Source organism: Spermophilus citellus (assembly GCF_964194105.1).
Source record: "Spermophilus citellus genome assembly, chromosome: 7".
Lineage (NCBI taxonomy): Eukaryota > Metazoa > Chordata > Mammalia > Rodentia > Sciuridae > Spermophilus > Spermophilus citellus.
In genome coordinates this window covers 65,225,759-65,297,619 of record NC_138188.1, presented here as the reverse complement: position 1 = coordinate 65,297,619, position 71,861 = coordinate 65,225,759, and the positions used below count along the sequence as shown (strand labels likewise).

At 37.6% G+C, this 71,861-nt stretch overlaps 4 protein-coding genes across 5 annotated transcripts in view; 2 read left to right on the top strand and 2 right to left on the bottom strand.

The window, feature by feature from the left end:
- The window catches only part of LRRIQ4 (leucine rich repeats and IQ motif containing 4), a gene marked incomplete at its 5' end in the record, with an annotated part of 16,282 nt that extends 3,315 nt beyond the window's left edge, over nt 1-12,967 (bottom strand). The window contains 4 exons of the mRNA XM_081301216.1: nt 2,555-2,751; nt 5,282-5,420; nt 6,891-7,064; nt 11,945-12,967. Of these exons, the coding sequence (XP_081157342.1) occupies nt 2,555-2,751; nt 5,282-5,420; nt 6,891-7,064; nt 11,945-12,967 (1,533 nt within the window). The remainder of the gene's footprint in view (nt 1-2,554; nt 2,752-5,281; nt 5,421-6,890; nt 7,065-11,944) is intronic.
- A 5,691-nt stretch (nt 12,968-18,658) lies between these two features.
- LRRC34 (leucine rich repeat containing 34) lies at nt 18,659-38,545 on the top strand. The gene is made up of 11 exons (XM_081301217.1): nt 18,659-18,933; nt 20,438-20,558; nt 21,074-21,195; nt 21,279-21,343; nt 22,508-22,591; nt 26,271-26,399; nt 27,257-27,352; nt 31,726-31,880; nt 33,440-33,595; nt 34,260-34,386; nt 36,743-38,545. Exons 1-11 carry the CDS (start codon nt 18,801-18,803, stop codon nt 36,932-36,934), a joined length of 1,380 nt encoding a protein of 459 aa, XP_081157343.1. The 5' UTR covers nt 18,659-18,800; the 3' UTR covers nt 36,935-38,545.
- A 5,551-nt stretch (nt 38,546-44,096) lies between these two features.
- MYNN (myoneurin) lies at nt 44,097-58,405 on the bottom strand. Of its 2 annotated transcripts, XM_081300809.1 has the most exons (8): nt 57,763-58,405; nt 56,515-56,811; nt 51,178-51,968; nt 49,359-49,518; nt 47,499-47,677; nt 46,550-46,633; nt 45,374-45,460; nt 44,097-44,458 (listed from the first exon to the last, which is right to left on the bottom strand). In XM_081300809.1, the coding sequence occupies exons 2-8, from the start codon at nt 56,778-56,780 to the stop codon at nt 44,196-44,198; spliced, it is 1,830 nt and encodes a 609-aa protein (XP_081156935.1). In that variant the 5' UTR covers nt 56,781-56,811; nt 57,763-58,405; the 3' UTR covers nt 44,097-44,195. The 2 variants fall into 2 exon arrangements, with proteins under 2 accessions (XP_081156935.1, XP_081156936.1); XM_081300810.1 differs by lacking the exon at nt 46,550-46,633.
- A 1,532-nt stretch (nt 58,406-59,937) lies between these two features.
- On the top strand, nt 59,938-62,862 carry ACTRT3 (actin related protein T3). The gene is made up of 2 exons (XM_081300725.1): nt 59,938-61,335; nt 61,842-62,862. Exons 1-2 carry the CDS (start codon nt 61,136-61,138, stop codon nt 62,758-62,760), a joined length of 1,119 nt encoding a protein of 372 aa, XP_081156851.1. The 5' UTR covers nt 59,938-61,135; the 3' UTR covers nt 62,761-62,862.
- Nucleotides 62,863-71,861: the final 8,999 nt, after the last annotated feature.

The window sequence follows — 71,861 nt, the reverse complement described above, 5'->3', positions numbered from 1 at the left end:
CTCACAACTCATCTTTGTGAATAAAGATTTACATGAGTAGAATCCATGATAAAACCTGTCTCATTCTAGTAATTCACAATATTTATGCATGGTTATCTAAACAAAGTGCAAAAAAGTTCCTCTCATTTGGATATGCTCACAATTATAAAAACTTGTAACAAATATGTTCTTTTAGATGATTTTATACTATTAGTAATGGTAATAAAATGACCTAAAATATTGAAAAACATGTTCACAGAAAAAAATTAGTTTAAAAGTAGAATTTATATAAATGTTTTGTTGCCTAGCTAGACAAAAAGGCAACCTAAAAGAGTTAAGGAGCCAACATGGTGGTACACACTTGTAATCTCATCAACTTCAGAGGCTGAGGCAAGAGGATTGCAAGTTGAAGGCTAGCCTCAGCAATTTAGTGAGATTCTCAGTAATTTAGCTAGACCCTGTATCAACTTCCCCCCACCCCATACTGGAGATTGAACCCAGGGCTGCTTAATTGCTGAGCCACATCTGCAGCCCTTTTTATTTTTTATTTTGAGACAGGGTCTCACTAAGTTACTGAGACTGGCTTTGAACTTGTGATCCTCTTGCCTCAGCCTCCTGAGCTGCTGGGATTACAGATTATGCCACTGTTCCTGGCCTGTCTCAAATTTTAAAATAAATAAATAGGACTGGAGATATAGCTCAGTGGTAAATTTCCCCTAGATTTAATCCTTAGTACCAAAAAGAAAAAGTAGGGGCTGGGGTCACAGCTCAGTGGTAAAGGGTTTGCCTTGCATGTGTGATCTTTTCTGGAAAAAAAATCCAGAAAAGAATAAAATAAAATACATGTATAACCTTAGTATTAACTCTGAGGGAAAGTGTAATAGAAATGCAGGTTACGCTGGGCGCAGTGGCCCTTGCCTGTAATCTCAGCAACTTGGGAGGCTGAGGCAGGAGGATCATGAGTTCAAAGCCAGCCTTAGCAATTTATGGACGCCCTAAGTAACTCAGTGAGATTTTATCTCTAAATAAAATATTAAAAAGGGCTGGGGATGTGGCTCAGTGGTGAAGCGGCCCTGGGTTCAATGCCCAGTACAAAAAAAAAATTCTAATTTACTTTATAATTTATAACACAATTATAAAATTTCTTTATATTGTAATTTGTGCATTATTTTGATTTATTGAAATGATGTGTTTTGGTAGGTGATATTTTCTATTAAAATTTTAGAAAAGGAGATATCATCAAATATTTCTTATAAAAGGGAGGTAGTAAGTCTGATAGGATTGAGAGTCATTGATAAAGAATCTTTCAGACCAAAGACTTTGATTCTTGGTCCATGTGAAAGAAGAATTGTTGATTTCAGCAAAGAGTAGTGCTATCCAATCTATTTTAACAGGCTTTGTATGACTATTGAGTGGAGGCAGATTATAGGGGAAGTGGATGTGGAAGCAGGGATGACAATTTGGGGACTAATGTGGTGACACTGGTATGAGATGATGGGGACTTGACCCGCTGAAGAATAAAGAACATTGACAGGCTTGCCATGCCAGCAACTAGGGAGGCTGAGGCAGGAGGATTGCAAGTTCGAGGCCATCCTGAGCAACTTAGTGAGACTGTGTCTCAACATAAAAAACAAAAGGAGCTGGGGTATAACTCAGTGGTAAAGTACCTCTGGGTTCAATCCCCAGCACTGACTGAAGTGGACACGCTCCTGGCCTGTCTGGCACATTCTATGTCTCATGGACTTAATGGCCAAGAGCAGGATCCCAAGGCTCCTTGCCCTTTGATCCTGGCCCTGGCTCAGCAAAACTCTGGTCTCTGAGCTTCTGATCCACAAATGCTTTCATTTTTAATTTTTCAACTTCAACTTTCTGCCTTTGTTAATGCAAGCTTTTTTTACTCAAGTGAAATAGTTCAAGAAGTTTAGATTGTCTTGGGGATTTAAAGTTTTGGTTTCCTTTGCTTGTGTGTTGGTTTCTTATTTGACAAGAGATAGGAGACATACAGGACAAAAATTTAATACGAAAGCCAAAATTTAAAAATTCTCTCAAAAATTCCATGTGGGGCTGGGGATGTGGCTCAAGTGGTAGCGCGCTCGCCTGGCATGCGTGCGGCCCGGGTTCGATTCTCAGCACCACATACAAACAAAGATGTTGTGCCCGCCGATAACTAAAAAATAAAGATTAAAAAATTCCTTCTCTCTCTCTCTCTCTCTCTCTCTCTCTCTCTCTCTCTCTCTCTCTCTTTAAAAAAAAAATTCCATGTGGATATAAAAGTATCTAAGAGTCTCTTCTCTGAGGCTGGGGTTGTGGCTCAGTGGAAGAGCACTCACCTAGGACATGTGAGGCCCTGGGTTCGATCCTCAGCACCACATTAAAATAATAAATAAAACAAAGGTATTGTGTCCAACTACAGCTAAAAAATAAATATTTTTTAAAAAGAGTCTCTTCCCAAGAAGGACAAGGTAGAAAAGTATAAAAAAAAAAACAGCTTCATAAAAAATCTCTAATTTGTTTAACACTAGACCCCCTCCAAAGCAACTTCGAATGTGTTATCGAGAATCTGTGCTGATTTTACCTTTGTGACCATTATTTTCTTTCTTCTGTTTTCCTTAAGGTGGTTCCATATGGCCTCATTTCCTTGAGCACACACTTCTTCGGGGGGATCTTCCATGGGGTTGTCCATCAGTGTAAGAACATTAAGGTTCACCAGGCGGTCCAAATTCTCTGGGAGATGGGTGAGCAAGTTGTCCTCTAGCAGCAACTCTTTCAAGCCTAGAAAGATTTTGGTTTCAAATGGATTTTGGCTGGGGATGTGGCTCAGTGGTAGAGCCTAGCATGCACAAAGCCCTGGGTTCAATTCCCAGCACCACAATAAATAAATAAATAATAACAACAACAATATATGTATATGTAAAGGGAATATTAATGACTCTGTGGTGTAAGAAAAGGGGAGTTATCCAATTAACTTTGTCAAATGGTGATTTTTATCTTAAGAACAAATGGTGATTTTTATCTTTTATCTTAACTTGGCTCCTAAACCTGCCCAGTGTCTGAGAGATCCACCTCTGTATTAGTAAGAGAAATCAGAGCACAGATGTACAAGAACGGACAAATATTTTCATTTCATCTAAAAGCCCATCTCTATGTGTCTTATTCCTCATAATAGAGAAAAGTAGAAACTCAGCAATTGAAGGATAAGGATTCTTATCCTTCTAAGACTGGATATCGTCTTTGGGGTTTTCTTTCGTTTGTTTGATTTTGCTTTTATTTTATAGCAGTAGTTGCCAACTGACGGCTCACTGGAAAAAACTGCCCTCAGACTTGTTTCTTAGATCAGCAGAATATTGGAAGACCTGACTCTGTGCCTTTGGACGGGACACTCCAGTAGCCTACAAGCCTTGCTACTTCCTATTATCACTCCAGGGTTGGACACATGGATGTGAGCTGTCTAGTCAATAGAGGCAGTGGAACATGGGGCATCTGGCTCACATAGTCATTTCTCTACCACTCTCAAGTTAGTAAGCAAATTATTTTTTTGAAAAAAATGCATACTTTCTGGTATAAAAGTAACCTCATATAAATAAAAATGTATGCATACCAAAGCACCAAACAAAGTATAAAAATGATTCCCACTTTCATACCAACCCTGACACATCTTAACTGTCACAAGGAACCACTGTTATCAGATTTCTGTGAGTCCTTACAGAAAGTATCTAGGCACATGCAGGTCTACAGATACATGCTCATAAAACTTTACAAAATGATAACATACTATAATGGTTCAGATCTATATTTTGCAAGGAATTATCTTTAACTCTTCACTGAAAGAGAAATAAAAATGACTAGTAAACCTGGGAAAGATGCTCAACATCACCCAGTGGAAACAAATGCAAATAAAACACCAAAATGCAGTATTTCATTAATCCTATAGGCAGAGATGAAAAGTTTGATAATACTCAGTATAAAGGAGGGAGGAGAGAAAAATTTTATTTAAATCATACTCTGTGATAAATGGCTTACAAACTCAGCTACTTTCCTCTAATAAATAAGAGAAAATAAATACATGGAAATTTTGGTTTGTATGTTTCGTGAACATAATACAAATCATACACATAATAAAAATCAGGCAAAATTAAAATATGCATTTGTTAGTCCAGTTATTTTGAAACACTTGTTTCCTGCCATGTACAAGAGGCATCTGATTTAATGGGGCAAACCAAGTTCTCTTCTTCATAACAACAGGAAGTGTTTAGGCTAGTGTAAATAAATACTAGGGACAGGAAAAGAGTTATCACTGAAAATTTTGAGAATGTTTTACTCCTCCAGGGACCAAGAACAGGAGCATCTCTAAGGCATACTATATCCCACACCTGACCTTGATTTTTGAAATGTCTTGTATGCAGGTGACAAATTCAACTCTCATATTTCTTCACCTCCTTTCATTGAATAGCCACAGTTTAAAAACATGTCAGTAAATCTGGAGATTCATCAGAGTATGGCCAAAAAATTTCATCTGGTCCTAGTAGGTACTCAACAAAAGCTTGTTAAGTAGATGGATGGATGAGTGGCTAGGTAGACAGATAAATGTTTCTATGGATGGATGCATATGCAGATAAAAAACAACTTAGCCCAGTGGAAAATGTTTGGGTACTTTTTTTTTTTTTTGGTACAGAAACTATCAAGGCACATGCAGATCTACACATACATGCACACAAAACTTCATCAAAATGGTAACATACTATAATGAATGGTCAGAATCTATATTTTATTTTTTGAGAGAGGATCTCACTAAGTTACTGAGGCTGGCCTTGAACTTGTGATCCTCCTACCTCAGGCTTTCAGGAGTGTCTGGAATTACAGCTGTATGTGACCATGCCTGACTTGTTATGTGATTTTCAAGGTCAATCATATAATTGCAAAAGTCCCATTCTTGATTTCACCATTCTTGACTGGTGTCCTATATGAAAATTTATTACAGGCCCCCCACTCAAAATTCTGACATATAGGATGTATTCAGTAAACTTCTGCTGATGGTAGGTGTACTTATGCTAATTTTTTCATCAGTTGCTATTAATTTCTCTTTCCAACTCAAATTACAACCTACGTGTGTAAAACTCTTAATCTCATGATCAGGGCACCTGGTCTCTCCCACGTCACTCACTAGTGAGTCCTGAAAGGAGGTAGTGGGACAGGGCTCGGTTCTCCAAGCACTGAGATGGATCTTTAGTAAGGCAAGGAAGATGTTCATCACAGGACTGTTGACTGCAGACTCTCCTAGGTGTGTGTCTACTAAGTTTCTCACCTTGTGCTTGGCAAATGGCATTTGGGAGTTGCTTAAGCAAATTGTGCCGGCAATCAAGAACTTCCAGGTTAGGCATTGTTCCCAAGGATATAGGCAGGAACTCCAGATGATTGTTCTCTACATACAATTCTTTAAGACTCTGAAATAACATGATAGTACACCATAATAATCCTTATCTTTAAAAATGAATTATAATAACCAAAATCCCCTTTGAGTGCCTATGAGCTCTCAATGGAAAATCATGCATTGGGATAAAAGGAAAAACAAATTTGAAGGACCATCATCAACTATTAAAATTATTTTTTAATAAAGATTTAGTTTCCATTTATTTGGGGAAAAGAAAATATGGAAAATTTATCTTACTACAATTTTACAGAAAAATAGCATGGACAATTTAACTGCATTTACCACTTGCTTCCTTTCAATAACTAGTTATCCACAGAAGTTATGAAAGAATTAAAATTGCTTCAGCTATCAACCTAACATTGACTTAAGTAGAAGTAGACAAAATGCACTGATAATGGGTTTGGGTTCAATAACTATTTCCAACTTACCTGGGTAAAAAATTCAGTGTTTGCATTTCACCCTATGATTATGGTATAACATGTAAAAAGGAGCTAGAAGACAAAAGCTGTTCTATGAAATTAGGGTAGAGACATGGGGAATTAGGAACAGGACTTCTATGTCACAGTGAAGATGACCTGTTATACATGCCATGTTGGTCAGTTCCATGACTGGGGGGTTTTATGGTAGCCCACACTTCTATCTATCATCTATCTATCTATCTACCATCTATCTATTCTGGGAATTGAATCCATACTTTTTCACTGAGCTACATCCCTAGCCCTTTCCTTTCTTTCTTTCTTTCTTTTTCTTTTTTTTTTTTTTTTTTTTTTTTGAGGCAGGGTCTCACTGTCTCAAAATAAATTGCTGAGACTGGCCTCAAACTTGCAATCTTCCTGACTCAGTCTCTCAAATCACTGGATTACAGGCATGCACCACTGCACCCAGCTATCTACTTTATCATTATTAAGAATTCAGTAACACGTGGAAAACACCAGTCCTTTAAAGGATGAATATATAAAAAGATGCCAGTAAGCCTCCTTTTAATGAAGCTATCTTGTTACTTTGGTAGGATTCAGCACAGTACTGTGGACCCATCATCAGCAGGAACCTGGTGCAACATAATTTGCTCATCTCCAAGCAGGGAGGGAGCTCACACCACCTCTTGGAGGGAATCCTTTCTACCAGAATGCAGACTCCTGGTCGTGCCATTAGTACAGTACTCTAGCTTGAAAATAGTACAGTTTTCAGGGGGCTACTTACCAACATGCAAATGTATTTGAAAGAAGTGTAACTTAATTTCTACAACTGGAACATGACCAAACCCACAATGGAAATAAATATGGCATGACATATCCAACAGTGATCATCATGTGGTATGGGTTGTTCAGTGACAGCAAAACCTCAAACTGTAAAAATGACTACTTGTTTGGAACTGAAAATCTAACACGGATGATCCTATACCCAGCTTCTGGGGCACCTTGTGTTTTCTTAGGCCCTGTATTTAGGGGTAAGTGGCCTGCTTCTGTCTTCATTTGGGACTTACCTGTAATTTCCCAATGTGTTCTGGCACTTGGGTAAGCTTGGATCCCTGGTCTTGCCCCATGTATAACTTCTCTAGAGACACCAAAGAAAAGATTTCCTCTGGGAAGGAAGAGAACTCATTTCCTGATAGTCCAAGTATCTTCAGTTTCGAAAGTAAGCCCAACTCCGAAGGCAACTAGAAGTATTCCAAAGAGATAAGTTTAAAATCAAGATTATCTTTAACCGTCAGAAAATAAATGCCACTTCTGGTTTTGAGGCAGATTGCTAAATGAAAAGTAGGGCAAGGCAGCATCTCTTACTGTAAAAGTTTACACATGCAGTATATTTACTTGTAGATCATAACTCTGAAATTCTACCTTTTTTCGTATCACCTTTCTGGTTCCCACTTTTATGCACTACTTTAAATCGGAGTGATTATAACATGCTTTATTGCAAATTTATGAACTCTCATATGGTAAATGCCTGATACTTTTATTTTTTTTATTTTTTTTTTTTTGCCTGATACTTTTAAAAGAAAAGGTACTGTGGTTGTATGATATTGCAGTGATAATTAATTCTTAATAAATTCAGTTACCAGAACTGACAAATTTAGTAATGTGACTCTCATCCTTTACAGTAAAGACTTTATTTATTGTGCTACCAAGGATTGAACCCAGGGGTGCTTTTTCGTTGAGCTACCTCCCCATCTCTTTTATTTATTTATTTTTTTTTATTTTGAGACAAGGAGGTCTTGCTAAGTTACTGAGGCTGACTTCCAACTTGTAATTCTCCTGCCTTAGCCTCTTGAGTCATTAGGTTTACAGGCGTATGCCACCACATCGGGCCCTAAAGGCTTTAATTGAGCAATTTTGAAACCCCAGTTGAAATCTCAGTTGGAAACAAACATGTGTTCATACCATTTCCAATTGGAGCATTTGGTGAAGACTATTATGACCCTCACTTGTCACATTCTGCTTTCCAGTGAATACCAAAGCTCCAGTGTCCCATATGGGTAATCGGTGGGCATCTCACAGATAGACAAACTTCTGGGGTTGGAAGCCTGTAGGGAGGTTCTGTGTCACCACTGTGATAACTAGCCACCTAGCTCCTAGTTACCCATCACCTGGAAAGACAAGCTCATTACCTTCAGCCAATACCTCTAAACATCAGATTCCCTCCTTTCAACAAATCATAATCTGCTTGACTATCATGTTCACCAATCAGTCTCTTTCTGGCTCTCTTGAACCTCGTGGAAAAAAATCTCATTTTTAAAATGTATATGACATAATCACACTATTAATTGTGTTACAAATTTTCTTGTAGAAAGAAAAAAGCCCAGCCATGCATCTCATCTGCTTCTCACGTACTTCTGAATTTGGTTTTATTCCTGACCAGGAAATCCTTTCTCCTAGTTCCCCTGCATTACCCTTGGGCATTCTTCCTACCCATTCCCTAATCTGCTACCCTGCTTTCCATTCTGGTTTGACCTCAGCTCATCGAAGGCCCCCTTTCCCTCACACCTTGACAGCTGAGTGGAAGATCACTGGTGAACGGTCACTCACAGTTGGCGGGGGAAAAGCCCACCAGATGTACAATTTATCTGTTAAAGTCTCACACACCTGGAATCATCCAGAAGACATTTTTCTTTTGTGTGTGCATAAAATATGGTCTCACTTTCCCAATACTTTTAAAATGTTTTCAGTTTTAAAAATTTACTTTTTTAAAAATGTATTTTTATTTTATCATCGTTATTATTATTATTATTATTATTACCACCACCAGTTTGAGGCTGGCCTTAAACTTGCCATCCTCTTGCCTCGGCCTCCCAGGCCACTGGGATTAACAATCATGTGCCATCATACACAGCTATTTATTTACTTTTAAAAATCAGATAAGTCAATCTTCAGAGAAATTGATGTTTAAACTCTTCTCCTTGGTTTTTAAAAATTCTTCATCAGGCATTTCATTTCCTTCCATACAAAGCACCTGCATGCTGGGCATGAGGTAGCACATACCTTTAATCCCAGCAACCCAGGAGGCTAAGGCAGAAGAATAGCAAGTTCCAGATCAGCCTCAGCAACTTAACAAGACACTGAAATAATATTTTTTTAAAAAATAAAATAAATAACAAATAAAAAGGACTGCAGATGTAGCTAAGTGATAAAGCATCTCTGGGTTCAACACTCAATACCAAGAAGAAGGAGAAGAAGAAGAAAGCACCTGTGTTTGGTGCAATTCAAAACAATGGGAAAAGATTTTTCAATCTAATAACTTTATTTTAACCTAGTGATTTTGCTCTTATTGCTGTTTACTTAACACATAGGTTTAGCTTTTCTTTTTCAAAGTATATTGAATGTTCAGAGATTTTATTCAGGATCCAATATTTAGATTCTCATAGTCATATTAAAGTATAATGGAAATAAATCTGGATATAGAGTGAATCTACAGCACATCAATAGAGGGGAATGATTGCTGGCACTTTAATTGAGCTATGCCATTTTGATGTTGAATCCATTGTTTTGGTTTTCTCCCTTAATAGAAATCTACAGTACAAATTAAGTCCACGCATCAAACATCAGCTATTTTTTATCCACCTAGGCAAACAGAAGCCATTGGTCAGGCTTCAAGAGCCAAAAACCCATCAGCTGAGATTTTGGGATGGGAGAGATAAGAAGCTAGTTTGAAGGTCATGTGTCATTAAGGAGAGAAACGCCCTGGAGGTTACATGTGGAATTAGCCTAAGAGGAAAACTAGAAAGAAGGACAAAAGCACAAAACATGCCATCAGAATAATTAAAGATAAAAGCAATGGTACATAGAGATTTTTGTGTTCAATATAAAAATATTTATCATGTCTACATTGCAGTACAGTTTCATTTACAGTAACTCTTGGTATTGAATAAGGCTTATCTTTGTCAACAAGCAGTCTCTGTATGACTCTGACCTCTTAAAATTTCTCAAGAAAGGATTAGGTATCCTTTATAACTTGATAGGAATGAAGTCAATGTGTTTTCTTTCCCCAAAGCACTTTATGTTTTAATTCCTTTCACTTTAACTCTAGAATGAAAGGCTTGTCCACTAAAAAGAATTTCTTATATAAGCAGTTGAATAGTGGGGGGGAATTTGCTGTCATGTACAATGGAACCTTGAAAATTCTCCAAGGTGGGGTGCTACCTTAGTAGAGAGTAAGTCTTAGATTCTCTTGGTATATTTCAGATTACCATCAAAATGTAGTTTTAAAACCCCACAGCAATAGAGTACTCAATAAGTATATGTTGAATACTTTTCTATAAAATAAAATTGTGAAACCTAAAAAGAAAAGAAAACCCCATAGCAATTAGGAAAAATTTTTAGAAATTGCAAATCAAAAATATTTAAAATATAGCTGGGCAGGGTAGTGTATGCCTATAATCCGAGCAGCTTGGGAGGCTGAGACAGGAGGATTTCGAGTTTAAAGCCAGCCTCAGCAATGGGGAGGCACTGAGCAACTCAGTAAGACCCTGTCTCTAAATAAAATACAAAATAGGCTGGGGATGTGACTCAGTGGTTGAGTGCCCCTGAGTGCAATCCCTATTACCCCCACAAATATTTAAAATATAAATCCATAAGGCCCAGGATTTTTTATAACTTATGGTGAATATATGAGATTGGTGTCCATGGCCAGGAAAATCAGAACTATTATTTGGTTCCAGATTTTGATTTCCAAAATCTCCCTTTTCTCTCTCTGCAGTTGCCCTTTGCTTGAAATAGCAACTCTATTCTTTTTAATTTTCAAATATTAAGAAATAATAAAGATAAAAACACATGCATGCCCACTGCACAAATCTTTTAATAAACACAATGAAATTCTAATATTAAAGTTGCTTCCTTATTATCCCTTCCCCATTTTGTTGACTTTCTTTTCTCTTCCAAGAGGCATCTACTATCAAGAATTTAGTCATTTTCCTTTCAATTTATATTTACATACTTTTATTATGTACACAAATATCCATAAAAATATGTATCTATGTGTATATGTATACACATACATATATATGGATGTATAAATGTGTGATTTTTTGTGATTTAATAATGTACAAATGGTATGATAAAGTTCCACAATTTTGTGGCTTTTTAGTCAATACTAAAATTTGAGTTCTAGGCTGAGGATGTGGCTCAAGCGGTAGCGCCTTTTGCCTGGCATGCGTTTGGCCAGGGTTCAATCCTCAGCACCACATACAAACAAAGATGTTGTGTCTGCTGAAAACTAAAAAATAAATATTAAAAAATTCTCCCTCCCCCCCTCTCTCTTAAAAAAAAAAAAAAAAGAACTGCTGATCTAAAGTGCTCAGAACCAGAAAATACTTACTGTGGTTCTTATTCTAAAATTTGAGTTCCATCCACCTTCACATATATAGTTCCAGTTCTTAGATTATGGTACAGCATTCTATGTTACAAATTACCACAGTTGATTTTGCCCAATCCCCTACTAAGGGACATTCAGATTGTCTCCCATACTTCATGATTATCAACAATGCTATAATGACCAATTTGAACTATAAGCCTGCACACCTGTGGGAGATTAGGAACAAATCTGTGCAGTTTCCCATGAATGGGAACATTTAGGTCTAAATGTATGTGTAAGAAAAACCTGCTGTTTATGGAAACCCTGTCAGGAAGTAGACTTTATTATAGACCCTGGAGGCCAGCAGCTGTGGGTTGGGCTCTGGCTCTGTCACAGGCTGTGTGGCCTTGGACAAGTTCAGCTCCTGTCATTTTCCTCACACCACCAAAGACAAAAAAAAAAAAAAAAAAAAAAAAAAGTCATTGTGAGGATTAAACAAATTAAGAGGTGTAAAATACTTAGCTTGGTGACTGGCACATACAGGTTCTAATTAAATATTAGCTGCTATTTATGATAGCCACTGCTATTTACAGGAAAACAGTACAAAGTACCCCTCCCCTGGAGGATATATTTGGTCACACTGAATTTTCACCCATAAAGTCAGTTCAGATTTTCTGTTTACACACAGAACACACCAACTTAGGGCAGGAAGAGCCCCAAGAAGATAGTGACAGCAGGGAAGGGAGTCAGTACCTTCCCTATTTGATTATCATCCATCGCCAGGATTTCCAGGTTCTTCAGCCCACAGATCAGCTTTGGAAAGTGGTCCAGGTGGTTCTGGCTGAGATCCAGGAAGCGCAAGTTGTCCAGCCGCTTAAAGGAGCGCCGCAGCGCGCACAGGCCGGTGTCGCGCAGGTAGAGCAGGTGCAGCGAGGTCCACTTGCAGACAAGGCGCGGCACCTTCTCGAGGCGGTTCCCACTCAGCCCCATTTCCGTCATCTCCAGGAGCTCACTAAAGGTACGAGGGATGGAATGGAGGAGGTTGTGCGATAAATCGAGCACTGATATTTTCCTACACTGGCCCAGAGACTCGGGCAAAAAGGTCAGGTTGTTATAAGCCACATAGAACTTCTGCAGCCTCGTCAGATTCCCGATTTCCTCTGGGATGGCAGTTAGTTTGTTCTCGTCCAGGTCGATGATCTCCAGGTCGCAGAGGACACAGAGTTCCTGCGGGAACTCCTTGAACTGGTTTTTCCTCAGGTAGATTTCCCTTAGTTTGGTCTGGTTCACTATTTCCTTCGGTAGCGATTCCAGGTGATTTCCAGCCAGTCCCAGCAGTTCCAGATGGCGAAGGCTTTTGCAGATCAGGATGGGAATCTCCCTCAGGTCAGTCTGGTAGAGCCGGAGCTCCCGCAGGGAGCGGAGGCTGCTGATGACTGGGAGGGAAGAGGAGAGGAGGGGGTTGTAACTGAGGTCCAGGCCCTCCAGGTTGCTCAGCGTCCCCAGCTCCAGGCACAGGTCGTGCAGTTTGTTCTTATTCAGGTAGAGGATCCTGACATTCTTTAATTGCTGAATGTCCTCGGGTATTGCTTCAATCTGGTTATTTTCCAAATGCACTTCTTCTAATTCCTTTAATGCCAAGATCTCCAGTGGAATGGCAGTCAGGCTTTGATTAGAAGCGTCGATGAAGAATGTCCTATCTGTGACCTGCGGTGGATCATTTCTCAGAAGAACTTTAGGTGAATGTTCTTGTAATTTTAGTAAATCCTTTGACATTATTTTGGAGAAAAGTTCAAATATTCAAAATCCAAAATACTTTGAAAAGAAAAACATCAGAAATCTCAGGTCAACAATTTGCTATCTCTACGAAAGAAAACAATTAAGATCTCACTGATTAAATTTGGTGCTTGAAATTATTATGCAACCTAAAATTTAGACTTTTGTATTTCATGTTAGGATAAGAATTAAAGTATAGGCTCCTCTTTCTCCTAACAGGCTGACTCACATGGAAAAAAGGGGGGGAGGGTCTAATACCAGTTTCTAAAAATGCTTATAGATAGGCTATAGAAGTTTGCAAAATATCATTGTTTTACCATAACACTGAGGGAAAAATAGAAATGGAATCATATTTTTAAAATGTTATTATTTTCCTTAAAGCCACTAGGCTGAAGACAGCTAAAAGAATGAAATTCTAGACATGGACCGGCTGTTTTTATGTAAGTAGAGGCCAGTGATGGGGCCCTTTCATGCCTGGCATGTTTCACATTTGGGGCTGGTAGGCAGAGAATAACTTCTGGGAGGAGGAGAGCTAGCCAAACTTTTTACCAGCCCTGTGTGGATTGGCATAGGAGGTTAGAATCTGGAGTGTTCTCATGTTTAGAATCAGTTCTCCCCACTAGATAGATGTCCTCTATTAAACTTTGGCTGACTAAGTGGCTGTAGGGAAAGTCACAGGCTGGATTAAAAAGCGGAGAACCTGTAGATTTCATGTTTTAGATCTCCAAGTCTGGCTGGAGGGATGGGCTTAAAACCCTAAGCAATATTTTTAAATGGCAGAGATTTGAACCAAAGCTGTAAACAAGAAATTAAAAACCTAAATAAATGAAGATATAAAGGATGCCAGTGGATTAGAATATGCAATAAGGTTGAAATGTCAAAGATCCACCAATTTAATCTCTAGTTTCAATGTAATAGCAATACAAATCTCAGCAAATTTTTTTTCTTTTTAGTAAAAGTTGATAAGCATTTTATATGGGAAAATCTTCCTGTTTTTCTCAGAAAGCAAGAGATAAAAAACTTCCCTGTGAAAGATGGCCTCCCTAAACCAGGAGCAAGGTAACACTCTTCAATGGGAGTCATAGCTGAGAGAATTCTGTACAAACAAACCTTGTTAAAAATAATTCCTAGCCAGGCATTCACCATGGGTTTGCTGGCACATGCCTGTAATCCTAGCAACTCAGAAGGCTGGGGCCGGAGTTCACGGCCAGTCTTAGCAACTTAGTGAGACCGTATCTCAAAATAAATGAATGAATGAATGAATCAGTCAATCAATGGTCTGGGGATGTGATCAGTGGTTAAGCACCCCTAGGTTCAATCCCTGATACTAAAAAAAAAAAAAAAAAAAAAAAATCCAATCTTCCTTAAGCCTCCCCACGTAATTTTGTTACTTTTCCAGAATTGCCTTTCTTTGTTCAACATAATCTAAAAGTATGTAGGTTTTGCCACTTCTTTGGGTCTACATTTTCTTACAAGAGCTCTCATACCTTGTCAAATTTATATTGTTTGTATGATTTTCTTCTGCTTACCTATTTTATGTCAAATTAATTTTCAGGTTCAGACAGGGATATTAGTGGGGTAAAGTCTTGTCTACCTTATAGTACCGCTACCCTTTTCTTTGATTAAAACAAACTTCTGGGAAAGTATAAAATCCCTTGAAATGAAGTTCCATATAAGCTGGAGTGAACTTCTTGTTATAAGAGAGTTAGATATTTAACAGTGGGTGAAGAGAATCTCAAAGTTTCAGCCAATCATAAAAGTAGAGTTTGGGGGGGCTGGGGTTGTAGCTCAGTGGTAGAGCACTTGCCTAGCATGTGTGAAGCCCTGGGTTCAGTCCTCAGCACCACATAAAGATAAATAAATAAAATAAAGGTATTGTGTCCATCAACTAAAAAAATTTTTTAAAAAGAGTAGAGTTTGGAATTTTTAGATCCTTGATATGTTTTATGCTTAAGAAAAATGGTAGGAGAAAAAAAAAAAAAAAAAAAAAAAAAAAAAAAAAAAAAAAACCTTATCATGGGCTTTAAAATGTCCCCAGAGTTCTGATAAGCTGGGATTCAGTAACTTCATCCTTTTGGAAATCTCTGATCAGGACAGGGTCAGTGGTATACGTCTAAAATCCCAGCGGCTCAGGAGGCTGAGTCAGGAGGATTGCAAGTTCAAAGCCAGCCTCACCAACGTAGGAAGGACTAAGCAGCTTAGTGAGACCCTGTCTCAAAATAAAATATAAAAAGGGCTGCAGATGTGTCAATGATTAAGTTCCCCTAGGTTCAATTCCTGGTTTAAAAAAAAATCTGATCAGTTGCCTAAAGGTGAAAAAGTCCTTAGCAGAATATCCCTTTGCCAGAATTGTCAGCGCTTATGTACAGCAGTGTGCCCCCATCAGCCCAACACCAAACTATTCATCTAAACAGCTTCTCAGGACTTATTTCCTTTAGATGGACTCAAAAATGGCATTTTACCCATTTTTTTGGAGTGTTTCTACTCTTCATTCCCCTATTCACACCATCTCTCTGGCAATTCACAGGAAAAAAACTTTTTTATTTATTTTTAAAGAATTTGTTATTTCAAACTTACCTTTCATAATGAGCAAGAAGGTAGGTATTCACTACCATACTTTCCCATCTCATCAGAAAATAAAAATGTAGAATTTTCATGACTCACTCTTATCCATGGGCCAAAAATTTTTAAGTAACAAAACACTAATTCTTCCACCTGCATATTCAATACCCAAATATGCATGCCTGAATAACACCAGAAGCCAGCACTCCAAATACCCCTCAGAAAATTCAATGTCAGAAATTTCAACCACAAGTCTACCCTGTTCCAGCACTTGATAGCAGCACAGTTGAGCCATCTGGTAGGAAAATATATATATATATATATATATATATATATATATATATATATATATATGATGGATATGTTAAGTATGAATTCCCTGAATCCTTTGAGTTCCATCTCTAAATTATAAGAAAACATACCTAGATAGGCCATATTGAAAGTGGTCTATAAAACAGCAAATTCCCTATTTCTAAAAATTGTCCAAGCTATTCTTCAGAACACAGGTGCAGAACCCTACAACTTGGCTTAAAATGACTTTGAGAATCTGGCCATACCCAAAGTCTTCATTGAGTGGAACACAAATAATCAGAACAGGACCTTACAGAGCAGAGCAGACCAGAACAAAGAGACTGGAAACTTCCCAGTTACAAAGTACCCACAATTCTCCCTGGTCCCTTTTACTGGGCACAATTCCTTACCCCAAGCTGCTTAAATTCCTTTGATACAGCTCAGAGAGGAGACAGATTTGAGAATGCTTCCTGTCTCCTTGACATGAAAACCCTTTCTTTTCACAAAAACGGGGTGCCATGGTATTGGCTTCTATGTGCTTTGGGCAGCAAGCCTTTTCTCTGTGTAAGTATTATCTGGGTTTCTAGAGAAATGACACCTTTAAATTATGATTGAATGCCATGATTTTGGATTGTTACATTGAGTTAAAGCAAAAGAAGCAATCATTTAAAAATATTTATGGATCTTCTATCAAGCAATAGTACATTGTTTATTAAGTTACTCATATAAGAATACATAGTAAACTTTCCTAGGATAAGAAGCCAGAAAAATGCAAATGCTGCCCTTTATTGGAACATATATTATCTTTTGTTCTGATTTCTAGAAAGTTCAGAATCAAATTATACCTCCACTCTGGAATCTTGAATTTAAGTATTCAGCAAACCCACCCAAGTTTCCTTTACGTCTGTTCAATAACATCCCCCCCCCCTCAGTGATTCTTAAGAGGAGGGAGCTTTTTGGACTACATCCCCCTCCACCTGGGAATCACTAATAAGGAGAAATGTATTGATGGAAACTAGTTGTAGATGTGATTAGTGTCCTTTCAACCATTTTATTCGGTATGTATATGACATCACTGTAGTTCGGTGTAAATGCTCTCTCATTGTTTCTGCTTTCTTTTGCTAAGGTGGAGAGGAAAACAGTGCTATAGGTGCTGCTTGGTTTAAGGCAGCTCCTTTTCTATTCTGTTAGTTAGTCACTCTCTGGAACTACTTATTGTTTCCTTGGAAGAGTATTCCTTCCTTCCTCAGTAGTAGCATCCTCACCCTCTTTGCTTTCCCTTACCTTCTTAATTCTAAATACTGTAAGGGAGAGATAGGAAAAGGCACATGGGTACTGGAACTGGAATCACTCTTGCTTTAGAATTCCAAGCTGCCTCTTAACTTTGTTGGGAGCACATAGTATAAATGAATACAGCGCTCCCTATAATCATCATGTTTCACCTGGAGAAAGGACATTTCAAGTGATACTCTAAAACATATAGGCAAGCAAGGTCGAGCACAATTTCATGAGATGGAGTGCTGGAATTCGCCCAGTACGGTAGTACAAGGGAGGAAGGACTCCGATGTTCATTGTTTTAAAAAGCTAATTAGCTGAAGGAGAAGTGTGGTGTGTGTGTGTGTGTGTGTGTGTGTGTGTGTGTGTGTGTGTTTCTTACTGGGGATTGAACCTGGGGTCTTGCATGCACTAGTCAAGCATTCTATACTTAATTATAAGTGGCCTGTTTTCACCTTTCGCATTTTCCTCCACTTTCTCACCCGCAAGGAGTCTCAAATAGTTCCACAGTCCTCTACATGTCCCCTCCATCTCCTTCGCTTCGGTCTATGGCAACTCCCAAACAGAAGATCTTGCCCTTTTCCTACCTTGTTTCCCTCCTACACTCAAAAAAGCCCCACATCCTGACCGTAGTAGTACTTTGTAATATCACTGGGTTCTGTCCCCTCTTGCCGCCTTCGGTGAAACCGGAGCGGTAAGACTCCCACCTTAGCCAGTCTCTCTTGGGTTGCTGGAGCTGCCTGTGACTAGGTTTCCCGTCTAGGTCCAGTCAAATCCATCTTCCATCATCAGCGTCTTGCGATCTGAGAGCTCCGGGGGCCCCTGTCCCTTAACAGTTGATGCTTCAGCTCCATCACAGTTGTGCTCCTTGGAAGATGCGCCTGCCTCTCAACTCCTTGAACTGATCCGGGTACACCCAAAGTACCTGCGCCTCTGCAACACACACTAAGCAGTTGTGCCCTCTGACAGGTTACCTCTTGACTAGTTTGGTTGTCACCTCCTCCAGAAAGTCCTCCTGGATGGTCCCGCCCCTCCACAAAACCGTTTATATTCCCATACCGCCACGTCCTTAACACGTGCTGGTGCTACCATCAGTTTCCAGAGCTTGGCATCCGCAGACCTGTGCACTCTTTGCGGGTGACGGCTGTGTCATAATCGTCTCTCTAGCCCCAGCCCCTAGCCCTGTATCCACCCAAATCCCGGGAACTCCTCCCTGCAAAGGAGCCGGGGAGCCCTCCTTCAGTGTGCCTTTCAGCCCAGGCGGGGTAGCCGAGGAGCCTCAGAATCTGCTTCTCCGCGTGCCCAGCAGGGCCTCACGGCCCACGCGCACGGGGCAAGGAGCGCGCAACACGCAGGACCCGGCGCTCAGGGCCTGCGCCGTGGCTCCGCCCCATTCTTTCCCTGGCGCGGCGCGGCGCGGCGAGCAGTTGCCAGGGCAATGTCGCCGCTGCAGCAGCGTTTAGAAGAGCACAGGATGTCGAGTAGCCTGCAGGAGAATGTCGCCGAGGCGGTGGAGACCGATGATACCCCAGCTCCTACCCTCACCCCTAACCCCAACCCAGACTCGGCCTCCGCGAGCGAGAACGGTAAGAAGGAGGGTGCCGTTGTGCTCCCACCTGGCCCGGACGCAACGCGCGAGGGGCGGCGGTGTCGCACCGGCTGATTCCTCAAGCAAGCTGCCTGCCCAAAGCGGCGCGGCTGGAGGATGCCCTTGGGCAACCCAACTCTGGACCAGACTTTGCGGAGTCTCCAAACGCGGGCAGGAGAGAAGCCCAGACCGCCCGCGGTGTGCCCTGTGCGCGCCAGTAGCGTAGCTGCTTTCCGGAGTCTGAAGGAAGGTGTGTTTAGGGGCTCATCGCCGCATTGGTCAGATCCCAATGAAGCAAGAGAAATCTAGAGACCGTTCTGACTTTGCAATTTTGGACTGCCTTAGTTTAACGAAAAAAGCTTAGCCTGAATGACACCTGTCCCCTATTTCAAATTTGGATTCTGATTTATTTATTTATTTGAAACTAGAGACTGAACCCAGGGATGCTTTACCTACATCTCCAGCCCCTTTTATTTTTTATTCTGAGACAGGGTTTCAATAAGTTGCAGAGGTCTGGCCTCAAACTCAAGATCTTCCTGCCTCGGCCTCTCCAGTCACTGGGCTTGTTTTAAAGTATGTGTTGATGGATGTGAAACAAGGTGGATAAAGAGCCTTAATCCTCATTGCACCGGAACAAAGCATTATTATGCTCTGCCTTTAGCATAAAAGGAAATTTAAGCCCTGAGAATTTAATTTGCTTAAAGTTACATACCACAGAGTATGGGCGACAAAATCTGATTCCAACTCTTGGATTTTCCAGTATGTGGCTGTTCCGCCATAAAAGATCATCTGGAGGGAGCTGCCTCCAAAATAAGTAGGCCCGTTCTCTAGAAATTTTTAAATGTCTGCCAGAGGTGTAGATAAAAAACGAAATTTGGGTTAGATTCTTGACATTTTCCCGTGTAGCTATTGTTTCCTAGTTTTGCCTTTCAGTTTGCTTTACAATTTGAAGACTGATTTAATATTTTTATGCTGATAAGAATATAGTATAGAAAGCCAATTATTGGCACCATAAAATTTCCATATATAAAACACAGGTGAATTTTAAATCAAAAGAGTAACAGAGAAATATAGCAAAGCTTTAAAATATGGCTAGCTAATTAAATAAAAATATTCTTGCAACTTTCTTAAACTAATGTTTAGGCTCTAATCAAAGATTCCTTTATGCCTTCACAAAAACCACTCCTAAATCTGACACATTTCTGGTATCCTGGTCCATGGTGCAGCCAACACACACACACACACACTCACACACACACACACACTTGTGAAATCTGTTGTACTTGCTTCATTTATATTTACAGTTCATATGGCACAATGGGAAGAGTCTGAAATCGGTTTGATTTTGCACATTCCATTATTATTACATGACTTCACATAAAATATTTCTCTGGACAGCATTTTCCTCAACTACCAAAGGAAAGAGGTTAGTTCTCCCTTTATGTCATTTCCACTGTCATCAGCCAGTGTCTGCCCAGCCTTGGTGGGTGCATCAATGGCCCTGGTAGAAATTATTCTTTATAAGGAATATCAGCATTTTTATTTGGTCTCCCATTGCTTTTATTTCTCTTCTCTTTTATCCTTAGTTCTCTCTCCTTTTCTTTTACACATTCTTTCTCTCTCTCTCTCTCTCTCTCTCTCTCTCTCTCACTCACACACACACACACACACACACACACACTTTTGAAGGACATATATTGAGAAAAAACTTTTAGAATAATTTGTGATGATACATACATTTATTTTTTCAAAAGTTCCAGAATCTATTGCTGGGCTCCAGGAATATTATTGTAATCTGTGTTTGGAAAACTCCAAGAAAATAAATCCTTATATATTGCATGTACTCCAAGAAGTGGATGAAGATATTAAAAAGGGGTAAGAAAAATAAGTATTTGACTACATTAGTAGTTTTACTAATTCTTAGATGTGTGGAAGTCACTGATTTTATAGCTATGAAAAAGCTGGGTAAAAAATGGATGAATGTTTTGATTCAGATGAATAAGTAGATGAGTGACACTGTTGGTAGATCTTAGAGATAGTGTAGGATACTGGGAAGAGCACTAGACCAAGAGCCCTCAAGTCAGGGCTCCAGATTCCTTTTAGCTCTGTGAGCTGACAAATTTAGGCAAATCATCAATATTGTCTATGTTGTTAATATAAAGAGGGAATACTTTGCATATGTGTGTGTAAGAGAGAAATTAACTCATACAGAATACACTAAAGTGCTTTGCGAAGTCTATAGAATGTCCAGTAGTTTTTAGTTACCTGATAAAAATCTACTATATACTTGTAAGTCATTCTACTACATGGTTCCAGTATCTGTCATCTTTGTATTTCAGAATCTTTTCTCCATTTTTTTCTTTCTTTTTTTTTTTTTTGTATTTTAACAGATTGGAAAAAAGAATCACCTTAAACATCGCGGGTAACAATAGATTAATCCCAGTAGAAAGAGTAACAGATGAAGATTTTGGCATTCTTTCCCAAATTTTAGAGACTTGCCCATATATTAATGGTATGTTTGATTAAGAATAGGTACCTCCTGCTCTTCAGTGTTCTATTTTATAAGGAATGTAAAGTTTCATCTGTGTCTTTCAGGTTTGGATGTGAGATATAACGTTCTAAGTGATGCTGGTGCATACTATGCTGCAAACCTGCTTCAGGTATTATTTGACTACAGAATATTCTTAGTTCTGTTTACAGTGAAACTACTTAGTCTAATGGCACATACACAAACACTAGTTATGCAAAATGTCAAGGTCCTGACTCTGTGCTATATTTATAACACTTGAAATACATGGAAATTCATATTTGGTCTCAGTAGAGCTGATACCCAGATTTCCTGAGTTATCTTTTGCAAACTTGTATATCATTGTTAAATACATAAAGTATGTCCACACTTTTTAATAATTTTAAATATTTTAAAATTTGTTCTAATTAGTTATTCATGAAAGTAGAATGCCTTTTGACACAGCATACATAATTGGAGTATAACTTCTCATTTGTCTGGTTGTACATGATGTAGAGTTACCCAGGTCATATAATCATATATGCACATAGGGTAATAATGTCCAATTTATTCTACAATCATTTCTACACCCATGCCCTGTGGGAAGCCATTCTCGCACGTGATTTGAGTTACCTCCCTGGCTGGGTGAGAGGCGCTTTGACTACTGTGTCAGAGCCTTCCCCACCCAGTCCCAGGTGCCAGGGCTTGTCCGTGTGGAGGTATGCCTGACCACTGACCTGAAGACCAATCACTGACCCTGACCTTAGAATGCTGCCTTCCTCGACCTTCATTGGATGGAATTTTCCCTTGAATTTTTTGTTCCCCAATAAAAGCTCACTCCCTGGCGTGCTCTCCCTCTCTCGCTCACCGCATTAGGTGGCTGGAGGCAGGAGCTAGGAGAAGCCATCTCCGGAGCTGGTTATTAAAGGTAACGAGAGTATGTCTCTTTAATTTTAAAACTCACTAGTTAATTTCTATGCTTGGAACCTCTTTTATGAAGCTCACAGGCTGGTTGTGCAGCAGAATGCCCCCTCCTTCACTCCTCTCTCTAGTCCAAAATACCTCTATTCTTCCCCCACCATTGTGAATTACCATAGCATGTCCACACTTTTGAGTTGTTGGTAAAAGTGAATACAGTAATTTTCTTTCACTTATTATTGAAAATTCATTATTTTTCCTTAACGGTAGTTGCTTTTGCTGGAATTCAGTTTTTCTGGATCATAAAAATTTTCTTTGGTTAGTGTTTTTAATTAAATAAATGTGTATATGATTGATTTCCATAATACATGTATAATAGCTTCTTTTTGCTCTCTCATAGACACAGAGGTATCTCATTTACTTAAATCTTATGTTTAATGATATTGGACCTGAAGGTGGAGAATTGATTGCTAAAGCACTTCATGTAAGCATTTATGTACTTCAAACTAACATATTACTTGGGAATTTTAAGTTTTGATTGCTTGGTAACAACATAATTAAATGTTAATGTAAAATTATATTTCTTTATTTCACTTTTAGTCTATTAAAGTATGGACATTACATGAGCACTTTTGAATTCATTTAAAATAGTTTTATCAAGATTATAATACATAATAAATTTACCCTTTTAAAGTCTTTAATTCAATGAGAGTTTTTAATAAAAAGTATATTTAGAGAGCTGTGCAGCCATCACCACTATCAATATTTTTAGAACATTTTCATCACCCCATCCTATAGAAACTCCAAACCTATAGCAATCCCCCCTCCATTATTCCCTCCCAGTTCTCTCCAGTCTTTAGAGGCTACTAATCTACTTACTATATGTACACTTACCTATTCTGAACATTTCATATAGATGAATCCTATGATACAAGGCCTTAATGTGTAAAGTTTCATCCATATTGTAACACGTTCCATCTGTTTTTATTAGCAAGTAATATTCCACTGTATGGATATATCACATTGTGTTCATCTATCTGTTGATGGACATTTGGGTTTCTACTTTTTGGCTATTATGAATAATGCTACTATGGATAGTCACATATTTTTTATGGACTTGTTTTCAGTTTGTAGGATACATACCTAGGAGTGAAATTGCTGGGTCATATGATGTCTGTTTAACATTTTGAAGAACTAACAATTGTTTTCCACAGTGGCTGCAGCTAGCAACAATTCTACCAGCAATGTTAGGGTGTTCCAGTTTCTCCACATCCTCACCAGCACGTGTTATTGCCTAATTTTAACCTTCTTAGGGAGTGTGAAACAGTTTGTAGTTTTTTGATTTACTTTTCTCTAATGAATAATGATGTAGACAATCTTTTCATGTGCTTATGGTTCATCTGTATATATCCTTTGGAGAAATCTCTGTTCAAATCTTTTGCCCTTTTTAGATTGGGTTTTATTTTGAGATAAGGTCTTATCATATTATTCAGGTTCATCATTTTATTTTTTTCTCCTTCTTTGAAGCACTGAGGATTGAACCCAGAGTTTACATATGTAAATGCTAGGCAAGTGCTCTACCCCTGAGCTCTATCTCCAGACCCTCAGATTGGTCTTGAACTTCTGGGCTAAAGAGATCCTCTTGCCTCCGCCTCCTGAGTGGCTAGGACTACAGGGGTATGCCCTGCAACTGGTGGGTTGTCCTTTGGGGTTGTAAGAATTCTTTATATATTCTAGATATGTTTCTTATCAAATACGTGATCTGCAGGTCATTTTCTCTCATTCTGTATGTTGTCTTTTCACTTCTTTGATGTTCTTTGAAGTATAAAACCTTTTAGATTTCATCAACCCAATTTTTAATTTTGTTGCTTTTCTTTTGATGTTAAGTATCTAGAACGCTTTGCCCAACCCAAGGTCACAAAGATTTACATGTATATTTTCTAAGAGTTTTGTAATTTTAGCTCTTTTCATTTAGTTCTTTCATCCATTTTGAATTAATTTTTATATATGGTATGAGGTAGGCATCAAACTTCATTCTTAACTTCATTCTTTTATATAATGGCTATCCACTTGTCCCTACCACATTTGTTAAGAAAACTGTTCTTTACCCCCATTGAATTATCTTGACCCCTTTGTCAAAAAAAAAAAAAAAAAAAGCTGATATAAATGTGAGGGTTTATTTCTGCAGTACTCTGAATTCCATTAATCCATTTTCTGTCCTTATGCCAGTACTATACTATCTTGATTTTTATAGTTTTGTAGTATGTTTTGAAATTAATAAGTGTGAGTCTTCTAACTTTACTAATTTTTCAAGATTATATTGGATCTTCTGGATCCCTTTATTTCTATATACATTTTAGGAGTTTATCAATTTCTATAAGAAAAAGCAGCTAGAAGTTTGATAGGAATTTTGTTAAATCTGTAGATAAATTTGTAGAGTATTGCCATTTTAACAATATTAAGTCTTCCAAACTAAGAACATGGAATGTGTTCCATGTAATTTCTTTCAACTGTGTTTTGTAGGTTGCAATGTGCAGGTCTGCTATTCTTTTGTTAAATTTATTAATATTTTATTTTTTTCTGATGGTACTGAAAGTGAAATTGTTTTTATAACTTCATTTTTAGGTTGTTCATTGCTAGAGTATAGAAATACAATTGATTTTTGTATTTTGATATTGTATCCTATGCTGAATTTGTTTATTAGTTCTAACAGCATTTCTTTAGTGGATTCCTTAGGGGTTTTTCATATTCAGTACAAGATCATGTCATATCCAAGCATTTTTTCTAATTTGGATTTTTTTTTCTTTTTCTTGCCAAATTTCCCTAGCTCTAACTTTCCATTCAGTGTTAAATAGAAGTGACCAGAACAGACACACTTCTCTTCTTCCTGATCTTAAAGGAGTTTGAATTCATTTTAAACAGATAATTATTTACATTATTATATATCCTAACATGTATTCATTAGAATAATGAAATAGCTATAATTTTGTTATTTAATCAAGAGTGAAATAAGAAATGGAATTAAATCTTGCAAGTGTCTGAGAAATTATATTGCTTTAAAATGGGAGTTAGGAATTTAACATTGCAACAACAAAAAAGTGATGGCATAATGGAAAATGACTGCTGAATGGGTACAGGACTACTTTTAGAGGTAATGAAAATGTTTTGGAACTAGCTACAAATGATAGCTACACAACATTGGGAATGTAGTAAATGCCACTGAGCTGTATACTTTAAAATGGTTAATTTTATTATTATGGATTAATAAATCCATTATGTGGATTTCACCTCTATAAAAAAGTGGTGTAATTTCTTTTTTTTTATTGTTGGTCATTCAAAACATTACATAGTTCTTAATATATCATATTTCACAGTTTGATTCAAGTGGGTTATGAACTCCCATTTTTACCCCGTATACAGATTGCTGTATCCCATCAGTTACACTTCCATTGATTTACATATTGCCATTCTAGTGTCTGATGTATTCTGCTGTCTATCCTATTCTCTACTATCCCCCCTCCCCTCCCCTTTTCTCTCTCTACCCCCTCTACTGTAAATCATTTCTTCCACTTGTATTATTCTTCTCTTACCCCTCATTTCCTCTTATATGTAATTTTGTAAAACCCTGAGGATCACCTTCCATTTCCATGCGTGGTGTAATTTCTTAGAAAATAAATTTATATTTTCAATGAAAGGAAAGTTTATTAAAATGTGTTTTATTTACTGGTTATTGACTGGACTTCTGTTTCTTGGTCATTCGTTTTACTAAACTAGTAGATTTCTATCTATTGTTGGAAATTGAGTATTACCTTTAAGGAATATCCTAGTCTATCTCCTTGAAGATTACATGTTTATAAATGGTAATATTCCCTCTCCTAACTCATTTAATTTAGAGAATTCCATGGATTAAAAAGTTAAATAACAGCTGGGCGCAGCAGTGCACACATGTAATCCCAGTGTCTCGGGAGACTGAGGCAGGAGGATCATGAGTTCAAAGCCAGCCTCAGCAAAAGCAAGGCACTAAGCAACTCAGTGAGACCCTGTCTCTAAATAAAAAATAAAATAGGGCTGGGAATATGGCTCAGTGATTGAGTGCCCCTGGGTTCAATGCCCAGTATCCCCCAAAAAAGAGTTAAATAAGTTTTGATTCTTTTCTTTTTTAGAAGAATACAACTTTGAAATACCTGCGAATGACTGGAAATAAGATTGAAAATAAAGGTGGAATGTTTTTTGCTTCAATGCTGCAAATTAATTCATCCTTAGAGAAATTAGATCTGGGTGACTGTGACCTGGTGAGTAAATTGTTTATGAAAAAAATCACCAAGATAATGTGTTATTCTCCCAGGAAATCAGCATAGAGAACCATCCAAGAAACCAGTCAAATGGCAGTCTTATGAATTGTTAATCTTGTCCCTAATGTCTAAAATAAGAGAAAAGATGGGATTTTTTTCCTTGATATAATAGTACAGACTGTTAATAAAATCAGATTATAGTAAATATCATAGAAAAATATACAGTATAATAAAAATATTCCTAAACTTTTGTCCATACTCATCTTAACCTGTAAGGGATTTTTAAAGAAAACAATCATGTTCATTTTTAATTAGACAAATACTAGTTCTCTAGTATAATACAAATTCCTTTACTTTGAAAATACTTTGTAATATTTACATTATGCCATAAAAAATTTAAAATAATGCTAAAAAAAAAAGAAAAATACTAGGATGGGCCTGAAAATGAAAAATGTGGTTTTTGCTTGTCTTCATGTGCTATATGAACATAAAAGAATGCCTGTGCAAAGTCATATATTGCATAAGTAGTATTATCCCTAGCTGGGGTCCACATCTTGAGGACCCCACACAAAACCTTGAGGGCCAAGAAGCAAGACTAGAGTCAGACACCCAAGAAATGAATACTGAAATGTTAAGAAACTCCTTGTGCGTGTTGCAAACAGATTTTAGGCCAGGGAAAGAAGACTACAATAACAATTGATTTCTGAATTCAATCAACCTATAATTCAAAGAGCAATCTTTTTAAAAACAAAGTTTGACTTATTAGAATTCAGATAAATGATCTTGAAATATTTATGTAGAGAGATTAATTTATATAGTGTCAGTTTCCTTAATGAATTTTCCTATTTATTTTTTAGGGAATGCAAAATGTGATAGCATTTGCAACAGTACTAACTCAAAACCAAGCAATTAAAGGAATAAACCTAAACCGACCTATACTGTACGGGGAACAGGTATGTTTTCAAAGTGATGGTAGCTAGTATAACAGCATGTGAATAAAACTGAGTTCTTAGTGAAGTTTATAGTGTATGAATACATTGTAATTTTGGAATTAACATTATATCTTGTAAACTACTACTTACAAATAGAAATTTTTTAAAGGAAAATTATTCTTGATAAGACTTTTAAAATTGAATATGCTTTTAGATATTGCTTATTTAAGCATCAAATATCTTTTTTTCTTGAAACTCAAACTCTGAATGAATAGACCTATAGGGTTAAGACATTCAAGACAAAAATAATATATGGTAAAAGTTTTATTAAAGGCCAGGATGTAAGAGCCCAGTGTCAACTGTCTTTATTTGTTGAAATGTGACGAAGCATTGTATTTTTGAAACATGGTAACAAATAACAGCAAAATGTGTCTGAACAGCAGTTTGGCAAGTTTGAACTTGAACCTATGTGTAGTTAAGGTGCATGTTGGAGATAGAAAAAACATGGTTGCTTCTTTCAGGCTTCTTTTTCCTTAACAAATATCCTTTAAGCCACTTTAGAGTGGCTTAAACTTACTTAAATAGTGTTAGAGAGAGAGAGAGAGAGAGAGAGAGAGAGAGAGAGAGAGAGAATATGACTAATTAGAACAAATTAAAAAATATTTTAAATTTTATAGAAGTTAAAAAAGGAATAAGAACCCCTTTTTTATTGGTCTAAATAAAAAGAGATATATCTACTAAAAGGAAAAGTAAATATCCAAAGCACTTTTTTTTTTTCTTTAAGTACTGAGAATTGAACCCAGGGATGGTTAATCCCTGAGCTATGACCCCAGTCCTTTTTCTTTTTTATTTTGAGACAGGATATCAGGAAGATGCTGAGGGTCTCACTAAATGCTAAGGTTGGCCTCAAACTTGTGATCCTTCTGCCTCAGCCTCCCAAGTTGCTGGGATTATATGTGTGCACCACCAAAGCACTTTATATAGTCCAAAAAATAAACTTTATTAAAGTTCAATGTGCAAATGTTTAATGTTTTAAGTTCAATATTTAAGTGAGTTTTGAACTTCCAAATGAAATTTAACAAAGTTCAAAGCTCTTTAAATAACTTAAAATTAACTACCTGATAGTTACACCATAGTATGAGTAATTCAGAACCATATTTTAAGTACTATTTTTCACATTCAGAAGTGTATCTTGCATTCTTTGCCTATGTAGATCTCTCCCTTTGAATTACCTCTGTACTTTTCTTTACTAACATTTTTTGAGTTTTATATCATATTGTTTCATAAACAGAAATTTAATCTGTTCAACAAGACACCTAGAATCCTCAAATAATAGAAACATACTTTTAAAAATGCTTTGAATACCAGCAAAATACCTGGCTCAAAGTAGACACACAGTGAACTGCTTCATTTACGAATCATAAATATTTGAATGCAACCCTAAACCAGACAAAATGCAGGGTGACAGAGATAAAAGATCAAATCATATGACCCTGTCTTCAGGAGTTTTCAGTCTGTGTAGAGAGAAATCAACCAGTCTAGAGAATGATGTGCTCGGGGTGCCACAGGAGCATAAGGAAGGCACTGAAATCAAAGCAGGGAAGGCAGCAGGGAAGGATCTCAGATTGAGGACCTGACAAGTTTGACAGTTAAATTAAAAAATTTTTGGACCATATCTGTTAGGAAATAAGTATGTTTAAATATATGAAATCACATTAGATGCAATCCCTCTTCTAAATTTGTTGAGTGGTGTCATTAATCACAAATCTGTCTGAGAACAAATATTAAAAGCCCAGGGCTCCTATGTGGGGCCATGTTCTTGCCTAGCCTGATACTTCAGGCCTCCTCTCTTTTCTAAGGTAGACATCACTGTATGTATCCCAGAGGGCATTAGTCCACTCTTTAGTATTTGTAGAGTAAAAACCTTCTTTCCTATACTGTGTAGTTCCCAAATAAAAGCCTGCAAACCTATTGCATTTAAGGTTTAATGTTCATTACCATAGAAAAATCAGGATGAAAAGATAAAAAGTTGTAAATGTTGATCTAACCTTTGATGCTCATTGATATTATCTGGGAAGCTTAGATAAATAGTGATGCCAGGTGCAACTAAATTAAGTCACAAACTCAGCAAATGGGGACAATATCCTTTACTATATCTGATAGTAGTTCTCTCTTTTAATAAAGATGGTTCCTTTTTCAAGCTTCTTAGTTTAAAAATGCAGTCAAGGTACAAACACAAAAATGTATTATGTCCTCTTGTCAGCAGGAAGCAGAGCAATAGTGGATCTGTAAGTGGTCAGTTTGCATTTTTTAAGATTCCAGACTATACAGCATTTCTTTAGTTATATCTTTTCAGTAATTTCAACAAATCAGATACAGAATTTTGGAAAACTGAACAATAATAAATGATTTACAGTTTACTATAGAATACTTATTTTGTGGCAGGTGCTTATTTGTTGACTTATTTAATTCTGTGAGGGAAGCATAATTTCACCTATTTTACAGAAAAGTAAATTGAGACTGGGCTAGATGAAATTTGCTGAAATTCATATAGTCCAGGAAAAAGGTAAAGCTAACATCTGGACAGTTTTGATTATTATAAAACTTATGTACATTTTGCTATTACTATGTTGTTTCCTTTAACTTTTAGTTTATCTCAGTGTATTTATACATAATAAGAACATGTAGTTGTCCATCATCAATATTTCCAGTGACTGTTAAACTACTTATGTTACAGAGCAATCTTAAGATTTCTTACCACAAAATACCTGGGCTCATTCATTTTAAGATATGCTTCAATTTTCTAAAAACTTAAAATGCTTAGTATTCAAACCTTAGTTGGGACTACGTATATAATTTTTCTTAGAAGTAGCTACACTATGAAATTTAAAAAATGAAAAAAAAAAGTCTTCTGGTGATCAGAAAACAAGAGTAGAACACATTCTTGGCATGCATATAAAAGGAAAGTAATCAAATATATCACAGGGTTAATGAGTATATTTTAAAAGTAAAATCAAGATTGGAAATGTCTTTGTATTTTGTCTTAAACCATTAAGAGTGGAGATCAGGACTGGGCCTAGTAGTGCATACCCATAAGTCTGAGAACAGCCTGGGCAATTTAGCAAGACCTTGTCTCAAAATGAAACATACAAAAAAAAAAAAAAAAAAAGGGCTTCATGTATAGCTTAGTATTAGAGCACTGGGTTCAATCCCCAACACTATAAGTAAAAAGAGAGTAGAAATCAGGGGCAAAGTTCAGGAACATACAGAGGATATAAGAAAGTTTCAGAGACTCTTGAGGGTCCAGCCAGCAGTAGGGGAATTTACGTGTTTAATGTAGGATTAACCAATTATTTTTATTTTTTCCCTCATGAAATGACTGATTATTGTTTTTGTAAATCAAACTCTCCATCTTCTTCTACATCCTTACTCACTGCATCTTACAAGTGCCTGATACCTATTTCTAAGAGGGTACAAGCCAGGAACTGTGACACAAACTGTAATACCAGCTATTTAGAAGGCTGAGGCAGGGGGATTACAAATTTGAGGCTAGCAGAACCCTTGGCAACTTAGTAAGACCCTATCTCAAAATAAAAATTTTAAAAAGGGAGGGGGATGTATGTAGCACAGTGATAGAATGCCCCTGGGTTCAACCCCTAGCATTGCACGCATAAATAAAGAAACAAAACAAAGAAATAAATATATGATTTGAGGCAAAAATGATTTTTTTTCTTAAGGCCAAATACAACTTTGAGTAGACTAATAGTCTTAAACAGTATAACCTTTCTTGTGCTCACTTCGGCAGCACATATACTAAAATTGGGACGATACAGAGAAGATTAGCATGGCCCCTGCCCAAGGATGACACGCAAATTCGTGAAGCGTTCCATATTTTTTCCTACTGTCATGTATGACTAAAAAATAAATAAAAAATTTTAAAAAAAAAGTATAACCTTTCTCATGTCTGACATCATTGTACATGTCAAATTATCCTAACTATGGTGGCTGAAGCAGGAGGATAACAAGTTCAGGGCCTGCCTGGAGCCACTTAGCAAGAAAGTCTCAAACTTTTGGGCTGGGATATTAGTTTGGTGGTAGAGCACTTGTCTGGTGTGCATAAGGCCCTGGGTTCAATCCCCACTATACTGCAAAAACAAAACAAAAATATATATATTTCTAAAAAGCTAATTTAAATAGTAGCATATGTTTGGAATAAACACGCATTGCTTCAAATTTGTATTTTTTTAAAATGTATCTTTCATTTTATTTATTTTTTATATGTGGTGAGGATCAAACCCAGGGCCTCACACATGCCAGGCAAGTGCTCTACCACTGAGCTACAACTCCAACCCCTCAAATTTGTATTTTAAAAACAAGATTTTATCTATTTTCAGGAAGAGTCCACTGTCCATCTAGGCCACATGTTGAAAGAAAACCACTGGCTTGTTGAACTACACATATGTAAGCATGGTATAAAAAACTGTGGTATGCAGAAGTTATGCGATGCACTGTATCTGAACAGAAGCCTGCGTTACCTTGATATCAGCTGGTAAGTGATAATTTACTTGTTACTAAATCAAAAGTTGTACATGAGATATTTTGTTACACACTATTTTCAGTGATTGGGAAAGGCAACCATTGTCAACTTTTCATCCTAAGCCTTAATATTTATTAATTTAGATAATATTGTTATTATGTCTCTTATAATCTCATCTTTTTTTGCTTTTTAAATTTTTATTCTAATGTATTATATATGACAGCAGAATGCATTACAATTCATATTACACATATAGAGCACAATTTTTCATATCCCTGGTGGTATACAAAGTATATTCACATCATTCGTGTCTTCATACATGTACTTAGGGTAATGATGTCCATCTCATTCCACCGACTTTCCTACCCCCATGCCCCCTCCCTTACCCTTCCACCCCTTTGCCCTATCTAGAGTTTGTCTATTCCTCCCATGCTCCCCTCCCAATCACACTATGAATCAGCTTCCTTATATTAGAGAAAACATTCAGCATTTGTTTTTTGGGGATTGGCTAACTTCACTTAGCCTTATCTTCTCTAACTTCATCCATTTACCTGCAAATGCCATGATTTTATTTTTATTCCTGAGTAATATTCCATTGTGTATGTATACCACATTTTCTTTATCCATTCATCTATTGAAGGGCATCTAGGTTAATTCCAGTTTAGCTATTTTGAATTGTGCTGCAGTAAACATTGATGTGGCTGTATCCTGTAATATGCTGCTTTTTTAAGTCCTATGGGTATACATGGAAAAGTGGGATAGCTGGGTCAAAAGGTGGTTCCATTCAGAGTTTTCCAAGGAGTCTCCATACTATTTTCCATATTGGCTGCACCATTTTGCAGTCTCACCAGCAGTGTAGGAGTGTGCCTTTTTTCCCACATCCTCGCCAACATTTATTGTTGTCTGTATTCTTAATAGCTGCCATTCTGACTGGAGTAAGATGAAATCTTAAGAGTAGTCTTGATTTGCATTTCTCTAATTGCTAGAGATGCTGAACATTTTTTCATATATTTGTTGATTGATTATATATTATCTTCTTAAGTGTCTGTTCAGTTCCTTAGCCCATTTATTGATTGGGTTATTTGTTTTTTGGTGTTTACCTTTTTGAGTTCTTTATATACCCTAGAGATTCGTGCTCTATCTGATGTGCAAGTGATAAAAATTTGTTCCCAAGCTATAGACTCTATTCACCCCACTGATTATTTCTTTGCCGAGAAGAAGCTTTTTAGTTTGAGTCCATCCCATTTATTAATTCTTGTGCTATAGGAGTCTTATTAAGGAAGTAGGGGCCTAATCTAATATGATGATGATCTGGGCCTACTTTTTCTTTTATGAGACACAGGGTCTCTGGTTTAATTCCTAGATCCTTGATAATCTCATATCTTGAATGAATAATTTAGTTATGTTAATCAGATATGGAACAATATTTTATAAATTCATTAACTTTTTTGGAAATTGAGTGAGCTAAAATAGAAAGTACTATTTATTATGTTTTCAAGCATCTTACTACTGTAAATAACAAAGCAGTACTTTGTATTTTCAAATATTACCAAATATTTTTCCTTTCACAGCAATAAAATAACTCGTGATGGAATGGAGTATTTGGCTGATGTTCTGAAAAGCAATACCACCCTGGAAGTTTTAGATCTTTCTTTTAACAGAATAGAAAATGCAGGAGCAAACTGTCTCAGTGAAACTCTTACTTCTCACAACAGAAGTCTTAAAGTGTTAGTATGGTTTTATATTTAATCACATTAACAGAAAAACATGTTTTTTTTTTTTACAATACTAATCTCAAACTCCTTAAATCTTAAATTATGATAAAATGTGAAGATTCAGTTTCTAAATCTTTCCCTACTAAGTTACAGTAAATATTTAATTTCTATTTTTCAAAAGTAATGCCTTTTAAATATTAGATGTTTAGCCCTTGAGAGGTGCTGGGGATATAGCTCAGTTGGTAGAGTGCTTGCCTAGCATGCACAAGGCCTGGGTTCAATCCCTAGCACCACAGGAAAAAAGAAAGAAAAATTCATGAGAAAATTCTTGTTGATTATATTATGTACCTTGAATTATATTGAAAAATCAGAAACATTCACTATGATACAGACTTATATCTACCATCTACCCAAACATTTACTGAATAATATAAAGCAGACTACTTTTAAAAGCTAGGCAGCTTTTCTAATTAAATGAAGCATATGATAAGAAAACTTAAGTTTCTTGAACTTTAGAAATTATATGGCCAATATTTTGTTCACATTAAAACATTAAAGAGTAATGCTGAGATTTTACATGTGAAAATGGCTGTAATAAATGTTATTGCTAACTTACACATTTTTTTCTTTGCTGAACTACTGGTTTCTAGCATTATTACCTTTTGTTTTTCTACAGATTATCAGTAGTCAGCAACAATATAGAGGGAGAAGGACTTGTTGCACTTTCACAGTCAGTGAAAACAAATCCCACATTATCTAATATCTACATTTGGGGAAACAAATTTGATGAGGCCACATGTGTGGTAAGTTTTTTGTCAATGAAGGCTTTTTCTGGAACTTCTCTATGACAGACATTATTTACATGTGCCTCAGAAATGATTCCAAGATATAAGGAGATGTATACTAAATATACCTGTATTTAATGTTTTGTCTTAAGAGAATACACACATGTACGCGCACATACACACAAACACATGTATATTGCACTCAACTTTGTTTTAATTGCCATGCAAATTTGAACAGAAACAGAATCTATTCATGCAAAATATATGAAAACCTTATTTAGAATATTTGTTAGTTGGAGTTTCTTGGCAACATGATATTATACATTGTGTATGTGGATGTACAGCCACATACATATATATGTACGCGTGTGTGTATGTGTATGTGTATTTGTATTTATTTATTTAGGTACCAGGGATTGAACTCAGGGGCACTCGACCACTGAACCACATTCCTAGCTCTATTTTTTTTTTTTTTTTTTTTGTATCTTATTTAGAGGTAGGGTTTCACCGAGTTGCTTAGTGTCTCACTTTTGCTGAGGCTGGCTTTGAACTTGTGATCCTCCTGCCTCAATCTCCCCAGCCAATTGGATTATAGGCGTGTGCTACCAGGCCTGGCCCACATACAAATATTTTAAAATTTGTTGATTTAGATATTTTAGTCTCTCAGTAGACTTAGATTATTTAATTTGAGACTCCATTGTTAAAAATCATGGAGCCAGGTGCAGTGGCACACCCCTGTAATCCCAGCAGTTTAGGAGGCTGAGGCAGGAGGATCACAAATTCAAAGCCAGCCTCAACAACTTATCAAGGCCCTAGGCAACTTAGTGAGACCCTGTCTCAAAATAAAATATAAAAAGGGTTTGGGATGGTTAAGTGCCTCTGGGTGTTCAATCCCTAGTAACTCACCACCCTCAAAAAGAAATTGTGGAGAATTGAAAGAATTGACCCCCCCCCCCAAGAAGGTGAGAGGGATGGAGTATAGTATGCTTTTGAAAATTTCATTAGTTTATTCTTATGGGGAATACCAAGAAAATGTGTATTTGGCTATTGCTAAGTATGATATATACCATTTTATATTTATTTTATATTTATATTTCCAAGTGTCTTTCTAAGAGGAGAATAAATAATAAGGAATTACTTGGGGGAAAAAAGAAGATAAAATTCTCAATTTGCAAAAGGACTAACCAAAACTCCACTACTTACAGGGTACTAAAATACATACTACTGTCTAACAAACACTCATAAATTTTGAAAAACATCAATGTCCTTTAGTAGTTCTATAAACTAGAAGGTATGTAAGTTGATTTTGGAACTACTGATAATGACAAGCTAAATATGGAAAGCAAAACAAACCTTTAAATCTTTTTTCTTAATTTTGATGATGCCAGTGATCAAACCCACATCCTGGGCATGCTAGGCAGGTACTCTACCACTGAACTGAACAACATCCTTAACACTTTTTTTCTTTTCTTTTTTTAGGGGGTGGGGGAAGTACTATGAACCCAAGGGACACTTTATCAAGGAGCTACATCCTCAGTCCTTTTTATGTTTTTGAGAATGGGCCTCATTAAGTTGCTGAAACTGGTCTCCCAACTTGTGATCCTGCTAACTCAGTCTCTCAAACTGCTGGGATTACAGGCATGCACCAACATGCCCAAATCCTTTTTAAAATTTTTGTTTTGAGACAGGGTCTTGCTAACTTGCCCAGGCTGGCTTTGAACTTACCATCCTCCTTTCTTAACCTCCTGAATAGTTGGTATTACAGGACTTTGCTACTGGGCCTGGCCTAGCTAAATCTTTTCATGTCTAAATTTCTGCCTCTTTCTATAATGTAAACCTTATTAACAAACCAATTCACCGTAATTGTATGATACCCTTATATAGACACCAAGGATCCAAGAGATATGCAAAGAAAATTCTACAATGAAGAAATAATAGGCCAGCATGTAATACTGTGGAATTCTTGAAATGTCCAAATCCTAGGGTTCCATTTATTTTTTCTGAGGAATGGGTCCCCAGCTATCATCAGATTTTTCAGAGCAACCAAAACAACCCTCTACTCAGTGCACCATCACCTTGTAAGACTTAAATTTGACTGTGAAACCTTTGGTCCACTTAGTATAAGGAATTGAAGAGTTACAAAATAACAAAACATGCCTAATACATTAAAAACTTAAAAAAAAATTTTTTTTGCAATATTACAATTTCATCGTAATTAAATGAATTAAAAATATCTGGAAAATATTAAAATTCAACCATGTTAAGAGTATTTTAAACTACAAAATACATGGCTAAATCAAATGTTTATATTTGTTTCAGCATTGTAAGTTGAATAAATTATATTCCTAATGATAATTTTTCCTAAAAATCCTAGGCATATTCAGATTTAATTCAAATGGGCCATCTAAAACCAAACAATACAGATGTGGAGCCATATGTGGTGGATGGACACGTGTATCTTGCAGAAGTTTCCAACGGCCTTAAAAAGCATTATTACTGGATACCAACTCATAGAGATGCTAATAGCCCCTCATCTAGTGCAGATTTTGCTGTGTTGTTTCAGTAGGTCCATATTTCTGAAAAGCAAGCTCTAAAATAGTTTTCATGTAATTACTTCTGTTGGATTTATGTCCTATTCTCTTTCATAAATTAGGTTACTTTTATGAAATGTGTAAAACTTTGTATAGCTGTCATTGTGAAAAACTGGGTAATTTAAAAAAAAATTACAATATGAAGATTAAAATGTTAGGGCTGGGGACATAGCTCAGTTGGTAGAGTGCTTGCTTCACATGCATAAGGCCCTGGGTTCGATCCCCAGCACCACCAAAAAAAAAAAAAAAAAAAAAAAAAAGACTAAAATTTTAATCCTGAAGAAACCATACTAATTATTTTTATAATGAAAATACAACCAAGTAGTGAAACAGGATACGGATAAAGGTCACTACAGATACCTTAACTGAAAGTTGTTTACAAAATGGTAGAAAGGTTTCAGGTGACAAATTCCCAGTGAATTTAAAGGGTTTTCAAAGTTTAGAAGTTGAAAAAATATTCTATGTATGTATCCTATTTAGGTATTACAGATAGATTTTAATAACTATTTCATAAATACAGGCAAATAAACATATACCCTTTCCAAGGAAGTGAGTGCTACTAGCTCCTCCAACCCTCTTCTCATAGACAACTACTATACTGACTTTTAATACTACAGAGTCTTTCTGCCGATTTTTTATCTTTATGTAAATAGAATCATATAATCTTTTTGTGTCTGGCTTCTTTTATTCAACATTATATACATGCAATTCATGTTGCTGAATGTACAGTAGTCCATTTTTAATTGTTTTGAAGTATTCTATCATATGCTTGGAAGTAGAATAGTCTAAAGGATTATGAAAAGATATGGCCTTTCAGGCTAAGACACAGCCATGTTAAAAGAAGTCTTTTTAGCAATATAGTTTGCTTTCTCAGGCTACTGTCTATTCCTGTATGGTATGGAATGGACCCACAAGTTCCTATATTTTTGGAGAGGGAGATTTATAAGATAACTAAAGGGGAAGCAACGGGGCTCTCCTGAGCCTACTGTGGAATGGCAAGTGATAAACCTGACCTACATTAGACTGCTTCAGACAGAACTGCAGGTGGCAGAGCCTTAGAGATTTCTCCACACCCAAGAGAACGGAGGTGAGGCCAGTTCAGCCAAGAACCACCAGGCTCTGACCGAGTTAGGAAAGACTTGATCATATATTTTTATAAGCCACTGCTTAACTATATCAGAGGCCAGTAGGATGCCCAGAGAATGGAAGAGCTCAAGATCCCTCACACTAATGCCATTATGTCATGTAAGCCCTCTCCATACATCTGGACACAATTTGAGAGACAAAAGGCAGAAGCCAGATAGCATTTCCTAGCAGATTAAGGATTACTTTAAATACCTTAAGTTATTATATTTTATATCTCCTTTATATCAGAGTATATGGTAAGTTTTCAACTGGCTAAGATCAGAAGTTAATTTTCTATGGACTTACCAATAGGTAGGGTTTAAGAAGGTTATATTAGTTCTGTAAGAAAACTCCATTTCCTCTGCACATCTTAATCATAATGAGTAAATCTGCAACCATATTGTATAACTTTTGCCCATTTTCCTCTTAGCAATTATCCCTTTTTTTGGTGGTGGGGGGACGGTAACTTCATTTCTTCCTTTACAGATTGCTTTTCTCTGCTTACTCATAATTTCCTTTAGACTTTAACTTAGCTACATCCCTGGTCCTTTTTTATCTTGATACAGGATCTTGCTAATAAGTTGCTTAAGATCTCACTAAATTGCTGAGATCTACCTTGAACTTGGATCCTCTTGCCTTAGCCTCCAGCATCCCTCGGATTACAGGCATGCACCACCAAGCTTGGCAGCTATCAGACTCAGCTCAGCTAAGCATAGTGGTACACACCTGTAACCCCAATGACTCAGCAGTTTAGTCTGTCTCAAAATAAAAATATAAAATTAAAAATAAATTTTAAAAGTGTTGGAGATGTAGCTCATTGGTGGAGCGCTCTTGGTTTAATTCCTATTACTACAAAAAGATCCAGCTTAAATATAGCTTATTACATAGTCACAGATCATATTATACTCCTCCTTTCAGATTTGAAAGCAAAATGGAATAAAGTAGTATACACTTTCAAATAATGTTCTTTACACATTGTCACTTTCAAATTTCTCCAGTACTATTCATTCATTATATCTTAATATCTACTTCTCAAATAGTATCCATCTGGCTCCTACTGTATTACACTGCAGCTGCCTTCTCAAATGATAATCATGCTTCAATTCCCTAACCCAATTATGTCTTTGATTTGCATTCTACCTTGTGATCACTGTAAAGTCCCATTTGAGAAACTTGCACAACTCTGGATATCTTCCTGTTTTTCTGTTATTTTCACCTCCTTTTCTGTCTTTGCACGTACTTTATATATATTTCCCTCAATTTTTGGTCCTCATCTTTTATTCTCCCATATCATCTCCCAGGCTGCCTTCATCATTTCAATAAATTATTGTTGGCCTCATACAGAGCTGCAAGATCCACATTTCTAGATTTAACAATTCCTAGGCTTGATTTCCAACTATTGCCAGCCTATCCCAGTACCAATCAAATATATATCCAAGATCACCTTCCAGACCTACTCCTTATGTTTCTTTCACAGTTGGTATCACCATCTTCTCAATCACCAAGTATTCAAAATCAAGAGTCCAACTTAGGGTTGTCTGACTCCAAGGAACAGATACTCTAAAGCCCATTTGAGAAAAAGGGGATTTAATGCAAGGACACAACTGTCAAAATCACTGGCATCCAGTGGAGGAAATGAAGCACTGTTGTGACCCCTCCTCAGGCATGGGATTGCAAAGCCCAAAACCAGGGCCACTCCTTCCTCTCTGGAGCAGTCTCTTGGCTCCCCAAACATATATTATTTTTTGACAGTCTGAATTTTATGGCTCAAATTCTTCAGAAAGAGTCTGTCCAGGTGTCTGGTCCAGGAAACTGTTTCTTAAGGTGTCCAGTAGATGGGGGTCACAAGTATAGAATCGTGTTACAAATGCAGCTCCAGAAGTCAACTGGGGTTGTTGGGTGAGATCATGGGTTATAAAGCTGGCTATCTGCCTCTGCTTTAGCAGACATTGGTAGAGGACTATTTCAGGTAAGTCGGTGTGGGTACAATGCTGGACATTTCTCTCACTCCTGTATCTATTCATTTAATACTTCTCCATTCTTCCTAGTTCACTCCTCAGTCAGCTTCGTGCTACTTCCTCCCTTCAGCCATTTCCTGTTTGTCTATCCAGGTGGGCAAAGGCCCTTTCTCTATTTAACTCCCACTTACTGCTTAACATTTCCTTTCTTGCCTTCTGTTACCATAACACTCAACATTCTGGCTTATTTTACTGCTAGTTATAGTAAGGCTGGCTTTTTCCATGATTATACTTAAGGGTAGAGTTTATCTTATTAATTTTTTATCTTCACACATTCTGTATTTGTTCCAGCATTTGAAATACTAGCCAGATATTTTATCCAAATCAGAGGATGTTCACCTCCAGTGTTTACTATCCCCTTCTCAAAATTAAAGACGCTAATTCCGAAAAGTTACTATGTTTACACTCTAATTACCTACTTTCTTAAATACATCAAACTTTACTTGAATGAATGGGGGCAGGGGTTGCAGAGGACAGAAGAGTCGATTATATCATGGTGTCAAGAAATTACTGCTCCAATAACTAAATTTCAATTATTATTCAAAAACAGGGGGTGAAAATTTAGAATTTAAATTTCTTTTTTTTTAATATTTATTTATTGTAGTTGGACACAGTATCTTTATTTTATTTTTATGTGGTGCTGAGGATCGAACCCAGGGCCTTGCACATGCTAGGCAAGTGCTCTACCACTGAACAACAAACCCAGCCCTAGAATTTAAATTTCTTATTTTAATATGACTCCTTTTTACATGATGGTGTTTCTAGCTAAGAAATGGCAACTCAAAGTCCCCTAAAAGATGGAAAATTATATTCAAGAGCTTCTTTTAACTGCTTTCCAAAGGTAGAAAACCAAGAAATGTTTAGGATAATGGTTCCCAGTGTTTGGTATATATCACTTGTGGAGCTTTCCCAGCATGTATATATTTCCTGGAGATTGTCTGATTTATTAAGTCTAAGGTGAAGTGGGCCTGGATATTGCTCTTTCTTAAACTCATTTCTGATTATGAATTAAAGTGTTACAGGCGCAGGAAAGCATGCCTGTAATCCCAGTGGCTCAGGCTGAGACAGGAGAATCAAAAGCCAGCCTCAGCAATGGCAAGGTGCTATGTAACTCAGTGAGACCCTGTATCTAAATAAAATACAAAATAGGGTTGGGGATGTGGCTCAGTGGTCCAGTACCCTTGAGTTCAATCCCTAGTACCAAAAAAAAAAAAAAAAGCTATTAGTCCAGGATATTTCTTTAAATTAGTACCTGTACACTTCTATTTTTTCTTGAGAGAGAGAGAATTTTTAATATTTATTTTTTAGTTTTTCGGTGGACACAACATCTTTATTTTATTTTTATGTGGTGCTGAGGATCGAACACAGCGCCCTGCGCATGCCAGGTGAGCGCGCTACCTCTTGAGCCACATCCCCAGCCCTTACTGTCTATTTTAACCACTTTCATGTGCATAATTTCTATAGGATTAGAATATAGAGAAAAGATGAATAAATATAGAGAAAAGATGATAAATACTACTACAATGGAAGTGATAGAAGCTCTCACTTTGGGGAAAAAAAAATTTCTAAAGTGTGTCTACCAAAATTAACCTGTGAAATTAAACATAAAACAAATATCATTTTAAAATAGCAAAAAAATAATTTATAAATGATCTATGATTTCCTTTTATAAAGTTTAAAACCTAGCAATACAGTAGGAATCTAGTATAAAATTAATTCATTTAGAAAATAATAGTTTCTCAGAAAGATATTCAGCATTCTAACGACAGACTTTCAAAAAATTCTGTAATACTTGACTAATTAAATCTTTCCTGCACTGCTTAACAAATATATTTAAAGGAGTTAATTAAATGATTCATGTGTTATCATGATTACCAGACAAACTAAAATACAAGCATATTATGATAAATAGTAAAATTATAAGGGATACTGTCGTCAAGCTCTCTTGGTCTATAATTAGTGAAAAGGAGAGGATAACAATGACTCAAGCAATATTAAAGTAAAATTATTTTAGCTAAGCAGATGTGATTTTAAAAAAGCACAACCCCAGCCACTCCAATTTTACTAAATAATACTAAAAATAATAACTTTGTAGGCTAATTTATGCAAAGGCAAAATACTAATTATCATTATATTTGAAGAAATTTGACCATTCTTGCCCTCAAAGAATTATGCCATGGCCATAGTCATTTTTTAAAAAGAAATTTTATCCATTAGAAGTATGGATTAATGAAGATATAGATTAAACTAATCTTTCCATTTTGGCAAACCTCTTAAAGAGGCTTGAGTGTTTTAATTTTTTAAAATTTCTTCACATTCAAATTTCCTACTGAATTTAAGCTAAAACAAATTAGCTTAACATTAAACTTTATAGATTTTATTTAAACCCAGTACGTTAACTTAATACACATGCATAATTAGATTTTTTTAACTGAATGACCAAACATTAAATTTGCATTATACAAATGTAGCATTTTATACTCTATTTAATTAAGTAATTTCCACTGGTGGCAATTTATTGTGAAAATAAATTGTGTTTGCTGGGAAATGGTGAAAATTTCTTAGTCTACAAAATTCACTGTTTTTATTACATCCTTCAATATGTTCCTATGACTTGGACCCCAAATAAAGAAAATTGTGATTAAAGAAATCAAGATGAATGAACACATTAACTTTATTATATGTGTAGTTTAAAACTCGAAAACAAATAAGCCACAATTAATGCATGGAAGAAATGAGAAATTATGTCACCATGATGTTCTATCAGCATTATAGGAAATGACTTTGTGAAACAATAATAATTTAATGTTCAAAGATCAAGGGTGAAATAAATTAATATGTAGGAAAAGTGAGATGGAAAAGAGTGGTAGCAAATATGAGGATAAATACTGATTTTCCTCTTGGAAGATAAAGAACCAATATAAAACCATGACAACAACCCAAAACTGTGATTCAACTTAGAAAATTTAAGAACACAAAGCTTATATAAAATGTTTGATAAACTGAACTTTTGATAACCCAAAATGTTAACTGTAATTGAAGTTGATTTCTTCTTTTCCTTTTTTGAAGTGCTGTGGACAGCCAGTGCCTCAAGTTTGCTAGGCGAATTTCTTGAATCTTTATGCAATATAATGTATCAAATTTAGAAGCAAAGTGATTTCTAGTTCACACTATTTGTGTCCAGAAAATTCTTTTTAGAATATTTGTTTTAAAAAGTGTATAATAGTCATGAGAGTCTTATCAAAAATTTTCAAAACTCAGTATATATTCCTCATTTCCAATCCAAAAACTCAATAAGATATAAACTGAATCAAATTTCAAAACTGTCTTGACTAGATTAAAAACACCAAATGTCTATTTAAAATACATTTTGAAAATATAGTCTCCAATAAATCAAAAACACCGACTCAACTGACCATTGGTTTAGAACCCAGAATATTGAGTTCTAAATGACAAAAATTTTTATAGTTTCCTAGTTTTTAAGAAAAAACAATTCTTTTAGTTTCATTAGAGAAGTTACCTCTAATGGAACATATAATTATAAAAACAGCACAGCTCTTACTCAGTAACTGAATTTTCATAGGTGGAAATATGAAAAAATTTTCCACCATAGTTTATGGTTTGATCTATGGAGCTTACAACACTTTAGGACTGATACTAGCATGGATTTTGTTTAAATTTTGAGCGGAAATGGGGCAGGGGAAGATTAGAAAATCCCACAGGTCAAAACAGAAGCACTACAAACTGACAGACTCTACTTTAATAAATGAAGGCAACTCTAAAATTAAAATAAAAATGGAATTAAGGAGGTTCTAACTTAAAAGAGAATAAAACTAATCCACCCACCCAAGATAGTGCTACCATAGAATTAATTCATTCCTTAAAAAGCTGTGTATATAGTCTAGACATAAAAGCCCCCAAACAAAACAAGCACTGCAGTTATGAATGCAGCATCAGGTGCTTTTACTTCGGTGAATGAAAAGAATGGTCACAATTCAAATGAATGAGAATTTAATATGAATATATGCACCTTACCAGAGATGTTTATGCTTACTACCACAGATGTCTTAGCAATTCCACATTCCTCACAAAGTCAGTACAATTGTTGTAAAAAAATCAACTGTGGTTCTGAATATCCATTGACAGTTGACCTCAACAATGTATCTGATGTAGGAGACTGATTATCTGTGACAGGCAGAAGCATGTGGTGGTCCTCAGTCCCAAGGGGAAGACTTAATGGTAGAGTCATATCAGAAGGCTTCACATCCATAGTTTCTGACAAAGGACTTTTTTGTATTGACTCTTGTTCACTCAAAGTATGATCCTCCATATTGGGATCCAGAGTTTTATCTGTACCTGAAATGGAAGGGGAAAAAATTCACACAATCTTTTTAAAAATACCCCAAATGCCTGAACTACACAAATCTACTTACTGGTCCCAGAACTGCACTAAACCTTCGCAGCTTTGTGTTAGCATTTTCTCTTTTACTGATATACCTGCCTTATTTATACATACTCCATCTGGGTCTCAAGGCTAAGTTTAAGCACCAACTCCATTATAAAAATGGAACTAGTTATTCTAGATAAGAACAAACTTTTTTTTATTTACTTCGTTATACATTTGTAAAGTTTCATATACTGCCTTGTGGCAGCTCTCTCTCACTGCTATATAACAGTCTACCTACGTATGCCTTGAATCTTCAACTAGGCTGTAAATTCCTCAAATTTTACTCCAGTACCTTCTAAATACTGGAAAATAAAAAATTTAAGTGTTTTATTATTCTGTGAACTCAAGTTCAGATAATGGCACTTTCATTTATATTAAGAGGTCAGAAATTCTGCTTTACTCAGGGGGAAAACTTTCTACTATCTTTTTTTCTTGTTTTGTATTGTTTATTTCTTTAGCGATACTGGGGGTTTGAACCTAGGGAAGTTCTACCACAGTCACATACACCCCCAACCCTTTTTATTTTGAGATGGATCTCACTAGGCTGCTGAGGCTGGCCTAGAAAGAACCCTCCTCTACCCATGTCCATTCTTTGAACTCTCTTCATTCCTAAAATCCCTAAAATTAGAACTTTCCTAATACCCCAGAAAAACTATATCACTTTTGTATCTATTATGTCCTACATTTTCCATTTATTTATTAGATTTCTGGTCTTAGTTTTTAAGAACTGATATCTAATTTAAACTGTTAAAATGTACACTCAACATTTTAACGAAACGCAGCAATGGGAGAACAACAAATTTTTTAAATATACAAGTACTTACCAGAATGGACTTTTGTTTTGTGCTTCTTTAAATTTTTAATATCTGTGTAAGAATTTCCACATAATTCACAGATAAATGGTCTTTCTCCTAAAAAGCAAGTTAAAACTTTAATATTCACAAAGCTGTTGAATGTTCAATGTTTATGAATATAAGGCAAAAATCATTATACTTTAAGTTTGGTTTTAATCTACCATTTTAATTGCTTAGTTATAATATACTGAAATGAGAAATTCTATACACATAGGCATTCCTGTACTTCATAGTATATCCCTATTTCAGAAAAATTTGAGTATTTTTTTTTCATTATCTGAAATTTGTTTACAAACCAGAAAGTAACCTACTCTTTTACTTCTATCATTTAGGTACTTACTGAGTGTCAATTTATGCCAGACCCTGGCTAAAAGAGCTAGAGAAAACAATGTAATTATGGTTTCTGCTCTCAGATAGCTTATAAATTAGAAAATTCTTAAATAATGACAATAGGGTACAATATTATAATTCTCTTTTTTCCCTTTTTTGTGGTGCTGGGGATAGAATCCAGGGCCTTGCACACATTAAGCAAGTACTCTATCCCTGAGCCACATCCCCAGCTCTGTAATTCTTTTGAAATAAGAGCGATTCAGTGCTTCACACCATAAACCAAGAAACATGAGAATACAGAAGTTGCCAATAAATTTATTAAATCTCTACTAGATATTCACACTAATCTACTTAAGAATTATGAGGAAGAATTCTTTAAAATAGTATACTTTAAAAGTGGTATTTCCTTTGTTTTAAATATTTTCTTTATATGCTTTTGTACTACTTTTTATAATAAAAATTTCAATGTTTAAATTTATTCCTAAATCTTGCATACAGAAACAGTTTAATAAGAAAATCTGATATTTTCTTGATATTATTGATTCCTTTTTGTTTCTTGGTACATTTGTGTGATTTAATTCAAATCCTATTGATTTCTGGCATATTTCTTGGAAAATCTTTAAAATTCCTGACCAAATTTAATTCATATTTTAAACAAAAAAAGGAAATTAAAATGTTGATATTCATACATTAAAATATTGTTATAGGTAGATTATGACTAGATACCATATAGTTCATAATGGTTTAAAAGCCAAGGTTTACATTAAAAGAAATTAAGAGAGAACAAAAAATAATACGTTCTCCCTAAACACAGACCTGTATGGGATCGAAAGTGTTTGTTGAGCTCTCCTGAGGAAATAAAACTTTTCCCACAAATACCACATATGTATGGTTTTTCACCTAGATGGAAAATAAAAGATAGCGAAGTGGTGTACTATAACCAACATAATATTTGTCAATTACAAATAATCTAAAGTAAGCTTTCTAAAATATTTAAATTAAAACCTATGTTGTATTTTAGAGGTATTTTCAGTGATCCAACTTATATGAATTATTAATAATCATTTTATACTGTTCTTATAAACTGATACTTTTCATATACTGAAACTTTATTCCTACAAATGTCCCTTCTGGTAGAGATGAACTGGGCAAGTAGATTTTTAGGTGATTAAGATTATGTAAATTCATGAATCCATATTTCAGATCTTGCATCTATTATATTATTCAAGGAGAATAAAGCACTTAAGGATGATTCTCTTTTAAAACATACCTTGCCAAAAAATGAGACTCAAATCAACAGTATGCTTCAAGACTGATAATATGCTGCATTATCTGTTTAAGTTACAAATCTCAGAATGTCTGTGTAGGAAAAGTCTTAAGAAGTTTAAATTCTGTACCACCTAAACCTATTCCTACCTCTTAACTTCCCTCCACAATTTACCCAAAGGACATAAATTCTCAAGAGGCTTGGGATGTTTTCTAAAGTTATAAAACATGTCTTAATTCAAGTTTATGTAAGTATCAAAATTACCTCACTGATTTTAATGTGTTACATGATAAAAAATTTCATCCACCTGTATTATTCTAGAAAATGTGTCAGATTTTATATCTAATATTTAGGTGAAAATCACAATAGCTTCAAGAAGTATGAACAGATATCTAACTATAAAATCTATAATCTTCCTTCTATAAAGGGCCAATTCCCCTTTTTTTTTTTTATGTACAACTTTCCTTATTTTAGGCAATCTCTGTGTTAAACTCTTACCTGTATGTTTTCGAGAATGAGTGATAAGAGAACTAGAGACAGCAAATGCCTTCCCACAGGTGTCACACACATATGGCTTTTCTCCAGTATGCCTACGGACATGATAGGTCAGGGTGCTGGCCTGGGCAAATCTCTGTCCACATCTATCACAAACATATGGCTTCTCTCCACTATGCTTCCTGTTGGTAAATAAATATACAATTGTATTCTGTTAAGTAAAACAATTTAGAGGTAAAACTATGCAGCAGTCATTTTGCAAATAATATTTCACAGAGTATTTTATTTCAAATTAAAATCAATAGTTGTTTCAATGTAAAACACTGCCAAAATTAAATGTTAAATAAAATTATTAAGACTTTAGTTCTGAGAGCCAGGAAGTTTTGCTATCATCTTTACATGGTTGCCAGTGAGTTCCTAATACCGCACTTATTTTTATTGGTCTGTTCACTCATTTGTCAAAATTCCTTCCTCAGATCACCAGCACATCCTCATCCATCCTTGCTCCCAGCTGACATCTTGCCTCCTATATCGTTTTGTTTTCCTTCTGGAAACAAATATGAGGATGACAGTTCATCTGAATCCAGAGAGACTATTTGTACAGTACTTGAAATCCTACTCAACGGCATCACTCCTACAATATACCCCATCCTATACCATCCATCCCTGCCACTGGATCACAGCATACAAACAGTATGTCTTCCCTCTTAAAACAAAAACAAACCTGACCCAGCTTATTCCTCCATTTGTCTGTTCCCTTTTACCAAAAATTTGAGTCTCTAAAACTTTTATTTCCATTTCTTCTCTACTCACTTCCTTCTCTACTAACCTCTGCTAATAAGGCTTTTGTTATGAGAATTGCTTACCTCCCATTTCACTAAATTCAAGTAAATTCTTAAGTCTTCATCTCCCTATCACCAGAATTTAAGAGGTGATTATGCCCTTCTGGAATAATTGTCTTCATTTGGATACCAGGGCAGCCCATTTTCCTGGTTTTCCTCTTACACTGGCCCTTCTTTTCTAGTGACTACCTCTGCTGGTTTTTGCACATATCCCAGATCTAAGAGCTCCCTAGAGTACTTCAGGATTTAGTCTTCCCACCTTTTTCTATCCACATTCATTCTCTTGGTGACCATAGACTGATGACTACCAAATTTGTCTCCTAAGCTCCAGACTTAGATAACTAATTGTCTATGGCACATCTCTTGTCAGACGTGTAGTAGTCATTTCAAATTTAAAATTTTCAGAACTGTACTTCTAGACTCTTGAACTCCTTCTTAAACAGCTCTCTCTATAACCCTCCTCCATTAATGTCAGCTCCATCCTTTCAGATCCTCAGGCCCCAAACCTTGAAATCATCTTTGACTCTTCTTACAGAACCTGTATCCAAGCTGTCAACAAATTCTGTTAGTTCTATTTCTAAAATGTCTGGTACCCATCCCCTTGCCTATTATGACCCTGCCCTAAGTCATAATCCCTTCACTTGAATTTTATGAACAGATTCCTAATTGGTCACCCTGTTTCCACTCTTGCAATCTTACAGTCTTTTCCTACTAGAGCAGCCCGAATGATCCTCTTAAAATGCAAGTCATATCACTTGTTTCTCAATCTCAAGAGGTAAAGTTCTGCAATGGCTTATGGGGTTGGGGAGAACTATACCATCCAATCACCATATCACCCTGACCTTATTTCCTAGTTTTTATCCCTTCTTATTACCCTTCAACTACCACATTTTCTGGATTGTGCTAAGAATACTGAAGGCTGGAACCACTACTGTCCTGAATTTTAATATAGCAGTATATTCATAAGATTATGGTGATTAACAAACTTAAAGTTAAACAAGTCATTTTTTGTTTGTATTACCTTGCATGAATCTTGAGATTGCTAGAAGTTGCAAATTGTAAATTGCACGCATCACATTTATAGGGCTTTTCCTCACCATGATGCATGCGACTATGGAAGACTAGCTGGCATTTCTGAGCAAATCCTTTATCACATAATTCACATTTGTATGGCCTCTCACCTGAAGGAGCAAATAAATATGTTAAGAAGGAAAAATTCTGTTTTAGTTGCTAAAGTCATTTAAGTTTTCAAAAGTGTTCATCAACAGTACTAGTTTTGGTATTTAGAAAATGTTAACTGCTGGGCTGGGGATGTGGCTCAAGCGGTAGCGCGCTCGCCTGGCATGCGTGCAGCCCGGGTTCGATCCTCAGCACCACATACAAAACAAAGATGTTGTGTCTGCCGAAAACTAAAAAATAAATATTAAAATTCTCTCTTTCTCTCTATCGCAAAAAAAAGAAAAAAAAAAAAAAAGTAAAGAGGACCTCTTTCCAGACTATTGAAAATATTGGTAGAATAAAATTCAATAATGTTTCTCATTATAATTCATAATAGTGAAAGGTGATTAATAAGAGAAATATATATTGTATATAAAAAAGCATAAATGTAAGTGTACCAATGGTGCTCATACTTTGCCACCAGAAAGAGAACAAGCAAAATAAGGTAAAGGTAGAAACTGACGAAAGAGTGTATATATAATTCTTTTTTTTTTTTTCCTTCTGTACCTGGGATTGAACTCAGGGGTACTCAACCACTGAGCCACATACCCAGCCCTATTTTGTATTTTATTTAGGGACAGGGTCTCACTGAGTTGCTAAGTGCCTCGCCATTGCTGAGGCTGGCTTTGAACCTGTGATCCTCATGTCTCAGCCTTCCAAGCAGCAGGGATTATAGACATGCACCACTGTGCCCATCTAAGAATGTATATATGATTCTTTTTTTTTTTTTAGTTGTAGTTGGATACAATATCTTTAATTAATTAATTGATTTTTTTAATATGGTGCTGAGGATTGAACCCAGGGCCTCGCCCGTGCTAGGCAAGTGCTCTACCGCTGAGCCACAACCCCAGCCCCTGTATATATGATTCTAATAAACATGTTCAGAAGTCAACAAAGGAGCACATAATAAGAGTGGTTGGTAATATGTGAAAACTGGCTTAAGTTGTGATTATATTTTCTCTTACCAGCTGTAATCCTGTCTCTGTTGAATACTCAGCAAGCTAGAACCACGTTTATGCTTATTTTGAGAAAAAAGGGAATAAGGAACTAGCACCTTAGGATTTAAAATGTCAATTACAATAAAACAAACAACCATTAAATACTTGCTTATAATTACAAATAGCTTTCCAACAGTTTAACATTGCTAAATACTTCTATGAATAAAAGAACATGGCAAATTTTGATCATAAGTGGAAAATACTGTATGCTAATATGCTGCCTATAAAAATACTATTTTAGGTCAGGGAATAGATATTTCAGTGGTAGGCTGTATCCTTAGAATATTAAAGGTTCTGGGTTCATTGCCCAGCATCCCCCACCCAAATCCTTGTAGCTATAGTATTTAAAAAAAAAAAAAAAGTCATCTATCCTGGTTCAGTAGCACACTATACAGTGACTAGGAGGCTGAGGCAAGAGGATCACAAGTTTAAGGCCAATCTCATGAACTTAGCAAAACCCTGTCATAAACAATGAAAAAGGACTGGGGATGTAGCTCAATGGTAAAGCACCTATGATTTCAATTCCCAGTACCAAAACAAAAACCACACACACACACACACACACATCCAACAACAACAACAAAAAACAAAGAGTTGAATATTCCCACAGTCAACCAGTCTTACCTGTATGAGTTCTTACATGCGTTTTCAGCTGATTACACTGGGTAAATGCCTTTCCACACAAGTGGCAAACATAAGGTTTCACTCCTTTATGTATTCTCATGTGCCTTCTCAAGCTGCTGGCTTCAGAAAACACTTTCCCACATGTGTTACATGTTGGCTTGGCCTTGGAATACCTCTGATCCAGCTCTTCCCCAGAGTTCTCCAGCTCATAAGGACTCTTGATACTGGCTATATTAGACATAGAGTGTTCTTTCAGAGCACAATTTGGCTGTGATTTTCCACGCTTCCGTTTCACTCTAACAGTTTGTACAATATCTTGTGCAGGAAAAGTATTTTCCACAACTGATGTCAACTCGAGTTCTGAACTGTTTGTCTGTGCAACTTGTTCGACTACAGGTGTGGACAACTTATTTGCATCTAGAAATAATTCAACAGATGTATTCTCTAAAATGTCACTGGGATATTGCACTGTTTTATTCTGCCCTGTTTTCTGGGAGTTGAAAGTTTTTTTCTTCTTTTTAGTTTGAGAAGACTTCTTTGCTAAAGCTCCTCGTTTAGAATTTGCCTGAACTAAATCTGTAGATACTTCTGACTTTTCCCGATTGTTATAATCTCGAAGAGTAAGAAGACAAGTCTGTTGATTCAATTCAATGTTTCCAGTGATACTAGATATCTCCGTAGAAGAGGGATTAGCAATAAAAGCAAAATCTTCCATCTTTATTTTACATTTAGTTACTACCTCTTCCACTTTGAGATAGTCAGCAGCCTGATGAATTTCTTTAACATTCCAACTGTAAGGAAACAAGGCTAAATGACAATATTCTGATCGAAGAAAAACTGTTTTTGAAACAGAGCTACACATATTTTAAAGACCAAATGAAACAGAATACTGAAAAAGTTATAACTTAACAACAAATTTACACAATTTAATTCATTCAAAATAATGTTTAGGCAAAGATCTTCAATTTTACAAAATATGAAAAGATGGAAAATAATGGCTACAGCTGCAGGTGGACCACTATAGGAAAACAATGTTTAATTATCTGGTTGCTTTTAAAAAACCATGGAAACAAAAATAGTTGTTGGCAACTCCTTGCTTCCTCTCATTCACTCTGAAATCTCTTCAGATAGCAACCCAACTTTTCTTAATTGGCAACAGGAAGAGTCTAATGAAACTTGTCTTCAACTATTCTGCCCTGCTCCTCTGGGAGACTTTTAACTGCTTCTAAAACTTCACTGTGTATGTGACTCACCCAGGAATTGTGTTAAATAAAGGTTCAAATTCAGGAAGTCTTTACAGAGCCTGGCATTCTACATTTCTAATATATGCCCTGGTGATGTCAATGCTTCAGGTCCATGGATCATAGCCGAGAAGAACAATGTTTTAGAATGCATTAAGCTCCCTCTAGCAACTTTCCCACATTTTTGGTGATACTCAGAATCCAAGTTGGCTTTACAGTTTGTCATGTTAGAGTTATATAGAAAGACAAGTCACTCTGTTCAGCATTCTAGTTAATATTTACTGAGCATCTAACATGAGTGATACTGAGAGAGATATTAAGAAATATCAAATAGTCCCTGCCTACCACAAGTTTACAATATAGAGAAAAAAATCACTAGATTTGGCTGGTAGTACTAACAAATTAATTTGGGTGAGTCTGCACCTTTGGAAACTCCAATTTTCTAGCTATAAAATTAAGAAAGTTTGTGTTATCAATACTAAAAATATGACCAAAGGGTCATACTGAGTATAGATACAAACAGACCACCTTCAAATAACTTTCCTTACTTGTCATTTCTCTCCTAAATTATTTGGTCCTCTAAGATGATCTCTTCTAATTTTAATTGTAGCTAATAATACTAATATAGTACTGGTAATATTATTACTTTTAGGGCTGGGGATGTGGCTCAAGCGGTAGCGCGCTCGCCTGGCATGCGTGCGGCCCGGGTTCAATCCTCAGCACCACATACCAACAAAGATGTTGTGTCTGCCAAGAACTAAAAAAAATAAATATTTTAAAAAAATATTATTACTTTTAGGACTAAAATTTGAATTTTAATTAAAAATAATAACATCATGAACCTCTAGGATATCTACAAGCATTCTACAGTACCTGCAAATCTCTACCTGTTTCTCATCATCTTCCAATTAAACCTGCCTTGTTTTCTCTTATTCAATCTAGCATTACAAAGTCTTTTAAAAATCTGTATTTTATTGCAAACAATCAATTTTCAGTTCATTACAGATTAAGTAGATTTGTAGGCTAATTTGTAAACCTAACTTCCAGCTTAGAATATTTTATTCTCTCAGAAAATCCATCCCACATTCTTAAACAGATTACAAATAAATTTTTGGTATAGTCTCAGTCTTTCCCCTAGATAAGAAAATATTACCTAAGATATTCTTTTCTTATTGGCCATTGCTATAATTTAAAAATATATAATGACTCTTTGTAATCATGTTAATTCTCTACTTGCAAAATAGCACAAATGCCCCAAATATAATTATATTCACTTTTTATCCAATTTTTTTCTTATGGGTATACAGCATTATCAGTATCTAAAAACATCTTTCAGCATTTTTATTGACTTTATAATGTGTTACTTAAAGTACAATTAATGAGAGACACTACTAGGATAAAAATCAAACTTCCTGTACCACTTATTGTACTTAACTAAAACAGATCTTGTGGTCTTAAATTAATATGCTCTGTGTTGCATAAAATGAACCAAACAACCAGGTCAGGTAGCCTTAAAGGCCTGTAAAACTAGCATTAAGACACATTAATTGTTCAATACTGAAACAGTGACTTATACAAACTATTTGTTTATTTCATAGTTTATAATCTCAGCAACAGTTAAGAGAGCCAGTCAGCATTTGTTTATTTCAATAACTGATCTTTTGCTTTTGTTTACAAACACGAAGTTACAACATCCAGACTTCTATCATTTTTTAATCATTGAAGGTCATCTAATTACTTATTGCCAGCTATATGGCTAAATACTTTACAGAATTGGTTCACTTAATCCTCAGAAGGTGCCTATGAAATCTTTTATAATTCTCATTGTACATACAAATGAAAAATCAGGGGCTAGGGTATAGGTTAGTGGTAGAATGCTTGTCTAACATGCATGAGGCACTGGGTTCAATTCCCAGCACTGGTGAAAGAAAAGAAAGAAAGGAAAAGAAAAGTCAGAGTTCCAAAGAAACTATGTAACTTGTCCAAGATTACAGAGTGTTAGAACTAAGATTCCAAGATTTGACCAAGACAATTTGGCTCCTGAGCCCACTTGATTTTCTATTACTCTGTTTAGGTTTTGTTTGTTTCTGGTACTAGGGATTGAACCCAGGGACAATCTTCCACTAAACCATATGTCCCAGCCCTTTTTTTGTTTGAGTCAGGATATCAAACTTGGATCCTGATGCCTCAGCCTTGTAATCTGAGATAACAGGTACTATGTACCACCATGTCTTTTTTCTTAATAACTAAATTTTATAGCCTTTCTATTTTGGTATAAATCTTCTCTTACATTCCTGGCTGGGCTCAAACAATTAGTTCCCCAGCTCACCAGGAAAGATATGCATCGAAAAAAGACTGAACAAAACACCTGGCTCTTCTTCACATTGCTTCTTTGCATGAAGGCACAAAGAAAGATGCTCTGCAGTGAGTTCAAATCAAGTTAAGATCTTTTCCTGCATAGTTAACCAAGAAAAAGAAACCATTAAATTAAAGGTCAACCAAAAATCACTGGTATGTGGTTATTTTCTATCAAGTATTCTAAAATCTTAGATCAGAGATACCTGCACAATCAACTATTTAGCAAATTTAAGTAATTTATTATGTGAGATTAATCTATGACACTGTTTTGTTCCTTTAATCAAACAGAACTGATTCACTTAAAATTTTCATTTTACCAAAATTTAAAAATAATTCCAAAACAGCATGAAAAGTTTCCTTTTCAAAAGGATGAAGCAGTATCTTGATTCTTACTTTTTAAAGAAGTATAGTTCCATAATAAACTGCAATATAAAAGGGAAGAATTTTACTTAATGTGTACATGTAAATATCTATACAGATCTTCAGGAAAAGAATAAATATATATTAAAAAGTTATAGTGGTTATTAGTGGGTGGCAAAATTTCAGGTATTTTTTCTTTCTAATTTTTCTCTGAAAAATGTGGAATCAGAATGTGGGTGGGGAGTATAGAAGAAAAAAATTAATGTTATTCGTTATTAGAAGGAATAAACTAATGTTTATTGGGGCTTCAAGTAAATTCTCATGTGATCTTCACAACAATATCAAAGTAGTTATTTCTCATTTTTACAGATGGGGAAATTGAAGCCCAGGGAAGTTACAACTTGGTCAAAGAGACACTGATTGGCTGGCAAGATCTCATTCTAAAGCCCATAAATCTATGTCAGAAGATTATGAATAGTCTTGCCTAAGCCTGGGGATGTGGCTCAGTGGTAGAGTTCTTGCCTAGCATGTTTTAGGCCCTGGGTTCAATCCCCAGGATTATCAAGAGATTGGGGGGCGGGAAACTGAGAATAGTCTACTTATATTCTTCTACCACTTTCACAAGTGGTAGCAGTAGGAAAACAGCAAGAATATCATCAGTTTCTCTTTGCTTTATCCTCTCCCCCTTTTCTCCTACTACTACTAAATGTATTGCTATTGATTTTAATTATCTGGTTCATTATGTAGAGAAGACACACAGTGCCTATGTTGTCAGGTCCCTCAGAACCTACTGGTATATGCAGTGACAGCAGAGAGCATTAGAGAAGCATGCTAGCACCAACCTGGTTTAAGCATTAATACGGTGGGTTAATGTTAAGAGATAACAGAATTACTGCCATCTAGGCTCCAGCAAAGCAATTTTCCCGAATCAGGATCAGGAAGCTATCCTGCACACTGCTATTAATGGTTGGCAATGGAAGCACTACTGTATGAGCCCAGAAGTTCTTCCTTCTTCCCCCATCTATACTCCAGATACCTTAAGAAGTAGGAGATGGAAGAAGGGAGAAAGAACAACAGAGGGATATAAAGATCAAAAAGCAAAGGGAAACTGGAATTTATTGTTTAAATTTTGCATTTACAGAGCTGAAATCACAGCCTTTGTTGTGGTTGACAAATGTGCTAAATTTTTGGTTTTTGTGCTTATCAAATACTTGTTAATCCCAAGTCAGTGACACTGACTTCTTTATTAAAAGAAAAACATTGTGTGCATAAATATTTGAAGAATGAATGAAGAGACAGAATAGAAAAAATACAAATGACTTGAGCTCTAAAGACTACTGAGCAGCTTTTAAAACTGAAAATAAAATGTGTACTTTACCTGTCAAGATTTAAAGTTCCTGTGTATATAAACTCCAACAATTTCTGAAATCCATCAGCTTTCACCTGACTCTGATCAAGAAAAACATTGTTTTCAGAAGTGCTTCTGTAGATTGCACCAAAATACTCACTAAAGGAAGCAAGCACATTCCTATGGGCTTTAAACTGGAATTCCCCAATCACTATGGTGCAGTCACAAAGAAAACCTGCTTCCCGTTGTTTGTTCAGTCTCTCTAAAAGGTGCTCACAGTGGTGTGAATACTGCATTTTGATATCAGAATGGGATTTTACCCTTGATCTAAAAGACAAAGGAAAAAAGTAATCAATAACCACAATTTTTCATCAAAGGTTCACTCATTTGAGGGGAGAAGGGACAGAGGACAAAATTTAAAGAAAAAAAGGTCTTATTTTATCTCCTCTGAAAAGACTTTATCAAACCTGTCCAGTTAAAAATGCTGAGAGGCAGTTAGAGGACAGCTAGGGCAACTTAATGAGACCCAAAATAAAAAATGAAAAAGGACTGGGGATGTCAGCCAGTGGTAAAACGACCCGGATTCAATCCCAGCAACAAAAAGGAAAAAAAAAAAAACCTGATAAATGATTTTGTTTTGCCTTGGACACTAACACAATCCTTGCACATAACAACAAATGACTGTGATGAACGTGAATGAAAATACTGCACAAACTGCAAAAAATAAAAATAAAAACCCGCACAATTTCAAGGTTTTACATCAGTTGAACCCTCAAAACTTTCAGTCAGCAAATGGTTAACGGGAAAAAAAATAACAAACTATCAAGAAACAACTCCTTGGGACAGATGGGAAGAAAAATACTTTTTAAAAAATTCCCCTCAAATCACCAAAACTTGTTAGTTTACACGGTGCAGTTTCTCCAAAGCGCGAGGCGCGTGCCCGAGGGGCGGAGAATGCATAGGGCCAAGGGTTGTCAAAGGTTCTGTCACTCGCCCCAGGAGGCCACACCCCTCCCTTCCTACTCCCCCCGGCCTGGCGGCTTCGGAGAGCGACAACAGAAGCCGATTCTTCCTCGGCCTCAACTGCCCTTCCCTCCGCCCGGTTCCCACTCCCGCGAAATCCCACAGCTGAGACAGGCCAAGGCCACCACGGGGGCTGCTTCGCACAGCATTCCACCTTCGCCCCGACCAGCGCTAGAACTCCAAGAAGCCTGCCCTCCCATGGCCCAGGGTCTGGAGAGAGCGGTGACGGGGGTCTAGGGTGAAGTGGGCACTCACCGACGGCCACCCAGGGGGAACAGTTTCTTCACTGTCTCTCCGCCATCTTGGGAGGACGTCACCGCGCCACGCTCCGCCTCTCCCTTCTTCCTCCACGGCAGCGTCACATCCGGCTCCGTAGTCCCGTAGTAACTCCGGAGGCTCTGTTGCCGTGGAGGTCCCACACAGGCCAAGGCCGACAAGCTGGCCCGTAGAAGCCTGACTCCCCAGCATGCCAGGCGTCCCCGAAACAGCAGGCACCGGGGATGCGAGACCTAAAGGCTGGTTCACAGTGCCGCACCCTTCTTCCTCATTTGAGCTCTCTGGCCGACAGTCAGCCTGTATCGGTCAGCCCGACTCTGGACCGAGGCCGGGCAGCCTGCACCGCCAGTCTCTCGGGAGACCACGCTGCGCACTGCATGCTGGGGCTTGTAGTTGCTTGTCTTCTCCCGTCATCCTCCCTCCCGGCCCAGCCAGTGGAAACTGCTGCTTTATGTACTCTGGCTCTCGGCCGTGGGGGCTGTTAACGCAGAGGGCGAGCACCCCCTTCCCTTTTACGTACCCGAAGTCTCTTGGGACCCCCTGGGTTTTGTTTGTGCCAGCCAACTATAGCTCTGTTTCCAGGATGCCTTACCTGGTGAAAGAAGTCTGATACGCACGAAAGCAAACCAAAGCAGTAGAACACACTGGGCATGCGCAGCATCAGAGGAAGGTGGGCTTTATACCGGAAAAGGTTTTCCAACGTCTAGACCCGAGTAATTTTAATACAATTATTTACTTCGAGTTTGGGGTTAGTACAGTTAGGGAAAAGGCTATCAATTATGTCTACAATATACAAAAGTATCAAACAATAAAATGAGCCTTACTGATGTGTTAGGGTGGATTCTTTCCTATTAACTGTGGATATCATGAATCTCAAAACTACAACTTAAATATTTATTTTATCTTGTGGTACAGGGCTTGCCTCGCATGTGTGAGGCACTGGGTTCAATCTCAGCACCATGTGTAATCAAATAAATAAAGGTCCATCAATAACTAATAAAATATTTTTTAAAAAAAATTCTGCGTCAGCCCGCGCTGTTATGCACGCCTGTAATCACAGCGGCTTTGGAGGCTAAGGCAGGAGGATCTGAGGTCAAAGCCAACCTCAGCAACTTAGCGAGGCGCTTAGCAACTAGGTGAGACCCTGTCTCAAATTTTTTAAAAAGAGCTGGGGATGTGGCTCGATGGCTAAGCATCCCTGGATTCAGTCCCCAATACCCCTACCAATAAAAAGACTTTAAGGAATTTAACCTGTGACTTTATTTTGAAGGTTAATCTCAACTTGAATTATTTCCTCTTCTTTCCGTGAGATTTTTTCTACTAGCTTCTTCCTGCTCTATGGATTTCCTCTTGTATGAATCAAATTTGTGAATAAAACCACAGCCGTTATGTAAGAAAAAAAAATCTTGGACTGGTTCTGTCTTAATTATATCTTTTTTCTTGATTCCATTAGGAAGGGGTCAGAACAATAATTTATTGAGAAATACTTATAAACTTAATATGACACTATATATAGTACAAATTCAATTTTTTAGAATCTGGGGCAGTTCTTTCATGTGGCGAGTCTCCTACTAAAACATTTGGTGAATGAATCAAATAACGCCAAACTGAAAAGTTCAGACTCTCAAAAGTTCTGCAGAGTTGTTATAAAAATCACATGCATGGAAAAAGTGGATACTTAAAAGTGGATACTTAATTTTCATCTTTGCTTTGTTACTGATTTAAAAAAAAAAAAAACCAACCTTGCTGTTGTTTCCGCCCGGTTTCGAACCGGGGACCTTTCGCGTGTTAGGCGAACGTGATAACCACTACACCACGGAAACCGAGCTGTTGGCGGGCTTCCTCAAAGTCCCTGAAGTCTATGTGGCAACATGCAGTTTGACCTAAAGGAAATGGAATTGTTTTAGTATGTAATGGACAACAATATGTATATATAAAATAACAACAATCACCCAGAAAATAAAACCACATGTTCAATTGAACAGTACTCAAAGTATTTCGAAAGTTCGAATTTGAGTTGATTTCCTTGCAGAGCTCCCGGGACCGCTGTAAAACTCAGGCACCCGCTAATTGCCAGTTCTTTGGGCACACTTAAAAACCCATCCCCACCCTTCCAGAGCGTCAAACTGTTCAGAATCCCGGGCACGTCCTGGGGCTTTCTTTTTGGGAATGCGATCCCTGAGCGGATACCCACGTTCCAAAGCCCGCGACGGGTCGCTTCTCCGACCCCCAATGCTCTTAGTCAGCCAGAGACAAAGCAAACCTTTCGGCCTCGTGGAAGAACGTGTAAATACCGTTTTGATTTCCTTTTAGCGCTCCTGAAGACCAACCAGAATTTCTAATTTGTGTACTTCTTTTAAAATTCCCTAAAGGGTGTGCCAAACCAGACACCAAGTACTTTGTTTTTGAATACGCAATGTACTTTTTTTCTCATATGACCTGCGTATGAACCTCACTTAAACTACAAAGAGGCAGACGCATGCTTATGCCTAACAATCAAGACTAAAGACTAAGCTTCCAAAAACCGAGGGATATAATGCGAAGACATTGCTATTTAAACCAAACCAAAAGAAAAAGGAGGAGGTGTTTTGTTGTTTGGTTTTTGGAGGGGAACACTGTAGAGATTGGACCCACGGGCGCTCTATCACTGAACTACACCCTCGGCCCTTTTTATTGACAGGGCCTTGCTAATTTGCTCAGGCTGGTTTCCAACTTCTGCGATCCTCCTCCCTCAGGCTCCGAAATGGAACTTCAGGCGACCGCGTCCGCAACCCGCTTGATAATTTGTTTTAATTGCGTACATTTTTAGAAATCCCAGGCAAGAAATTAAAGGGAGCATTGCAGAGTGCAGAGAAACAATAAAGTGTCTAAAACTCGGCAATTTTCTTTTCCTAAAAGTTGAGCCTTTCAGATACAGGACAGTGCCTCCCATGCTGCGACAACTTTCCCAGTTTCCAGGGCGCCTTCCAGAGCTTTCCGCGGACTCTAAAACGCACACGCGTTAAGTAGAATTCTAGGACTTTGGGGAACAATCTGTTTTCGTGGTTTTTCAGAGTGTTGAGAATGCACCTGTGAAGGGGTAGATTTGCTATCTTTGGGGGTTTTTTCCTAGTATTTTGGTATTCCGCGATTCCAGGAAGCGGAGGAGTGGCAGTCGCAGGCTGCACCGCGGGGCTCACCGCGGGAACCCGTCCGTGGGCCTGGCGCGCTCCGGACCGGCGGCCCGCAGCCGCGGGGCTCCGACAGGACTGCGCGGTGCAGGGCCTCTGTGACGCGGCGTTCCAGGCCGCTGGCCTGGCAGAGCCCAAAGAAGGCGCGGCCAGGGACAGCAGGCGGCTACGGCGGCGGCGCCATGAACTGCTACCAGCTACCAGTGGTGATCGACAACGGCTCGGGAGTGATCAAGGCCGGCCTGGCCGGGAACCGGGAGCCGGACTTTGTCTACCCGAACATCGTCGGCCGCGACAAATGTCAGAACTTGGCGGCGGACGGCGCGCTGGAGCTGTGGCTGGGCGACCAGGTGCAGGAAAGGAGACATTCGCTGTCCATCAGGTACTCCCTCCTCCCTCCTCCCCGCGGGCAGGGCGGGCCGCGAGCCTAGCGAGAGGGGGCGGGCTTCGGTGAGAGAAAGAAGGGAACACCGGAAAGCCTCAGCCTGAGACCTAAGGTACCAAACATCTAAAGGCTTTTATTTGTTCTCTGTATCTACACAGACTTATTCAAACGTGTAAATAAAGCTATATCTCACAATATACAAGTTCCTTTAATGGTGTTACATAATTTATGGTGCTGTTTGTCATTTGGAGTTTTATCTTCAAATAACTAAATAGTATAACTACTTAAGTTATACCATAATTTGGGAATTTTCCAGTTTTTTAAAATTCCAGTTGTATAACTGCAACAGCCGCTTCGGCTGACAGTTACCTCCTCTGAGAGGCTGTAGCAATTACTGCCTAGAAAGGGATACCAATATATTATACAGGGACTAGTCAAGGTCTGAAGAAAGCAGAAACTGGGAAAATTAAAACCTACCATTTATCTTATTGCTCTCCCTACAGCTATCCTGTGGAGCGTGGTGTCATTACTTCCTGGGGGGACATGGAGATTATGTGGAAGCATATCTATGACTCTAACCTGAAACTAAAGCCCTGTGATGGCCCAGTCTTGATTACAGAGTCAGCACTGAATCCACTGGCCAACAGGCAAAAAACCACTGAAGTATTTTTTGAACATCTGGGTGTTCCTGCCTTCTATATGTCCATCCAGGCTGTGCTGGCTCTCTTTGCCGCTGGTTTCACTACTGGCTTGGTGCTGAATTCAGGTGCTGGGGTTACTCAATGTGTACCCATCTTTGAGGGTTATTGTCTGCCTCATGGTGTAAAACAGCTAGATCTGGCAGGCTTTGACCTTACCAACTACCTTATGATGCTACTGAAGGACCATGGCATCATGCTGCTTAGTACTACAGACAAAAAGACTGTTGAAAGCATTAAGGAAACCTCTTGTTATGTGGCAACAGACTATGAAGAGGAAAGGGCCAAGAAACCTGAGTGCATAGAGAAAGTTTACCAACTACCTGATGGGAAGATCCTCAAGCTCCATGACCAGCTCTTTCGTTGTCCAGAGGCCCTCTTCTCTCCGTGTCTCATGAACCTCGATGCCCCTGGAATTGACAAGATGTGCTTCAGCAGTATAATGAAATGTGATGTGGATCTGAGGAATTCCTTCTTCTCCAATATTATCCTTGCTGGGGGATCAACCTCTTTCCCTGGTTTAGACAAGCGGCTAATTAAGGATATAGCAAAGGTGGCACCTCCTAATACCTCAGTGCAGGTTACAGTTCCCCCAGAAAGGAAAATATCAGTGTGGATGGGAGGGTCTATTCTTGCATCCCTGTCTGCTTTTCGGGACATGTGGATCACTGCTGCAGAATTTAAAGAAGTTGGACACAATATAGTACACCAAAGATGCTTCTAAAATACAGATAAAATGGTCAGAAGAAAATGTTTTGAGTATTTGTGGCAGAAAACTTTGGATATTATGTTTCTGGGAGAACAGAAAATATTTCAATTATTGGGATGTCCATGTCTGTTGCATTTCTATAATGGGGGAAATAAGAATGGTGATAAGGATGGAAAAATTGATACTTATTGAGTAGAACCAAGATAAATGCTATAGGAAAAACTATTCTTGACCTTGGGGAGCCTATGTTTCCCTTGGCATGAGACCAATAGGTGGTACAATGTGCTATGTGTCAGATGAGTGATAAGATTTAAGTTTTGCTGAAGTTTAGGGAAAGAAGGTTGCTCTGGTGAGGAAAGTCTTCATAACAGAGGTATAACATCATGGATGGGGTGGTATTAGATAGATGTTACAGTGGTTAGTGGGCAGATATCCAGGTGAGCATCCTGGATATGAACAAAGCATATTCAAGGCACGTATAATAGACAGGTTTCATTAAAATGAAGAGCTCATAGGGATCAGAGTGAGAGCTATGACTAGAAAAGTAAATTAAGGCAAAGACTTAAAGGTTTTAAGTGTTAAATGACTTTTAGGGAAAGATTTAAAAGTAGTAGACATAAGGAAATTATGTTAAAGTGAATGTGGGAGTAGTTTGGAGAATAAATTAGACTGGGAAGGCCCTGGAGATTCAGTGATCTCATTTGGTAAGTTATATAAAGTAGTCATCCCTTTTACTCCAGATTAAGAGCAATGGGAATTAAAAAGAATAAAATTATGAAAAACTGACAAAACTAGGTATCAAGTTAGATATGAAAGGGAAAAGAAGTTCTGAAATGACCTGGGTAGCTGAGAGAATGGTGATAGTATTGACATATAATTCAAAGTTTTTAGCATATGATTTGTGAAAAGTACTGTGCCAAGTGTAATAAATGCTAAATCAGGAATCAGATTCTGTCCTTAAGATGATGAGACTGAGTACAGTGGCATGAACTAATAGTCCTAGGTTCTCAGGAGGCTGAGGCAGGAAGATTGCTTGAGCCCAGGAGCCGAGAGCCAGCCTGGGCAACATAGTGAGACCTCATCCCCGCACTTTAAAAAAAATATGTGTATTAGTTGTTGATGAACTTTTAAAATTTTATTTATATGTATATGATGCTGAGAATTGAAGCCAGTGCCTCACACGTGCTAGGCAAGTATTCTACCACTGAGCCACAATCCCAGCTCTAAGACCTCATCTCTTAAACAACAAACTCTGGCAACCTCGTAGAACAGACAGAATTCATTTATACCTAAATTATAATAATACATGGTAAAAAGTGATTTAGTGTCCCATGAGAAGTATAAAATGCTCTAAGGATCCAATATTAGTTGAGAGCTCAAGGAAGACTTTCCAATAGATTTGGGGCTAGGCTTGAAAGACAATGAGAATTTATACCTAATGGAGTGCCTTTCCATGAGAATTTAGGGGCAAAATGTGTGGGTTTAGGTGCAGACTCTGCCAGCTACCAACTGCATGACTTAAAGCAAGCTGTTTAAACTTTATTTTTATTTATTTATTTGTTTGTTTGTTTTTGGTACCAGGGATTGAACTCAGGGTCACTCAGCCACTGAGCCACATCCCCAGCCCTATTTTTGTGTTTTTTTAGAGACAGGGTCTCACTTCATTGCTTAGCGCCTCACCATTGCTGAGGCTGGCTTTGAGCTTGTGATCCTCCTGTCTCAGCTTCCTGATCCACTGGTTAAACTTTATTTTTTTTCAATACTGGGGTGCTGTACCACTGAGGTACATCTTCAGCACCCCTCGGCCCCTTTTGAGACAGGGTCTCAATAAATTGTGTTATGCTCGAATTCGGGACCCCCAAAAGACCACCAGAGACCAAGATCCATGTAAGCAGCAAAGAGAGGTGTTTATTGCGAGCTAGCTTGGTCTTCCACATGTACACAGCAACTGGTGACGCTGAGAGGCCCCGAGCCCAGGGTTTGCAGCAGTTTTATACACTCTTTCGGGAAGGCAGGGACTTCACATACATCATAGCATCTCTTAGCAAATCATCACACACCACGGGAAAATCATAAAACAACTCTAAAACATGATTAGCACATTTCACTGGTGGGAACAAGTTGGGTAAGGATGATTGGTTAGTACAAGAGGAGGATTCCTTTGAATTGATTGGTTTAAGCCAAGAGGGATGTACGTGCTGAACTACGCGGTTTCCCGACACGTTATCAACCACCATAAACTACTGGGAAGGTCATCTGGCATCCCAGGTATTTTCCCTGTCTCATGCTGATTGGTGGTTGCTAGGGGGTTGCTATGGGTCCTCACCTAGCCTGACTGAGTCAGGGACACCTGGCTCCAAAGATCTCTCCTGTTATTTGTAGATAAGCAACTCAGCAGGGTGGGTATGTGCCTAGGAGTGCTCTGTGGGTCTTTCCAAGGACAAGGGTCTTTTGCCCTTCCTTGGACAGGCTTTGCTCTGAGGTAGAGGCTGGTTTTTCAGTTACTTTGCCTGGCCTTGAACTTGCAATCTTCCTTCCTCAGCCTCCCAAATTGCTGTAATTATAGTGTGCAACACTGGAATCCAGCTGTTTAAACATTTTGAAGATAAATGTCCTCATCCATAAAATGGGGTTGCTGATTCCTATCTGTCTCACAGGGTCATTGTGAAGTTCAATGAAATAATGTACTTAAGGGATTTTTGAAACAACTTTTTTTTTTTTGCTTATAAAATTAAGAGAATTTACAGGCCCAGTTCAGATATTACTCCCTCCATGGCATCAAAATGATTCCTTCATATTTTCTAGTACATTCTATTACTTGTACTTCAGCTGACCTCTTAATTTATGAAGTAATATCTTCTGGTTTGCTTGCCTCTCTCCCTCACTAGATAAGCTCTTAGATTTTCCTTTTCATCTCTGTCTCCTCCTCTGATGCCTACTATGGTACACTCCTGGTAGGTATATTGATATATAAAACTTGAAAGGAAAGTGAGGAACCAGGATACAGGCATGCAAGAAATGAAAGATGGAGACCAGGCAGAGATACACACCAGAGTTTGTCAGAGCTGACAAATAAAGGCCATCTCTCCGTAGACAGAGGCAAAACAGGCTTGGGGTTCAGGACTTTTATAGGGCAGGCTCAGGGATTAGAAACAGGTGGGTCCAAATGTGGACGGTTAAGGGTGGGGTTGGTATGAGGGTGTGGTGAGCCTTTGGAAGAAATGCCCTTGAGTGGGAGAGGGAAATTTTTCTTAAAATTGTGGTTGTCCAGATGTTAAGCAAGGTCCTTACAAAACTGACCATATAGCTACTTTTCCCCCAAAGAGAACTGTAAGGCAAAATTTCTGAGCTGTAAAAAAAAAAAAAAAAAAAAAAAAAAAAAAACAAGAGCAGGAAATAACTCCTTTGGCTTGAGTCAAGCATTTGTGAAGAGGTGCATTTTACTGATTGTCTGGATTGGGTAAAGTGTAAAAAATGATTATTTGAGGGCAGTTTTAACAGTTGATGCTCACACTCAACTAGATTCACAAGCACTGAAGACAGAATGATCCCAAGCCCTCCTTTTTTTGGGGGGGCATTCCAGTGGGCTTTTATTGAGATAAATTAACAAAAATCAAAATTTTACCAATCATCTTTTCTGAACCTTATAAACTCAATTGAGACTCTGGTCTATATACAGGTACATACAACATAAACATCCCATAAAAAATAGAGTCCCACTGGAACACTTGCCAATTAACAGAAAGCCAATTTTCCTTTTCCCCAAATGTTTTCAAATTTGAGTTTCCACTATTCATTTCTCAGAGGAACTGGTCCCTTGTGGCTAGGGACATTGGTGGGAATTCTCTCCCATTTTTACCAAACAAAAATTATTTTTTCAAGTTTATTTTGTTTCAAAAAAATGGGAAGTGACTTTGTTTTGTCCAGACACCACTCCTTGGCAATCACTTGTTAAAATACCCAGCCCTATCCCCTCACTCACCCTGCCCAGCATTGTCTAGTACTAGAGAATTTAAATACACTTCTGTAGGAATCTTGTCAGCTGTGAAAGGGCAGAGTTCAAGTGCCAGGCTAACTCCCTTTGACCTCATGAATAGTTAAAACCTTTGGACACTTAACTCTTTACCCCAAAGATTAGTTTTTAGATTAGAGAATAGCTTTTCTTTGGAAGTTAAAACAAAACCCTATCTTTATGAATATAAAGCAGAACTACACAAGCTCATCAAAGTCCACATTAAGTTCACCAAAAAGCTGACTTCAGCTCCCACAAGGCCAATTACTTTCCAACTCCTCATTTTATAATTTGTAAAGCACTTTAAAAAAGAAAGTAGGACTAATTATACATTATCTAATTTAAACTTCAACAACTTCAAGAGATAAGTCTTATTTCCATTTCACAAGTTAAGAAATCTATATTTAAAGAGGTTGAGATTTCTGTTTAAAGTGATCCAAAAGTAGCTTGCATGGCTAATCCAGGCACACAGTCCTTAATCTTGGTCTCTTAAACAAGAACAACCAGCCTAGAATATTCTGTAGACTCCAGCCTCTTCCATGAGTCATAGGTATTATTCCTTTTCAGGTGAAATCTAGGGAACAAAATATGAAATTTCAGTTTTAGTTATATTTTTCTCTGTTGTTAACAATCATCATAAACCAAACTCTTATTGTTGCCGAAAGCTTGATCCTTGTTCCTGATGCCCATCCATTGAGGACGTGGTTTGTGAGAAAAAGGAAAAAGAATGTTTATTGGTTTGCTAGCAAAGGAGAAACACAGGTGACCCCTGTCCCAAAGGCTGTGATACTGCCTGTCAGCAGGAACACAAACGTTTTTATAGAGGTGTTTCAGAGAAAATGAGATTAGGGAAATAAAGATCAGGGAGGGGTAGTTTAGGGAAAAGACGATTGGGGGGGAAAATGCAAGGGATATAGTCAAAACATCAAGTGAACCCCTGTTACATTATCATTTCACTTTTTGAAGGAGGGCCAACACTGAGTTTTCCAACTGAGCACAAGTAAAATTTAAGATCAGCTGCCCAGTTATACACCAAACTACATCATACTGGCCATTGTAAAAACCTACCATTTGCGGTGGATTGATCCTATTTATCACAATACAACCTTACTTTCAAGCACTGTCAAGGACTGAAAGCCTTTTCTTTCCTAAAAAGGAGAGGTGGAGGTGTTCTTTATTTTTTCTTTTCAGGTACTGGGGTAGAACCCAGGGCCTCATGCACACTCTACCACTGAACTATATCCCCAATCCAGAGAGTTGGTTCTTATGTGTGAAGTAGGGCTAGGGATGTAGCTCAGTAGTTCAACCCTTACCTAGCCCGCACAGAGCCCTGGGTTCCATCCCCAGTACTGCCAACAAGAAAACCAGTTGTACTTACACTTAATAAAACCCATCTTCAGCCCAAGAAGCTGAAAAAGTTCTTCCAGGTATAAGTGGGCAGGACAGGAATTCGTATGCTGCCCAGGAATCTGTTTTCATAGAGGTCTCAAACAAATGTGGGAATTGGAACTAGAAATCACTGTTGGGTTCTCGGCCCTATTTTTTTTTTCCTGTTAACTGCATCTTGAAGTGAAGGAACACAGCATCTGGTCCGTTTGGAGACAGAAAAAGGCACTCCGCCTACTGGCTCTAGAGAAAAGAAAGCAAGCCTGCTCCATTCTTCCTGGTACACTCTGCAAGCCCTAGAGACAGACCTGGCCATTTTCCCCCTAACAGTGGCTTCCCCACTACCCTCGAACTGGGGGGTGGAGGACCGATATGTGAAAAGGTTCAATAAATAAGACCAGAGCAGTGTCCTGGCCGCCCCACACTCTCATATATACAGTAATCAGAAGAATCTTAAAGACATTTAAAAGAAGAAAAAAGCGTTCTGAAGCACAATTGGTTTCATCTTTAAAGTACAGTAAAAGACCACACCGCGGCTTCCACAGAGGGGGAGGGGCGGTGCTTGCCCTCATGGCCAGAAATGCAATCTCAAGAATTCTCCCCCATTCTAAGGCCAACTCTCGCGAGATCTGTGGCAAATAACTTAGCCAATCCGCGCAGCGCCGTCCTCTTCCTTTATAAGGTGCTGCTGCACGCTTCGCGGCGGGTTGCGGAGGGTGGGCCCGGGAGGGGTGGCGGTCACCCTTTTTCTAACCCTAACTAAGAATGGCGTAGGCGCCGTGCTTTTGGTCCCCGCGCGCTGTTTTTCTGGCTGACTTTCAGCGGGCGGAAAAGCCTTGGCCTACCGCCAACCACCGTTTAGTCTGGAGCAAACAAAAAATGTCAGCCACTGACCCGTCACCCCTCCCGGGGACCTGCGGGGGCTCGCCCGCCCTGTTGCCGCGCCCCGCCTAAAGGCCGCGGTAGGCCCGGGGCTTCTCCGGAGGCACCCATTGCCGCCGTGAAGAGTTCGTCTCTGTCAGCCGCGGGTGTCTCGGTTGCGAAGGGCGAGGCTTAGGCCGTCTGGTCGCAGGAAGAGGAACGGAACTGGTCCCCGTGCGCGGTGCGCTTCCTTGAGCTGTGGGAAGTGAACCCGGGACTCGGTTCATACATGCATCCCCTATGGAATGGCGGACGCCGGTTGTGCTGTCCATAGTCCCTCGCTGTCAGTGGTGGGCTTAGTGACGCCCCGGACCTAGAAAATTGGACTAGAGTGCTTGTAAATTTGGCAGGAGACGTGGAGCAACCTCCAGAGTTGGCCCAAATTAATGGGCAGTGACCTAAGGTTGCCAACTAGACGTTCCCGCTTAGAGGTTTATTTCGTTCCCCCACACCTTTTGTTGCCCATATTCTTGCTTTATCATTTAATTCCTGAGTGCGAAGTGTGTTGGGGTTTTGTCCTTTTCAAGGTATGCAGAGCAGTCCCTTAGGCGTGGAAGAACAGTGTGTATGTGCGCGAGCCTGTGTAAGATTAAAATTTAAATTTTTTTTTTTTTTTTAGTTGATGATGGGTCTTATATGCGGTGAACCCAGGGTCTCACACGTGCTAGGCAAGTGCTCTACCACTGAGCCACAACCCCAGCCCCAGATTAAAATTTTTTAAATATTTTAGTTGTAGGTGAACTAAAAAAAAAGTACCTTTTTTTTTTTTTTTTTTTTAATGTGTTGAGGATCCAACGCAGTGCCTCACTTAAGCTAGGCAAGCGCTCTACTACTGAGCTACAACCCCAGCATGAGATTTTAAGTTTTTAACTAAAAGTTCTGGCAGTTTTCTAAGCGGAATCTTTGTTCCTTAATGGTTTTTACATTTCATTTTTAACTGCCTTTGGATGTAAAATATTAAATGGAGAAAGAAGGAAAAAATTACAAAGGAATATATACCCTTTCTCTAGTCCATCTCCATTCATACTCCCTCCCAAGGTATTGGGTCTGATTTTCTTTCAGTAAAGGAAATTAACTGATGGCCGGTTAGGTTAAAAAAAAAAAAAAACCACACAAACAGGCTATTTTTTTCCCACTCATCATGAAAAACTCCAAACTTTAGGTGTGATTCATCATCCTAATTTAGTGCCTTTCCTTCCTTAGAATCACGTTTCTAGGTTACCCTGTCCGGGAAAGCCAGGAGCCTGCATTACGAAGGCAAATCATCAGGGTTATACTCAAAGAGCTCTAATCTTGATGCTTTTGAGGGTTAGCAGATGGCAAGTTTGAGGCCAGCTTGAACAAGAATTTAAGGAGATGCTGTGAGCTGGGGGTATAGCTCAGTTGATAGAGTGCTTGCCTTGCAAGCAGAAGGCCCTGTGTTCAATCACCAGCACCACAAAATAAAAGAGGGCTGGTGATGTAGGTCATTTTGAGTCCCTGGTGGGTTCAATGAAGTATATGTTTGTAGCATCTCAGCCTATTACCTGAAATAGGTCCCTCAGAGTTGTTTAACAGAAGTATTTGTTAGCATCACATTGTTAAGAAATGTGAAAAAGTGAAATCCACAGTTGCTAGTAGGTAATTTTCTTATTTTATTTCCCTGTTACCAGGGGGTTTTCTTTATTTTCCCCTGGTACCAGGGCTTGAACTCAGGTGTGCTTTATCACTGAGCTAGTTCTCTTTTAAATTTGAGACAGGTTCTCCCCAAGTCAATGAGGCTGGGCCGGTACTTGTGGTTTTCCTTGCCTAGGCTCCAAAGCTGCTGGAGTTATAGTTATGCACCATTTTCCTGGCTTGGGGAGGTAATGTTCTCTAAGAAGGAAAAGGATTTTTTCCTGGTCTGTGTGGTTTTGTGGAGAAGAACACAAAATAAGGAATGAAGTTATTGTACCAATTTTGCCAATAATCTTTCTGGATTTAAATCAAAGTGGTCTACTTTATGCTTTGAATATAGTCCTAGCTGCTTGGCCACTGCAATTTATTTATTTATTTTAATGAAGAAACATTCCTTTATTCATGAATAGGATAGGAAGATTCAATATTGTTAAAATATCAGTTCTTCCCAACAATCTGTAAACTCCACACAACCTCAATCAAATTCAAATCAATAACTCAATGTTTTGTGGAAAAGCAAAAGACTCAGAAGTACCAATACAATATTGATGAAAAACAAAGCAAAAGGACTGACAGTACTCAATTTCAACAATTACTATAATGTTACAGTGACCAAAACAATACCGTATAAGGAAAGAATTCATAACAAGATCAGTGGAACAGAACAGAGTCTAGAAATAGACCTACACAAATATAGTCAACTGATTTTTGACAAAGGTGCAAAGACAATTTAATGGAAAAAGGAAAACATTTTTTAAATGGTGCTGGAAAAATTGGACAACCATATGCAAAGAAGAATCAAGTCTAGACACAGTCCTTACACTTTTAACAAAAGTCAACTCAAGCTAGATCACAGACACATGTAAAATATACAATTATAAAATTTCAAGAAGATACCAGGATAAAAATGTGCATGACTTGGGGTTTTGTGGTTGCTTCTTGTTTGTTTTGGTACTGGGGATTGAACTCAGGCAGTACTCAAACACTGAGCCACATCCCCAGCTTTATATTTTATTTAAAGACAGGGTCTCACTGAGTTACTGCAACTTATTTTTAAATGGACATGCTTCTTTCTTTTCCTCTCGCCCTGTTTCTCCCTAATCTCAGGGGAAACAAGATTACCTTTCGTCCCCATTTTAGA

Excerpts from the sequence above, each read along its gene's own strand:
- LRRC34 (XM_081301217.1), top strand. The coding sequence starts at position 18,801 with ATGCCCTTGGGCAACCCAACTCTGGACCAGACTTTGCGGAGTCTCCAA. Across the intron at positions 21,344-22,507 it reads ATGCTGCAAACCTGCTTCAG|ACACAGAGGTATCTCATTTA; the intron begins GTATTATTTGAC and ends GCTCTCTCATAG. Across the intron at positions 27,353-31,725 it reads CTATACTGTACGGGGAACAG|GAAGAGTCCACTGTCCATCT; the intron begins GTATGTTTTCAA and ends ATCTATTTTCAG.
- ACTRT3 (XM_081300725.1), top strand. The coding sequence starts at position 61,136 with ATGAACTGCTACCAGCTACCAGTGGTGATCGACAACGGCTCGGGAGTG. Across the intron at positions 61,336-61,841 it reads AGACATTCGCTGTCCATCAG|CTATCCTGTGGAGCGTGGTG; the intron begins GTACTCCCTCCT and ends CTCTCCCTACAG.
- MYNN (XM_081300809.1), bottom strand. The coding sequence starts at position 56,780 with ATGCAGTATTCACACCACTGTGAGCACCTTTTAGAGAGACTGAACAAA. Across the intron at positions 47,678-49,358 it reads AATCTCAAGATTCATGCAAG|GAAGCATAGTGGAGAGAAGC; the intron begins GTAATACAAACA and ends ATTTACCAACAG. Across the intron at positions 46,634-47,498 it reads TCATTCTCGAAAACATACAG|GTGAAAAACCATACATATGT; the intron begins GTAAGAGTTTAA and ends TTTTCCATCTAG.